This window comes from Lactuca saligna, chromosome 9 (assembly GCF_052625555.1).
Source record: "Lactuca saligna cultivar CGN05327 chromosome 9, ASM5262555v1, whole genome shotgun sequence".
In the NCBI taxonomy this organism is placed as follows: Eukaryota; Viridiplantae; Streptophyta; class Magnoliopsida; order Asterales; family Asteraceae; genus Lactuca; species Lactuca saligna.
The window spans coordinates 17,695,754-17,767,842 of record NC_136425.1 but is presented as its reverse complement, the minus strand read 5'-3'; the positions used below and the strand labels follow the sequence as shown (position 1 = coordinate 17,767,842).

The window sequence follows — 72,089 nt, the reverse complement described above, 5'->3', positions numbered from 1 at the left end:
TGTTCTCTTAGCCACCAGAGGCTCGGCCTCTGTTCTCTTAGCCACCAGAGGCTCGGTCTCTGGTCCTAAGAAGCCTCTCATTCCGGTTTCGGTTCCTAAAGCCTATTTTTCTCGTTTTCGCCCCGTTTTAAGCCGTTTTTGACCCGGTTAAGGGCCGGAATGACCCGAATGATTCCAAAAAGTTACGGGAAACTTTTGAGAGAGATTTGGGAGAGATTTCTCACACTTGGAGAGATTTGGGAGAGATTTGACATTCTTGGAGAGATTTCTCATACAAAGAGATATTTGCGAGAGTTTTCACATACTTGGAGGGATTTGGGAGAGATTTAACATTCTTGGAGAGATTTCTCATATAGAGAGATATTTGAGAGAGATTTCACCTACTTAGAGAGATTTGGGAGAGATTTGACATAGACAGAGATAGAGTGAAAACGATTGAGAGAGGATCCATGTGTGACAATTGTGAGTGTCCGGCATCGCAATGCATGGTTCGTAAACCCTGTTAAGCCTTGTTTAAGGGTCTTACACACTCCCGATGAGTATGCATCATTGTTTTATCAGTTTGGCTCGCCACGTAGTACAGTTTTTAGGTTAAAGAGATCTAGTTGTACGTACTTTTCGATTCATGTTTTCTTATTAGAGTAGCGACTTGTTTAGTAAATACTGAACGTAAGTCCAAGCACACACGGGTTAGTGGAGCTGACCGGTTTGACTTGTTGACTTTATTTGACTTTGAATTGACCAGAATATGACGGTTGTCACATCATCCCCCCGTTAAAGGGAATCTCGTCCCGAAATTTGCACTTCGAATGGGGATCCAGGAATTTAGAGGAAAGATGGGGATGACTTTTCGTAGTACAAGAATTTGATTATGGTGAGGAATAACTCGCCCGGTGTCACATGATTACTACAATGCATGCTTTAATCGATGCTAGATTTATCATATAAAGAAATTCGGGATTTAAATGTCGATGTTAGAAACACGTACTGATATTTGCGGGTGGTTCTAGAGTGGTTTCTCCCTCGGTGATTGCAAACACCCTCCCACCACCACCAGCATCTCTTGTCCTTGGGCATTCCCTTTTAAAGTGTCCTGTTTCTCCACACTCGTAACAGGTTGGGCTTACTCTAGATCCGGGTACCTGGTTGATAGGTCGTGCTGGTGCCTTACAGAAACGAGCAGTGTGCCCCTCTCTATCGCAGTTTTCGCAATGCAACTTTCGGCAAGCCCCAGTGTGATGGAAGTTACACTTGTTGCATTTTGGAAGTGTTCCAGCGTATGGTTTCATGGGAGTTGGTGTGGTGAGGGTTGTGGCAGCATGAACAGCAAGGATCTGTTTCTTCCTAGCGAGGCCTTGGGTTGATTGGTCCTTCTTGTTGTCCCAAAACTTTCTTTCGTTGTTCCCTCCTCTTGCTTGGGTAAGGGTGGTTGTCATAGTGTCATGGTGGGCATGATGGTCAATGAGTTGTTGTGCTAACTCCTTGGCGCTGTCGAAGGTAGTTGGTCTTGAGGCGAGCACGCTATCTTGAATTTCGGGGGACAATCCCCAGAGGTAACGCTCCAACTTTTTGTCTTCTGGGGTGACCATAGCGGGACAAAGGAGTGCTAGATCACAAAATCGGTTGGTGTAAGTTGTAAGGTCGGAGCCTGCCATTCGGAGATTCCATAGTTCTTGCTCCAGCTTTTGCACTTCACCTCTTGGGCAATATTCCTTCAACATCATCTTCTTTAAGTCCTCCCAACTTAACGAGTTAGCCACTGCAAGCGTAAGCGACTTAACTTTGCCGTTCCACCAAGTGAGAGCTCTTCCGATGAAGGTGAATGTCGCGTACTTGACTTTGCTCGCTTCGGGGCAAGCACAAATCTCAAAGATTGCTTCGGTCCTTTCGAACCATTGAATTAGTGCGAGGACACCCCCTCTTCCATCAAAGGAATCGGGTTTGCCATTTGTGAAGTCCTTGTAAGTGCATTCCCTTGTGCGTCCTGCACTATCCCCGTGGTTAGGGTTTGTGGCTCCAGATCCAGCACCACCATTGCTATTTGTGCCAATTTGTGACATTGCAGCTACCACGGCTGCTGTCACTGCAGCTTGGAACATTTCAGGATCAAACTGGGGAGGTGGCGTCGGAGGTGGTGGCGTTGTGCTGCCCGAAGGTCTGGGTCTTTTCCTTGGTGGCATCGTTCTGTCATGAGTTTGCAAAAAGGAAAACTGATCAGATGGTAAGTTCCTACTAGTAAAGACAAGTCAGTTGTTATAGAATTTGATTTTTCCTGCGTTATTCTTCGATTTAAGAATTCCTTATATATAATTCATAAAGGAAGTCCATATTAATAAACTTCACGAGTTAGTGGGTTTTGTGGTCTCTCTTAGATTTTTCGCGAGTGTGCTCAAGGAGATTGGTGCGGATCGTATGTATTCTTGTATTTGCATCAACCTCTGTGATACTATGGAGAGTTGTTCTACCCTGAATCTCGTTTCGGGCAATTCTATAGACTAGGATTGGAAAAAAAAAAAATTATCTGCTGAGTTTCCTTTGTTTATGTTGTAGAAGCTTCGTTCTCTATTAAACGACATATGTTGGTCTTGTTCTTTGCTCCAGGTTTCCAAGCACTCTACCCAAGGAGGCGTCGGGCCTTGAAAGCCGGTCAAGGGTTGGGATTCGGAACAAGAGTCATCGGGGTTAAGTTCTCCACTTCAGGGTCGGGGTCAGAACCATCAGCATAGCCTTCAGCTTGGTGACCATCTACAGGGGTTGGGTAATCATTCTCTGGCTCCTCTCCGAGCCATTTGGTATTATCGTGGTTAGGGTAGTACGGGTCGTCGTGTGGATGGAAATCCAGCCATGATATCTTCGCGAGAAATGGGGATATAAGAAATAATTAAGCAAAAGTACTAATTGGCTAATTATACGATGATCTTTATCAGGTACTTCAACAAATTGTTTAGTGCATACTAATTATATGTATTCGGGACAGGATAGACCTTCGAATAAGCGACCCTAACTCTAAATCCCCAATCCAACGAGAACAGGAAGTAGAGCAAAGATCCACAGATTCTAAGTCTATGACGTCCTGGATACATAAAATTTTAATGTATCCACTAAGCAACTATTGACCTATTGATGAAGATCCATTTAGTTCTCGCAGATGTAATTTTAATAATGCCAAAATACCCTTATGGTATTTCATTGTGGTAGTGTTGGTAAGTTTTTAGACTTGTTGCCACATCACAACCATTCTTGGGCATATGCTAATCACTCCTCGGACCAGCATAGTTGATCAGGCTATGCTATTCCCAAGACTGATCATACATCCTCAGGCTTACCTGTGATATCCAACAATCATTACTTTTGTTTTGTCCTAAAATAATGCTGACCTTAGTATGTATGCATGCATGTATACTTTTAACAAGAGTTATTTATTCTTAAAGGTATAGTGGTTTTGAAATCTTAAAATCAGAGACCTTAGTCCCAATGTATTTATAGCTTGTATATCTTATGTGGTTCGATATACTTAGTTCACTATAAACAATGCTCTGATACCAATCTGTCACACCCCCAAACCAAGGATGGCGGAAACGTCTGGGGGTGGAGGACTTCATGTACAGTATCACAACAACGTGTATAATAGTGCTCAAAGTAAAAACAACCACCATATATATAATTGCAAAAGTTACACCAAAGTATATGTTTATATGTTTCAAAAGCAATTACATTATGATGACAAAATAAATTGTTGACGGTTTAACGTCCCATCCTCAAAGCGATGAAGTTTTCCTGTTTCACTGATTTCCTGAGAATACAAGTAGTTTTAAAGAGTGTCAACACAAAGGTTGGTGAGTTCATAAGAGTTTTGTTTGAAGTAGAAACCGTTTTTCCTTGTAAAATCGATATAGTTTGATTTCCAGAAAATCCAATATTTTCTTAGTTAAGTATGAATAGAAATAATCCTACATGATGCATTAATGAACCCTAGAGTAATCCGTAGAGTTCCTCTATAATCGTCCGACATATAAAAGTTATATAAGGTTTAACTTAGATAAAACGTTGAATATAGTGGGTCTGCCCCAGGTCCACAACCCAACGAGGAACAGGAGATGAGGCGGGCACCACCAATTCTAGGCCAATCAAGACTAAATTCTTATATGACTCAAACATATACGCTCAGCGACTATAGTTGAAGTCTAACAATTCTAGAGGAAATATAGTTTTAATATCATAATAACTTTGTATAGAGACCCGACACTTTGTATTTGTACCCATAGAGATAAAAGGTGATTTTAAATCGACATAAAACTCATTTAGGTTTTAAAAATAAAATCCCGTAAACTTATGGATTGTTCCCTATGTGAGCCGTTATAATCATACTATGACTATGTGAACCTGCCACGACGTTCTCAGTGTCGCGAAAAATAAAATGACATTTGTCACCCGTAGACCTGCAGGTCCAACTGTAGCTAGCAGCAAGGTGTGGGGTGTCAATCCCAATATAGATCTATATACAAGTATCACGTTCTCCCTCAAGGAGATTCTGATTATAACTACCAGGAATTATATCCCGCACTCGGACGTACGGGGAGAGAGAGAGAGAGAGAAAGAAAAATAGAGAAACTCACAATATGGGATAACAAGTTTACGTGAAATGTGTGTGAATATAAATATTTCTTGTATGAATGTACCCTTCTTGTACGAGTGCGTAGAGTGATGTATCATAAACTATACCTATTATAGTTTATCTAAAATGTATGTAATATGTATGAATTCTTTTATGGAAATGTATTAGTGTTGTGAATTTTATCAAACTATACTTTTTATAGTTTAATAATACGTGTTCCAAAATGAATGAATAATATTTACTATGAATGTCTTAGTTTCAGTTCATAATGATAAACTAACAAGGAAACACATTCAAATACTAAAACTTATGATTATACACTTTGCTCAACATAATACAAAGTGTTATGATATTTACATGCTGTTGGTAAAATTTAGCAATTCTGCCCTGTTTTGGAAAAATCATAGAAAAATCATACGAAGTCGAAAACTAGATCCGTAAATTCTGAGAGTTCACAAAATGTGTCTAGTTTGCTCATAATTTTTATCACAATTTATAATGACCTCTAACTTGGGTGAAAAAGTCCATAATCACAGACTGGTCCGGATTGTTGTTTGAAGTGATAGGTAGTTTTGTAAAAATCGCCATAAATTGTAGAAAAATCGTATGGAGATGTGCAAGTAGCCATTTTAAAGCTAAAAACTTGAACTATTTGCACCTTGTACAGTTTTGAAAACAAAAATATTTAAGATGCCCAAAACAGTCCGTGAATGGAGTTGAACTTTTCTGATGAAGGCTGTTAGAGAAATTTAGTTATGTTCTTAGTGTTTTAACTTGTATTCCCCCCCTGAAAACTTGAGAAAACATGAAAATGTAGGGGTATGAACTCACCTTAAGTGATTCCAGTAGGTAAGTGTTGAAGAAGGAAAGTGTTCAACCCAAGAACACTTGAAGAATCACTTGAAGATTCGAAGATCTAACACAATTATGAGAGAGTTTGTCTAAGATATCCATGATTTGAGTGGAAATAAATGAGATAATCATAAAGAGAATGGATTATGCTTACCAAATGTGGAGGAAAAACTCAAGATCAGCCCTTGAATCTCGAATTTCTAGAGAGAGAAAGTGAGAGAGGAAAGAGTTTGATCTTCTTGTGAAATGAGAGCAAATGAGAGAAGTGAGGAGAGAGGATGAATAATCAGCCCTCAAAAACGTGGGGAGGAGGGATAATTGAGTGGAAAAGACATTGATGTGACCTAGGTAAGGTGGAGAGGTGTGGTTAGTCAAAGAGTGGGTGTGGGGTGGTTGCTTGTGGCTTTGGATAAGGCAAAGTCAACACTCCACCTTTAATAATTCATCCATTTGATTTTTATTATTTAAATAATGATTTTCATCAAAATATGTTTAAATTATGAATATTTAGAGTTTATTATGTTAAAATATAATTTCTGGAGAAAATCCCGCTTTAAAATCATGAAAAACGGGCTTAAAATGTTAAAAATATCAAAAATGGGCTGAAAATGACAAAAATGCGAAGCCTGGCCGAGGTTCGGCCCTCTTATGCTGAACCGAGAGAGAGGGAGGCGGAACCGAGAGAAGAAGAAGAGAGAAGGGAAGGAGCCGAGAGGAGAGGAGAAGGAGGGAAGAAACCGAGAGGTGGGAGGGGACAGAGGGGCGCGCGAGGCAGAGAGTGAGAGGCGGAGCAGAGAGTGAGAGGCGGAGCAGAGAGTGAGCAGAGAGTGAGCAGAGAGGCGGAGGCGGACCGAGAGTGCGGCGCGAACAGAGAGTGGGACGGACCGAGAGGGACCGAGAGGGACCGACCGCTCGGTTGTGAACAGTTCCTTCGGTTCCTGCTTCTTGCTCTCGGTTTCGGTTCCTCCTGGGCGAGTTCGGCCTCTGTTCTCTTAGCCACCAGAGGCTCGGCCTCTGTTCTCTTAGCCACCAGAGGCTCGGCCTCTGTTCTCTTAGCCACCAGAGGCTCGGTCTCTGGTCCTAAGAAGCCTCTCATTCCGGTTTCGGTTCCTAAAGCCTATTTTTCTCGTTTTCGCCCCGTTTTAAGCCGTTTTTGACCCGGTTAAGGGCCGGAATGACCCGAATGATTCCAAAAAGTTACGGGAAACTTTTGAGAGAGATTTGGGAGAGATTTCTCACACTTGGAGAGATTTGGGAGAGATTTGACATTCTTGGAGAGATTTCTCATACAAAGAGATATTTGCGAGAGTTTTCACATACTTGGAGGGATTTGGGAGAGATTTAACATTCTTGGAGAGATTTCTCATATAGAGAGATATTTGAGAGAGATTTCACCTACTTAGAGAGATTTGGGAGAGATTTGACATAGACAGAGATAGAGTGAAAACGATTGAGAGAGGATCCATGTGTGACAATTGTGAGTGTCCGGCATCGCAATGCATGGTTCGTAAACCCTGTTAAGCCTTGTTTAAGGGTCTTACACACTCCCGATGAGTATGCATCATTGTTTTATCAGTTTGGCTCGCCACGTAGTACAGTTTTTAGGTTAAAGAGATCTAGTTGTACGTACTTTTCGATTCATGTTTTCTTATTAGAGTAGCGACTTGTTTAGTAAATACTGAACGTAAGTCCAAGCACACACGGGTTAATGGAGCTGACCGGTTTGACTTGTTGACTTTATTTGACTTTGAATTGACCAGAATATGACGGTTGTCACATGAACTTGATCAACACACAACTTTGTGTACTAGATCTCCTAGTCCTTCACTTGACACTTTGTCAACGAATTAGTCTAATTACCAAATATGAGATTTCTCATTCATCATGCAACCAAGTTGCATGATTCCAAGTTTCTGTCCAATTGAAACTTGGGCGATGAGAAACTCTCCCTATTTGGTAAACTCTTGACTTTCCATAACACAATAAGAAACACATCCATTATTGCTAATAATTTTAACATCAATTTTTTCATACATGCCATTGTAAGGATAAATAAATAAAATTTAATATCAAAATTTATTTTATTACGGAAAAATTTGTCCTTCACAATGCAACTCATTGAAAAAATTATGCGAATACATCTTTCTTAGCAATCTAATTCTAACCCTAAGTAGTAGCTCAAGAATCTAATCTTCGAGAAACGCAATCGAAATCCATTCCTTCACGGTTAGATTCTGCTCACTTCTTCCCTTAAGCTTCTTTTCTTTTCTTCGATCCTTCTAAACATCAATTGTGATCTTATCACATTATGTATTCAGAATCTAGAATGAAGCTTAAAAGAGTTAGTCAATGGATTTTACCTAAATTAGAGCCATACGTTTCGACTCTCCCATCTCTTAGATCTCTTAGCTAAATAGGGCAGCTTCATCTCCAATGCCCCTTCTCTTGGCAATAAAAGCAAATTGACTCTTTTTGGAACAACACATGGAACTACTTCAGACATCGCCTTTCTCTTATGATCAAACTTTTCGATCATTGCATGTCTTTCATTGCCATTGTCTATATCCATAGAGGTCTCGAAGGCAGATTCACCAATCAACTTTGTTTTTCTATTGCGCCAAACCATTGCTGATTCAGCATCAATAAGCATATAGGTGAGATCTATGGGGTCACGTCGTGGTTCATCATATAGTACTCTCTTACGAACTCACTATATGAGTTGGGAAGTGACTGAAGAACCCAATCAACAGCCATCTCCTCACCGACAACAAATCCTATCATTCTTAGTCTATCAATGTGCGACTTCATCCCTAGGACGTGTGCACACACCGACTTTCCTTCTTTATGTTTACTTGCCAAAAGGGCTTGAGTGATATTGAACTTTTCAATTTTACAATCTTGTGGGTTAGGGAGAATAATTGGAGGAGGAGGAGGAAGTGAAGCATGATTTCTTGTTCCTCGATCGAATCGTGGAATATCATCTTCATGTGGAATGCTTGTTCCACGGGACTTGAGAAGACCATAGTTGTCGAACTTTGACATCGGGAGAAAACGAATTCAAGTTAGTTGATTGATTGAGTCCTTGGTAAATCACCCAAATGAAATTCCAAGGCTAGAACCCAACACAATATTCTACAACTTAGGAGAGGGATGCCGTAACCCAAATTGCAGAACATTTGAAGGTAAGTGAATGACGATTCACTAATTTCCACCATGAAAAACGAAAAAGAAATTTAAGTTTTAAATCTATGAAAACTCCTAGATCCTTTGAGATTCATTGAACATTTCAATGGCATGTTTAAATCTCGATATGCCCCTCTAGTTTGTGACTGGGATGCCGAGGATCACAAAGCGGGTGTGAATAACCATGCAAACTACATGGTGCCCTCACATGTTACAATCACCTATTCGATGTGCCGGTAAACCACACACGCTCCACCGAACTATGACAAACATTGAGTCACCCTTTGCTACCTTTGCTTAGAACCATTTAGTGTGCCGGTAAACCACACACGCTCCACTAACGTCTTCGCAAGGGCACAAAGTGTAATTTCATGGAATTGCATCAATTCACTTTTGCCTAAGTAACTAAGATTGGGAATTTGCGAAACATTTAGTTACTCTGTATTTCATTATACTTATAATGGAAGGTTTCGTCCTATCCTACCCGTTCGGCTAACGACCCTCCACTAGTCAAGAGTGCGGTGGGTAAGAGTGGATACCCATTCAATCGCCATTTTATAGGCAATTTCCTTAAACACCCCTTATAGACCAACTTCGAATGAGGCCTACTAACGGTAAGACTGACTTTTACTCATACATATATATAATGTTATACCTTTAATGTTATATATAGTATAGGGTGTATTTTATACTTTTAAAATACTATATGGTTAACTTTAACAATTACACTTTTAATCCAATTAAATGGTTAACCAAAACTTTTATGGATTTATTAAACCTCTTTTAATTATACTCCTTAACTAATTAATAAAACCATAAGGGTGTGATTTGAACTTTTCAAAACATTACTAGAGTTTTAGAATTTAACATTTCTAATTAAACCTTTAATCAACTTTTAAATTCCAAAACTTGAGGGCAAGTTTTGAAACCTTTTTTCAAAACATTAGGGTTTTAATTATTTAAATTTCAAAACTCCAAGACTTTTGGGTTCAAATTTAAACTATAAAACCTAAAGGGGGAAATATGAAACCTTTCATAACAACAAGGATCAAATAACAAATAATTTTAAATTAACATTTAATCACATAATTATCCATATTTGATTTATTTAATGATTTCTTGCAAAATAATTAATCAATTTAATCAAAATAATCAATCAATTATCATATAAGGAAACAAATATTTTATTAATTGATAATTATCTTTAATTAGATCAAGAATATAGTCATATATATCATAAAATCAGATTTATATTGATCTAACATGATAAGGTAATTATCCATATGCAAAAACAGCAAGAAATCCCGAGATAAGCATTATCTGACGAGTTGACTCGTCGAGTCAGGCATGGACTCGTCGAGTCTGCATGGACTCGGCGAGTTCAGCCATGGACTCGGCGAGTCCAGCCCTCCACAACATCAAAAAATCAAATTTTTCAGTTATGTCAAGCATCAATACAATTGAAACCAATCAAGGCTCTGATACCACTGATGGGTTTTGGTCATAAGACATCCTATGTGCTCATACAAACCCTAATGCTTGGATCTAGGTTTCTCTATTGTACATGCTTTGAATCCAAGACTACAAACCCTAATTCTAGCATACATATAATCATATTAACATTAGAATAAGTTTATAGTGTTACCTTGATTGTTATGTAGCAATAACAATCCCAAATCTCCTTGTATTGACTTTGGAATGCAACTTTATTAAATCAATAAAAAAAAGTTATGCAAATTGGAAAAATAAATAAAAATATATCTTTTGTTGTTTTAATTAAGGAAATAAATATTTTATATGAATACCCACCTGGAAAAACGCATATTATAATTGTCTAATTTAATCGTAACAGCCTACCAATGTACTTTCTTCTTCACTGTTTGATTGTTTTTTTCTGTGTGCTGATTATAATTGTCTAATTTAATGTAAATTTTTTTTTTTTTTTAACTTGCAAGGTACAATGGAACATATTACTCCTATAAAGGAAATTGACTCAATCAAGGACAATGCTATAATCTGTAATTTATCATCTTTTAGTTTAATTTTCTAAATATATGTGTGGTTGTCTATGTGTGTGTGTATCTCTTTAAAAATTCTGCAATTTCATCATTTTATGACCCCCATTTGCGAAGTTGAGTATTTATTTCCAAAAATGCGAAACTCCAGGGACAATATTTGAAAATTTCTGTTTTCTTCCCCAATTCGCATTCTACTGTGAAATACTTCGCATCTTCATTCTTACACCCTTCGCATTAATCACCTTCGCATTTTAACCTAATTAATCAAATGCAAACCACAAAATTTTCATTACAGATGCGAACACAGTTTAGTTCTTGAACTCTAAACTTGCGAAATCAAAAATTCATATGTTGAACCCATATGCGAATATTAACCCAATTGACTTCAAATTGATTCACAGATGCAAACACTCGATTGTTTTACTTTCGCAAAATGAGCATCAACAACTCCACAATCGAGTTTTTAAATTCTTGCAAACAACAATTTCACAGTCCTTGACTTCGCGTTTTTCTTCACGAATCATCCCTCAATCATCAATCCAATTGCGAATCAAAACTCATATGTTCTTGCTTTATCGATTCATCGACTACACTCATACAAATGCGAACAATACTCAATTTCAAAATCGATTGAAACTTATAGCAAAGCTAAATCCAACTTCGCATTCAAAGCACACAAGTGTTATTGATTGCATTCATGAAATACTAACAAGATAATATATTATAATACAAATATACATATTTTAGGTGGTGAAATCGTAACAGCCTAACAATTTGGTATGCAACTTTATTAAATCAATAAAAAAAGTTATGCAAATTGGAAAAATAAATAAAAATATATCTTTTGTTGTTTTAATTAAGGAAATAAATATTTTATATGAATACTCACCTGGAAAAACGCATATTATAATTGTCTAATTTAATCGTAACAGCCTACCAATGTACTTTCTTCTTCACTGTTTGATTGTTTTTTTCTGTGTGCTGATTATAATTGTCTAATTTAATGTAATTTTTTTTTTTTTTTTTTTTTTAACTTGCAAGGTACAATGGAACATATTACTCCTATAAAGGAAATTGACTCAATCAAGGACAATGCTATAATCTGTAATTTATCATCTTTTAGTTTAATTTTCTAAATATATGTGTGGTTGTCTATGTGTGTGTGTATCTCTTTAAAAATTCTGCAATTTCATCATTTTATGACCCCCATTTGCGAAGTTGAGTATTTATTTCCGAAAATGCGAAACTCCAGGGACAATATTTGAAAATTTCTGTTTTCTTCCCCAATTCGCATTCTACTGTGAAATACTTCGCATCTTCATTCTTACACCCTTCGCATCCCTTCGCATTAATCACCTTCGCATTTTAACCTAATTAATCAAATGCAAACCACAAAATTTTCATTACAGATGCGAACACAGTTTAGTTTTTGATATAAGTTGAAACAAAGTTATTTTCTTGCATTTAGCTAAAGTGAAAGTCTGAATGATATGATTCATATTGAAATGAAAGCGCATTGCTATTAAATTATTATCATCAAATTATTATATAATGTAGAAGTTCAAAATGCAGAAATCACAATTAATAGATAAAACTACAAGTTACGTTATTGCTTTTTTGTAAAGTGGACGAAAACTAAAATTGTATTTTTAATAAGCATTCTCATGCCTTTTTAAGAATACATGAAAAAGATAGACTATTGTTTTTACTCTTCAAAGCTAGCCCTTGTTTCATTTTTAACATCTGTCCACAACAAAAGTGCAGCCACACTATGCATCTTCTCATGTCTAATAGGAAGCTCGGACTCTGCATCATGTATGTTTAGCGACAGACTTAAGCTATCATGGATTGCATTATCGTCAAATACTAACCCTTCTTTGGAGACAGTGACAACATTTGGTTGTGTGAATGTTGTACCCCACGGTGAGCAGTAGCAACTCCTTTGGGTAGTTATTTCGGGCACCAAATTTTTATATCTAACAAATTTGTCTACTACCTTGACAAATTGTAACCATCTTCAAAAAGAGAACGGGAGATCAAAAGATAGTTTTCCCTCGTACCAGAGCCACTTTTGATGATGTTGTCTAACCTACCTATAAAAAGCATGACATGTGAAACCATGAGTCCAAAAGCGGGATCTAAAAAAATCATAATGATGTATGATTTACTAATTTAAACTGCCCAATAAGAATTATAAACAACAATAAGTCTTGATTCATGTTTGTTCCAACATTAGACATTTAGACTTTGTGGTCACAGGTTTACCAAATGGACTCCCACTCATTCAATCAGGAAGTTGTAACAGAGCAAACAACAATGTTAGTTATATCAGATTACAACTACAAACAACATAAGAAAATGATAATAAGAATAAAGACCAATGTAATGGTCACAAAACATAACTTATATTTGGTTTCAGTGTCCTACTTTTTATTTATTTCTTTGTTTTTTATAAAAACAAATTTAAAGCATTATTTTATTTCTATGGTTAAAACAAAAATGTACCTGAGTCATTTTACCATTACGTCCTACATTCTTATTAACTTTTATTAGTATTAAAATAATTATATTATTATTAACATGTAGGCTCTACTCTACTCCACAACTCACCCGCCCACCTTGCAGCCATTCCCTTTCACCCCCTCCCTCATCTACAATCTATAAGAACATAAACAATTCATCCTAACCAACAACAACAAACATAATCAGCAGTCCATGTAGGATAACAAGTTTAAAAACTCAGAAATTGAAACTTGCGAATATAATGAAAATGACCTTGTAGAAAAGACGAAAAGAAACTTTCTAATATGAAGTGAAAAGGAATGTACAATAGTTGCAGAAGAAAACCTATCTTTATTCATATTAAATTAAAAAGAGATATTAGGGCAGAGGCTGAATTCAATATTATATTTTTATGAACCCTAAACCACTAACAAACCCGAGTTAGATACTCAGGTCCACTTCTTTCACAATCACCCATTGCTTAAGCGAGCAAAGACAGTAAATTTTAAAGCATAGGAAAATAACTGAAGGTTCTATAAATAACAAAAAAAAAAAAAAAAAAAAAGATTAGACAAAATACACGACTACAACACTTTCCTCACACAAAAGATTAAGATGAAAACATCTTTTAAACCCTAAAAAAAGACATACCAAAGCATTTACAAAGGGTGATGGTGAGTGGTTGTCAAGTAGTTACTTAGAAACATCAATGAGTATAAAAAAGTTCAGATTTGTTGTGTCAAGCTTGGTGATGGAGAGAAACCTAATAGCAATTTCAATAATGACTATTAAACAGAGAGGATTTGAATTTTGAATTTGATTTATGTGAAAAGAGATATGAAGGCTTGAAAATCAAAAAAATAAACTGAAAAGAAGGAGTGCAGAAGAGAGGGAACGAAGCATTCAGGTGTTACCTTGTCATCAGATTGCTCCTCTACAAAGGGGTTCACTTTGGAGCAAGAGTTTATTGATCCTATAAAAAAAAAAATCAATACAAAGTTAAAATGATCACCAACGAAACTCGAACAAAAGGTCTAAAAGAATTATATGAATGTTTCTTACCTTCGAATCGGAATCGAGAGTGAAAATCAGGGCCTGAAATCGGTACTGCTTCTAGAATCGTGGCAACTTATACAAAGCAAAACAAAAATTCAACACAATCCATGGTGAAAATCATTACACTACATAACAAATCTAAACTTTTTAGCAAAATGTCGAAAATAAGAGATATAAATGATGCTTACTTGAAATCGCGGTCTGGATATGAACCAACCAACAGAGGCAATGGAAGTTACCAAGGTTCGACATGCGTGATGATGGCAGGATTGAGTGTCGGTGGTGGTGGAGTGAACGCGGGATCGTAAGGGTGGTGAGAGAAAGAGTTGAAATTCAAGTGAATGATGTCTATCGGTGGCGTTGATGGTGGCAGAGATATAAGGGTAGTGTTTTTTGTCTCGGCTTAAGGTAGAAGCAGGGCGGCAGAGGGGGTTGCGGCCACCGGTGGTGGTAACGGCAACGTCGGGAGGGTGGTAGTAACAGAGGCCTCAAGAGGGTTGTGGTAACGGATAGAAGAGATGTTGCTGGTGTGATGGTAGTTTGGAAGAAGGAGGAGTGAGCATCAATTCAAGAAATGGTCTTTTTTCAGTGACGACGATTGATTTAGGGTTTTGGTGAATTACTATCAATCTAGGAAAAACAGAGAAAAGAAATTCAGTAGCATATTTGTTATCAAAATTCAATCACATCTGTACAGTCGGAAATGTCCAATGCAAAATTGAAATCTCTCGCTTCAGAAGGAAGTGTGATAACAAAGGTGCCTTTATTTAATTCTTTAGGCTCAATTCCATATCGTTTTAGTAAACCAATGACCTACAAAACAAAAGCAAATCTTTTATTCTAAGTATTGAAAAATAAAATTGAATAAAAAATACTTGTACCATTGGTTTCAAAACCGGTTTCGTTTCTCGATCTTCAGCATGTCCCGTTATCACAACAATTTCCTTTCCAGCTGTTGTAAAGAATAAAAAATTAAACAAAAAGACATGAAAAGATATTAAATAAACTAATATTAATGATCATACTACGTAAATTGTTGAACAGCCACAAGTGAAGCTTCAAAAACCACATTGCCTCATATCTAAATTGTCCATGAAGATCAATCGTGATTTTGTTGGTAATTTCCATATTCCTGAATTGAAGGATTCATTAAAGAGGTCATTAAATTAGAAACATAGATTTAAAAAATAAAAAATAAAAATAAAAATAAAAAACCAGAAACATAATTTATAAAAACCTGTATAGTAGTAGCTTGAAGTAATTTTTCTCATCTTCGACCTCGATCTCCTTTCTTAAGTTCTCTGCTTCATCCATCTTTTGATTTCCAAGAAATAAACTTCCTTCGTTGTAATATTTAGAGGCCTGCATTAAGAGAAGATAGAAAAAAGGTGTACATAAAAAGGAGACAGAAAAAACTGAATATCGCTAGGATCAAAATTATTACCTCTTCGACCAAAGAATTGGCACGACGTTCAATTTGTTCTAAATCTTGAATAAGATCTCTCATTTCTAAATTTCTTCTGATATCTACAATAAAAATAATAGTTTTATTGATTCTTTCTATTAGGGATGAGAATTTGACCCGAAATCCTAAACCGAACCGAATTAGGCCCGAATAAGCAATTCGATTTGGTTTGTGGGTATCTATATTATGTTTATTCGGTCCACGTTATCCAAATAACACCTTATTTGGTTCTAAATACCCCAACCCAAATAAGAGCTTATTGGATTTTACATCCCTACTTTCTATTTTACAATAAACAACAAAAACAATGTCAAGGATCCTAACCTAGTGGGTTGACACCCACGTAAAGTTGGCCACATCGCAGTAATACCTCTAAAACCGATTCCCAACTATTTGTCTGATCATCAACCCAGTCCATCTCATTATCAAAGTTGTAGTCTTTATATTTCAAGAAAAATGTGATTTCAAAAACGCCCGGTTTTTCTTCGATTTTGACATCTTTTGCAAATAAGTAATCACCGATCTGCAAAAAAAAACATAGATAGTTAATTAATATATAATAATACTGTAAAATAAACAAAACAAAATTGTACCCCTTTATGGTTTGTAGTCCCCGAAATTATAGTTATTCTACGCAAGGCTGTTTATAAAAATAAAAACTTACATATTAGTAAAGATATAACAAGGTATCTAATAATAAACTAATGTATTACTTCTCATGTTAAATGCAATCCATAGATGAATATCTATAAGACAAATTGCATTATGTGTTGACTGGTCACTCAAATTGATTTTGATTGGGTTCTGACGATCTCTATGCCTGAAATATAAACATCATAGTTGTTAATAACTTTATTTTTTTGTATAACTAATTGGGAGACCCATGCATTACATTGGTTAATTTAAAAGAAAAAAATTAAATATAAAAAGTCAATATTTGAGAACTTTGAATTTATAAGAAAATAAGAAAAAAAATGAATTATTATAACTGAAATGTTTTTTATTTTTTAAATTTAAACAAATAATTTAAATAAATAAACATAAAAAACTACAGAGCTTTAATTTGAGAATTTTAAAATTTAAAGGTAAGTTTATTAATAAAATTGATATCAATTTATTACTATAATTATTGCAATTATTACATTAAAATATTATGTGAAATTTAATAAAATAGAAAAGCTCATAAAATGACATGTGGAAAAAAAAATTAATTTAAAATAACCACAAAATAACATTTGGCAAATTGAATGAGAATGTGACATGTGACGAAAAAAAACATCCTTTTTTAGAGTAGATTAAAAATAAACTTAAAACTAACCTTAATTCAATCAATTTAAAACTCTCCAGTTTTTTGTTCCTTGCTAGATCCCTTTCTAGAGCTGGTCTCAATATCTCTTCCTACAAACAAACGTCATTTAAAAGTTAAAACTATCCACTTTTTGTTAAAAAAAAAATGCAATTTTTAACAAAAGAACTTTACTTTTCATAAAAAAAAAAAAAAAAAAAAAAAAAAAAAAAAAAAAAAAAAAAAAAAAACCTACATGTTTAAATAAAAATAACAATATTAATAAAAAACTGCATTTTAATAGCTTTTATTTGTAAAAAAACAACAAAACAGCACCATTTATAACGTTAATGTTAGTGCATTCCCTGTACTTTAGAGTCAACAATAATGCTTACACCTTTTACTTTTGGTGTTACAGTGGGTTTTGAGCTATTTTCTGTAATGGTGATTATGTTCACCATACAATGAGGTAAATCTTTTCAATTTATGGCTCTTTAGATTGTCTTGCATATTCTTCTTAGGCAGGTTAGGGATTTATGGACATTGATCAGGTAGTGGAGGTCCTAGACACTAAAAAGAAATTCATATTAGCATTTATTCATGACAGAAAATACCTCTATAAACCAAATTGATCGACCCCATATGATAACTAATGATTGTATTAACGGAAATGAGAGAAATGAGCCACATAAAAATGGAAAATCCTTCAACTTCCATGGGAAGCGGATATTATTTGTTCATTATGATATTTTATTTCTTATGTTTATAGATGGAAATTGAAAACTAACAATTATTTAGCTATTATTTTATTTTGTTCTAGATGAAGCCTTTAGATATATGGTGCAATCCCCATTGTTAGAAAGACAAGACAAGACGGGGTACAAAATGAAAGGTGAACTTTTACTCTATCTTTTTATTATATAAAATTCCTCTTCAAATTGATATTAAATAATAATATGGAAATTAGATCTTAGAATCTGATTTATCAATTATGGTGTTTTCAATGTTAATGATGATTCCATTGATCCATTCCTATACACCTCAAAAATGGAATTATCTTTGCGACACCGGATAAACAGGTAAATCTCTCTGTTAAGTCAAGCCAGGGCTTATATTTAAGAAAATGAGAACACGATTAGGGAAAAAGAAGGAAAAATAATTGAGGAAAGTTTTTTTGTAAAAAGTCAAGGAATTTGGTTTGAAAGAATCAACCTTCATTGGTGGTGGGATGTAAAGGGACAGAGGCATAGGGAGTGATCAAGTTCCTTTAGCAAACTACTTGCACTTAACAAAATTATTGCACTTCTTGGCCTTTTACAATTTTAGGACATGAACAAGTAGTGCCCATATCTGCATCATTTAATTATTTTATGAAGTTAAAATATTGATATTTATTGTTTTGTGAACAACCATATATTTTCAAGGGTGGAGAGAATGGAACATTAAATTGGCACTTAATAAGTACTAATGATAATCTGACACAATCATATACATTTCTGATAGACCCCTGTTGAATCTATCGTATACTCCCGACATACTAACAAAATTACTTGATAATATTAAGATAATTCCCAGTCATTCGAGAGGAAAGGGGCTCTCCAAAAGAACAAAGTTCTTTACAAATCAATTCTCAGCTACTGACTCTAAAACAAAGGACTATATATACTATTACAAGAGACAAGACAAAAGGGAATCACAGCCAACATACTCAGGTGCTCTTCCCACTAACAAAACAGCCAATAGCAACCATAATACCATAAAAGACCATTCTACCCCTGGCCAAAAAGATAACCGAAATGTGGGGGTTTATCAATTTCCAAGGAGTGTAGGAGACAAACAAAGGATGGAGTGTATGTATACACAATTTTTTTGCTTTAGAATTCTTATTTGACTATCATAATGTGTGATTTTGTTAATATTTGTGCAAGTGTGATAGGAACTTACGGTAAAGAAATAAATTTTTTTTGAAACATAAACTCATCTTTAAGGCAAAAAACGGAAGCAATAAGATTGCACTTCTTTTAGTTCTTAGTTCTACCCACTTTTAGCATTTACTTTATTATTTACACTCAAAATATAAAATGCATATATAAATAAATTTCCTTTATCTATTATTAAAGTTAATATTGGCAATTAATCATATTCCAGAATTGTGTAGATAGCTACTTTTGTTGATGAAATATACCTTTTTGTTTGATTCCCTTTTTAGTGAGCTATGTTTATTTGTTCTATGATCATAGTATAAGTTTGTCCCTTTATGCACATGGGATATATATATATATATATATATATATATATATATATATATATATATTACATTATTCCAAATCTTGAAATTACCACCTGGCTTTCCATAAACATCTTTTCCACTATTTTTTTGATTCATATGTTACTTGACTATGTGAGTACAATGGACGAGTATGGTTTCAAACCAAGTGAGTTAGAACCTGATCACAACAAACCAGTTGAGTTAACCAAATCAAGGCAAGTACATGTGAATTAACTCCAACCAAGAAAATACATATCACTTGAAAAGGATTGATCATCACATTGTGCAGGTTTTAGTTCAAACACATTCGTTTTTTAATTTTCAGTAAATTTCATTTTTAGTCCCTAAGCTATAGAGAGCTCTCTCGGTTTGGTCTTTTTTATTTTATTATTTTTTTTTCTTTTTTTCTTTTATATAATACTATTTTAAAGTTTTTTTTGCTCCCGGGGCCATCAAAAGTCAACATACCAGTCTTTAAATTTGTGAAAAGAATAGTACCATTTTCTTTTGGTGTAAAAAGAAAATTACTTGCACTTTTGGTCCTTGTGGTACTATCTATTATTGAACCATGTGGTCATGTGTTGTCAATTTTACAAAATTTAATTATTGTTAAATATTTTAAAATGATCAAGATTGGAAAAACATAAACAGAGGGCAACGTACTTTCTTTGATGTTTTTGGGTTAATTGCAAAAAAGTAAACTTGATTACATGAAATAGCAATGTACTTTCTGTTTTTGCAATTAATCCTAAATGAATCATGTTGATTCAAGCAATTAATCCAGTAGAAGGTCTGAGGCAGTATTACCTAACTTGATTGATTTTATATTGCAAGTTTTGATGGAATTGACACCAACTGTTTTTGAATCCTTTTAACTTCATAACTTAACTTATTATAATCGGACATTGTACATAACTTAAACATTTCCTAATTCTAACCTTTTTTAAGCTTATAGTTATAGTTATTGAAGAACAGTTTACCTCAGCTGAAAGGTTGAAGAGACGTTGCTGGATACTCGTTGAATCTTCCCTGATACGGTCAAACGTGTCATTTTTTGTAACACCTACAAGATCAAAATACAAAAATACTTTTAGGTTTTCTAAAAATTCCCCTTCAAAGTATGACTTGAAGAGCCTTGAACCCCTTACTTGACGGATCTACATCTCCATGTAGTTTTCCAGAGGACTTTAACGCATTTTTTAAATCCACCCAATATCTTATGGCATTAAGAGCCATTGTAAAGAGAGAACCCCAACAACTATCCAATGTAGAGAGAACCACATAAGAATGATCACGTATGTAAAGACCAATGAAAACATCAACTAATTAGGGTTATATAAGGAACAACCAAGCTTACCTAGAAGTAAAGGTTACACTTGATGACCAAATGGCACACTTAGTGTATCTATGTGTGTGAATGGTGCTCCTGGGTACAAGTGATATCCAAGAAAAGAAAAACTAATCATTTAAGCATGCATATGGATCAAAATTCAATAAAAGTAACTTGAGAACTAGGGTTTTTTCGAAAGAAAAGTAAAACTCACCTAGGATAGTGAATACTTCAAGTGTGGTACCACGTGAATGCTCCAACGTGAGGGGTTTCGAGATGACCCACCTAATTCACAAGTGATGAACCAAAGATTACATTGATTGAATGTCAACGACAGATAGATGAAAAAATCTCAACAACTAGCATAGAGATTACAGAGGTGTTCTTACAATAATCAAGTTGTAGATATGCGTGAGTGTTGCGGTTCCGTACTGTGGTGAGGTCGCCGGTTGTCGCGTGTGTAGGGAGGCTGGCGGTGGTTCACTAATGGGACAAGAGGGCGGTGGTATAGACGGTTGAAAAATTAGGGTTTTTGGAGAATATTTTGAATAGAAAGAGGGAAAAGGGGATTTAAAATAATTGATTTTATTTTTAGGGCTTGAGGGTAGTACATACCTGTCATGGTTTCCAGCATTTACACTATTTTTGTGTAAAACTAACACCAAAACTCTTTTCAACTCCAACCACACTAAAAAATTACACTAAAACATAATTTAATATTATAAATTATAAAGAATAACAATAAAAAACTAAAAACAGTTAAAATAATACTATTTAAAAGGTGTTTGGTGTTATATAGAGGCCATATTTCTTTCCACAAAAATTCTTTTAGTGATTGATTGGAGCTTTTATGACCTATTATATAACACAAAAATAAGTCCCCCGACCTAATTTTCCTACCGAAATATTTTAAGTAGGATTTTTGCAATAAATTCGGTTTTTTTAAATGTATACAAACAAAATCACTGATTTTCAACAATTTACGAAATTAAACTTAATCAATTTTGTAATTTACCTAATTTGTTTATATGTTTGATGCATTTTTTCTTACTTTTTGAGAAAAACCCAAAGTGCATTGCTATTTATGGTTTTATTCATTTGTGTTGTACACTTTCTTAAGTAATCATGTATGTAATCATGTCCAATCAACTCTAAAGATTGATGCTTGTGAAGTTGACTGAAAGTGGTTATGTTTAGTCAAGTGAGACCTTTCAAACACAACACACATATACCACATAAAAACAAAACACACACACCAAAAAACAATGAAGGGTGTAATATTTAATGGACCGAGCCTAAGGACACCTGGTGCCTAATCACAACCACATTTTTTATTGAAAATATTTATCGTTTCTAAGTTTTGGTCCTTTTGGATCATGATGGGGATTTATGGCAGATGTATTTCAAAAGATGATCTAAAATCAATGTTGGAAGATAATAAAATGGGCGATGAGGCCACCATTGAAGATATAATATCAGAAATTCATGCGAATGTTGTAAGTTATACTATGCAAGTTATTATAAATGAATCATACTGTTTGAATAGAGTGTTGTATGAGATGCTATTATGACCCTGACAGGATAGCAAAATCAGCTATGAAGAATTCTGTAAAATGATAAGAAGCTAAAAGATGAGGTTGAGCAAATCACCCAATTTATTTCAAGGGTAATCGGTTGAGATCCATGTCCACTTGGTGAATTATCCATTGCATATTCTTTAGCTTCTGAAAAATTACAGGTTTTAACTCAAATTTAACATTTTATTAATTAAATTGACGTGTCCTACTCTCATTAATGAATTGTTAATTTACCTTCACTATTTCTTGATATGCCTTGCGATTGTGTCAAAATGGGGGTCAACACCTTGATATTCTTGAAGTCGTGTCACCTACAAATCCGTATAATTGTGTCAATTCATGAGGGCATTATCGTCTTTTGCACATACAAGAGTTCAAGAATGAGTCACTGTTTGTCCTACACTAGTGATCATATGAAAATGATGGAAAAAAACAACATACAACCTTGCTGTATGCAAGTGAAGCTTCTTCTGTGGCTTCCACAAGATATTTACCATAAAATTACAAAAATACCCTTTTAAAATCACAAAGAGAATTTTTTTTTAAGAAAACACAATCTTACCTTATCTTATGCAGTGCTGGGATGATTCTTGTGTATAAGGTAGTGTATGTTTTTTGTCTGCAGATCTGCGTGACCTCTTCTGTCTGCACCGTGCAGACCACGCGCAGACATTAACCTTCGCAGACTGTTTGTTTTTTTAAAGACTGCAGACCTAAAAATGTATGCGCGCCCTCTTCTTGGCGCAGATGTGGACCAGAGTCTTTTAACATCTTCTGACATCTTCTAGCCTAAAAAAACATATACATCTTTATTTTTTTCAAGTTTTTTTTTAATTTATATTTTTTGCAACTTTATTAATGATAAACAATTTGAAAAAAAATTACAAAACTTAAAAAAAAAAACATTCGATGATACAAACATGATATTTTTGATAAATTTATAAATCAAAATTTATTACAATAATAGTCGTTGAAGTTGTTTATATAAATATGAAAAAAAAATCATAATATATTCTTATATTTTTTTGCCAAATTTTTTAAAACATTATTTAATACAATATATTCACCGACCCTTGCATGCAGCTGGACATTACTTAAATCCTATGATAACAAAATTAATGCTTCTTGTGAAGAAGTTATGACTGGATTATATGCTTGCATTGAGAGATTGGTTCCAGATTCTAGTATCCAATACAAGATAACCACCGAATTAGCTACATATCAAATGCAGAAGCTTTATTTAGTAATAAAATGGCAATCAGGCAAAGGAAGACAAAAGCACCAGGTTAGATTAAATGTTAATTATATTATATTAATATTATAGATTTATAATTATGAAGCTAGATTAACATTTTTTTCAAACATTGTTTCCTACAGCTGAGTGGTGGATATCATATGGATCTTCAACCCCTAACTTGCAAAACTTTGCTTTACGTGTGCTTAGCCTCACATGTAGTGCAACAAGTTGTGAAAGAAACTGGGGAGTCTTTCAACATGTATGTTATGTGACATTTAGTTTATTTTTTTTAATTACACATGCACTATGAAATGTCTAATGTGTTTTATCTCTTTCATTGTAGCTTCACACAAAAAAACAGAATAGATTGGCACAGAGTAGACTAAATGATATGGTTTATGTGAAGTTCAATCGTTCCTTGAATCGTAGAACCAACAGAAAGGACAATGTTGATCCTATCCTTCTGAATGAAATAGATGAGAGCAATGAGTGGTTGTTAGGGAGATTAGAGGAGGATAAAGATGATAATTTAGTGTTTGAGGGTGAAGATTTGACTTGGGATGCTGTGGAAAAAGCCTCAGGGGTAAATGAGCCTTTTTATGCAACCAAAGCATCATGAGATGATAGAGGAAAAGGAATAGTTGGATCTAGTGGACTTGGGTTGGTTGATGAAGAGATAGAAGAAGATATTGGCATGTCTGGTGATGAGGAGGGAGATATGGATATGGAGCTTGGGTTTGACTTTGATGATGATTGATGAAGGATGACTTAGGGTCTTTATTTTTTGGTTTCATTTTGCTGTTTGCATAACTATTAGATTTGTTTTCATTTTTCATGACCATTAGATTTTGGTTTCATCTTGCATTGACTATGGTAAACATGCATTTTGCATTTTGGTTTTTGCATTATGTTTAACCAATTATCATTACATTTGGTTACATGACTTTTATATTTGGTTTTCGTTTTATATTTTTATTGCTTTTTAGTATACCGTAAACATATATTGGTAGTTACTACTTGTGCGCCACACCTACGTGTTGCCAGCGCATCAGCCTCGCGCATCAGCCTCCCGGACCTTAATCGCATGAGTGCGCATTGCGCTTTTTTAAACCAAGATTTTGTTTATTATGCAATTAGCCTAAATTAGAAATTAAGAATAAAAAAAAAATCATCATGTCTTATTAAGAAAACATGAAAGAGGTTCCTCACGTATTTATGTTGATGTTGTAACTTCAAATCTTTCACAAGCTTAATAAGCACACCAAGTATCTGCTCCAACACCTATGAAACAAACGTGAATTCAATGAAACAAACGTGAATTCAAGGAAGCCAATAAATAGAAAGATTACAATTTACAAATGAAATAGTTATTACATACATTCTAAAATTCTGCAAACTTTCTGCCAGCAGAAAATAGATCTTCACGTAAACCTGTTTCTTCGCTTTCATCTCCTCAATCATTAACTTTACTCTGTTTTTTAAATAATTAAGAAAGTATGTTTAGATTCTCTGATAAAATTTCTTCTTAAAAAATGGTATAAAAGGTAATTTAAAACAACAAAATAAAAAGCGAATGAAAATTACAGACCTTTCTGGAAGCCGAGCCCCTGAATGGGTATCGACAGGTATCTTGTAAGAGCTTTGGGTAGGTTCAGATGGAACTTCTGCACACAAGATCTATTACTCTGATCTCCCATGGCCAATAGGAAAGCTCTTATAACTTAAAAAATTGATGTAAAAAAAATTAATAAATAAATAATTACCAGTAAATTTTCAGCAAGCCTCTTCTGTTTACTATCTAATCCTAAACCAGGCAAACCGATCAACCCATCGCCGCCCCCACTCAATTGAAACGTTGACTTTCTCGGCATCGGAGTTCTCATTCTCCTGTTTCTTTGAGTTAAAACCAGACGGCATAGAAAAAAATGACATACAGCCACCGCCGCTGTCAGTCCTATTTGCTTTCCTTCTATCTCCGATCCCGCCCAACCCCAAACTTCCAACCGCCAGTCTTCTTTCGACAACAGTGGAACCTCGGCAATCGATAGAGGAGGTGGTAGATTCTGATCGGAAGAAGACGTCATCTGCTTTTGCCGAAGAGGTTTCTTTGGAAATCGGAGTAGATAGATTGAGGGGCGTAGTAGAAGGAGAGATAACCGATGAGTTTTTTTTTGAAGAAGAGATAACACCAATCCTATTGGCTGATAAGGCGGCGAAGACGGTTGGAGGGGATTTTAACCGTACCCTATTTTACAATGATTGCACGTAAAACAGTTAAAACAATCGTACCACAATGTAAACAAATTTGACTTGGGCTATGGCCCCTCATGTAATATGTTTTTTTGGTTTTTAATTTTTTATATTTTTAAATACAAACAATCCATTATATATATATATATATATATATATATATATATATATATATATATATATATATATATATATATATATATATATATAGGGAGAGGATCAAATGAGAACACTTAAAAGGTTGAGAACGCGAAAACAATTGTAAACCAATCATTTTATGAGGGCATAAATGGAATTTTACCATTTAATTAAATTATGATATTCTAAATTTTAGTGATTATGATGACAATTACCCAAAATATCTCACTTTTAGATTCTTTTCTTTAATGAACCAATAATTAATAAAATCATGATTTAATATCTATCTAAGAAAACGTTTTTTTCATTTCATTTTTCATTTTTATGTTTTTATTTTTAGAAATCAAATATCAAAATAATGAATAATTTATCGGTTTACCTCATTTATTTTTTAAAAAAAAGTATCTTCATAAATAATGATTTATACATTTCATTTAAAAATGAATAAAATTGTAAATTATAAATGAATTAACTCAATTGTATTTATGAATACACTTGTAAAATCATAAATGAATAAAACCCGAAAAAAAGATTATAAAATCAACTAAAATGGTACTCATATATTAATAAATAAAACACATTTCTATTCATATAAGAATATAATTATAATAGTAAATGATTAAGTTAGAATATATTTTTTTTTTGACACGGAAACTAATACTACAATTACAATTATAAATGAATAAAACACATTCGTGCTCCTTTCGAAAGAGGTATTGGTGTACATGTTTCTTTGGTAAATCTCCCACATCCCACTATATGTATGTTTATTCATTGTATCTGCAAAAATGTTAAAGAAACAATTATGTATAATTATATAGTCATTCACACATAAATACATTGATATTCACAAATGAATATCCTGTTATTCATAAATAAATATAGTCATTCAAACATAAATTCACACATAAATACATTGATATTCACAAATGAATATCCTGTTATTCATAAATAAATATAGTCATTCAAACATAAATTCACACATAAATATACTGATATTCACAAATCAATATAAGAAAATAGTTGTTGCCGTTTTGTTTCAACCCTCAATTCATCTCTTTTCTCATTCCTTTTTGTCAAGTATTACCACACCAAAAGTACCATTTTAATGCTTAATTTGCTTGTGAAATCAAAGACCAAGAACAACTACAAAAAATTACCTTTCTAGTCATCGTTAGTTGTTGAATTTTGAATAAATCAAGACCCAAGAAACCTCCATTGAACCCACTTTTTGTTGTTGAAATTGATGAACTGATTTTTGCTCCTTCTTTCCCTTTCTTCTTCTCCGTTCCCTACAAAGAATAACCACCAGGATGGGGTTGTATTTTCCGGTTAAATCAAAAGAGGCAGCAGCCTCTTGGCTTTTTCCCCTCACCTGAATTGTTGTGGTTGCTTGCCTTGCTCCTCTCGGACTAGCCTCATGGAGTATTCATTGATGATTAACTGTAAAAATGAGACATCTGACATTATATTCGTATAAGATTACAACTGCAAGCATTCAAGTTCCATTTTTCTGAATTGAGGCATTTCATCGAGCACCTTATGTGCACAACTTATCTTCTTCCCTTATTAGCTAATTTTAATGAGTAAAGTGATGGGTTTTGGTCATAAGACATCCTATGTGCTCATACAAACCCTAATGCTTGGATCTAGGTTTCTCTATTGTACATGCTTTGAATCCAAGACTACAAACCCTAATTCTAGCATACATATAATCATATTAACATGAGAATAAGTTTATAGTGTTACCTTGATTGTTATGTAGCAATAACAATCCCAAATCTCCTTGTATTGACTTTGGAATGCTTAGAGTCACAAGTGTCACTCCTCTAATGGCTTACAAACACCATAAGCAAATGGAGAAGGTATAAAGAGAGAAGTGAGAGGTTAGAATTCGTATCTAGGACCTCTTAGGAAGGGATACACGAATTCATGACCCTAGGGGTGTTTATATAGGTGTAGAGATAGGGTTTCAGTCATTATCCTTATCTAGTTGATTATCCATTAAGCAACCAATAAGATAATCCTTGAATCCTTATCATACTCGAATTCTAAGGCTTTCCAACCTTAAATTCATCCACCATATAAATAAGACAATCCTTACCTTATTTTGTAACTATCACATAATTACAAATCAGCCCCTCTAGTTTAATTAATTACATTTGATCACAAAACTAATTCTTAATTAATTATTGACCAATATTAATTAAACAAATATGATTTCTCCTTTAATATATTATTCTTATATTAATAAATCATATTATCCTCTCTCTCTTTATTCATTTCTCCAATCAAGTTGCTTTGGTGAAGGCAACCCAAAAGGACCATGCACCATCGGGTCAAGTACATACCAAAATAGTTATGGACTTAGACACTAATCCAACAGTCTCCCACTTGGATAAGTCTAACAACTATTATGCGTATGACTTCAGATCCCGATCTGCAATCGTAGCTTTCCAAAGCCGCTGTCAACTCTGATCATATCAGATACGCGTGTCCTTAGATAAGGGATCATATATTTCTCCATTCTAGATATCGTATGAGATATGATTTCTAATCATTCTCTTTGTACTATATCTCGATTTCCGATTTATGACGACAGACTAATTGAACAAATCAAATTAGCCCTAGCCCGGCCGAGCATTTACGTATGTCATAACTAAACCATCGAGGGGCCCAAAGATATCGCTTTTATCCTACTTTGGATAAAAGGAACGGATAAACTTTGATACAATGCTTGCTTGCACTCACTCACCGAATTACACACAACAATATGTTTTATAACACCAAGTTACTGGTGCGTTTACATATTATCAATGTGCAACCGATTCGCAAGATACAACTCACACATCTCGGTTTCAAGAATATAAGATGTTATCGTCTCACCAATCACTCGTGATACAATTCATGGAGTGATCCAAGTGAGCGTGGGTTTAATCCAATGCTCAAATCATATTCATAAGCACTCATGAACGTTGCAGCAAACATTTGCTTATGTCTAATACTCTTTTAGACAATCCACACACCAATTCACGATAGTCTTCATTCATACCTACTTCCAACATATGAACGACTGTGGCCCGTTTGAATAATTCGATTATTCTTAATAAACTCAATTATTCTGGAAGTCAAAACATGCAAGGTGAAACACAAGAATAATACTAATCCCATATGGCCTCAAACCTTTGAGTATAAACAAAACACGTTTTATTTATCACCATATCGATTACTCATTATTTGTCGTTTCGGGTAATCAGCTTCGCATTTGAATTACAACACTTGTCCCATGCTCCTAGCATGCACACAATGTTTACCTATGGTTCTTACTTTTGTGAAATAGACAAATTGAACACATTTCCAATCATTCTCATTTTACAACTCCAAATCCATTTTCTTAAGTGTAAGAATATCAAATTCTTGTTACTTATAGAATATACTAGATTCTAACACTTTATGCAACGATCCTTTTGTAATGTCACTGCACCAAAGTCTCAAAGACTATTGCCAATGATATTACAAATTCCTCTATCGAAGATTGTTACAAGACAATTCCTTATATATGATGTCTCTCACTCAAAGTACATTCCTTTGAACATCCTTTTGCATAAAAGTTTCTAATCTAGACATAGATTTTCAATATTTACTTCCCAACATGGACACACTTCCATATTTTCCATATGACAACTCATTCTTAATAGAATCTTATCTATTCGTAATGATGTCGATATTGTCCATCCAATATGGAAACACTTCCATAATTTCCAATACTATACTTCCAACTACTCACAAGCGACCAATCCTCGTCGAACTTTGGATTGTCCTTTGATAGTTGTTTAATTATTTTAGTCAAAACCAATTCTAGTCCCTTTTCCCTCTAAATGCACTAGACATTTGTAAAATTTTAGAATGGTCAAACATTAAAGCATTTGCAATCGATCCTATACCCGAAGCATATGGGACACGACGCATAATGTTTTATTTGCTATGTTCTCAAAATTCGAATTGCGAAGAGGAATGCCGTAATCACAATCGAAATTTTAAGAACACACTATGTACCTTTGACTAAATTTATCAACATTTCGCAACCTAATCCTTTAGATTTGAAATGAAGCATAATATTCTCTCCCTTAATTATAGCAAAACAACCTTTCAACTCTTACAACTTCGCAAAGTATGACTCTTGTTTTCTATAATTAATATTGCCAACTATGCAATACGTGCCTTAATAATCATACAATCATAACATTTATGCTCCCACTATCATGATGATTATTATAAAACATAACACTTATGCTCCCACTAGCTTCGACATGTATTCATAAACATCTTAACTGATGGGTTTTGGTCATAAGACATCCTATGTGCTCATACAAACCCTAATGCTTGGATCTAGGTTTCTCTATTGTACATGCTTTGAATCCAAGACTACAAACCCTAATTCTAGCATACATATAATCATATTAACATGAGAATAAGTTTATAGTGTTACCTTGATTGTTATGTAGCAATAACAATCCCAAATCTCCTTGTATTGACTTTGGAATGCTTAGAGTCACAAGTGTCACTCCTCTAATGGCTTACAAACACCATAAGCAAATGGAGAAGGTATAAAGAGAGAGGTGAGAGGTTAGAATTCGTATCTAGGACCTCTTGGGAAGGAATACACGAATTCATGGCCCTAGGGGTGTTTATATAGGTGTAGAGATAGGGTGTCAGTCATTATCCTTATCTAGTTGATTATCCATTAAGCAACCAATAAGATAATCCTTGAATCCTTATCATACTCGAATTCTAAGGCTTTTCAACCTTAAATTCGTCCACCATATAAATAAGATAATCATTACCTTATTTTGTAACTATCACATAATTACAAATCAGCCCCTCTAGTTTAATTAATTACATTTGATCACAAAACTAATTCTTAATTAATTATTGACCAATATTAATTAAACAAATATGATTTCTCCTTTAATATATTATTCTTATAACATATTAATAAATCATATTATCCTCTCTCTCTTTATTCATTTCTCCAATCAAGTTGCTTTGGTGAAGGCAACCCAAAAGGACCATGCACCATCGGGTCAAGTACATACCAAAATAGTTATGGACTTAGACACTAATCCAACAATCTCCCACTTGGATAAGTCTAACAACTATTCTGCGTATGACTTCAGATCCTGATCTGCAATCGTAGCTTTCCAAAGCCGCTGTCAACTCTGATCATATCAGATACGCGTGTCCTTAGATAAGGGATCATATATTCCTCCATTCTAGATATCGTATGAGATATGATTTCAAATCATTCTCTTTGTACTCTATCTCGATTTCTGATTTATGACGACAGACTAACTGAACAAATCAAATTAGCCCTAGCCCGGCCGAGCATTTACGTATGTCATCACTAAACCATCGAGGGGCCCAAAGATATCGCTTTTATCCTTCTATGGATAAAAGGAACGGATAAACTTTGATACAATGCTTGCTTGCACTCACTCACCGAATTACACACAACAATATGTTTTATAACACCAAGTTACTGGTGCGTTTACATATTATCAATGTGCAACCGATTCGCAAGATACAACTCACACATCTCGGTTTCAAGAATATAAGATGTTATCGTCTCACCAATCACTCGTGATACAATTCATGGAGTGATCCAAGTGAGCGTGGGTTTAATCCAATGCTCAAATCATATTCATAAGCACTCATGAACGTTGCAGCAAACATTTGCTTATGTCTAATACTCTTTTAGACAATCCACACACCAATTCACAACAGTCTTCATTCATACCTACTTCCAACATATGAACGACTGTGGCCCGTTTGAATAATTCGATTATTCTTAATAAACTCAATTATTCTAGAAGTCAAAACATGCAAGGTGAAACACAAGAATAATACTAATCCCATATGGCCTCAAACCTTTGAGTATAAACCAAACACGTTTTATTTATCACCATATCGATTACTCATTATTATTTGTCGTTTCGGGTAATCAGCTTCGCATTTGAATTACAACACTTGTCCCATGCTCCTAGCATGCACACAATGTTTACCTATGGTTCTTACTTTTGTGAAATAGACAAATTGAACACATTTCCAATCATTCTCATTTTACAACTCCAAATCCATTTTCTTAAGTGTAAGAATATCAAATTGTTGTTACTTATAGAATATACTAGATTCTAACACTTTATGCAACGATCCTTTTGTAATGTCACTGCACCAAAGTCTCAAAGACTATTGCCAATGATATTACAAATTCCTCTATCGGAGATTGTTACAAGACAATTCCTTAGATATGATGTCTCTCACTCAAAGTACATTCCTTTGAACATCCTTTTGCATAAAAGTTTCTAATCATAGATTTTCAATATTTACTTCCCAACATGGACACACTTCCATATTTTCCATATGACAACTCATTCTTAATAGAATCTTATCTATTCGTAATGATGTCGATATTGTCCATCCAATATGGAAACACTTCCATAATTTCCAATACTATACTTCCAACTACTCACAAGCGACCAATCCTCGTCGAACTTTGGATTGTCCTTTGATAGTTGTTTAATTATTTTAGTCAAAACCAATTCTAGTCCCTTTTCCCTCTAAATGCACTATACATTTGGAAAATTTTAGAATGGTCGAACATTAAAGCATTTGCATTCGATCCTATACCCGAAGCGTATGGGACACGACGCATAATGTTTTATTTGCTATGTTCTCAAAATTCGAATTGCGAAGAGGAATACCGTAATCACAATCGAAATTTTAAAAAACACACTATGTACCTTTGACTAAATTTATCAACATTTCGCAACCTAATCCTTTAGATTTGAAATGAAGCATAATATTCTCTCCCTTAATTATAGCAAAACAACCTTTCAACTCTTACAATTTCGCAAAGTATGACTCTTGTTTTCTATAATTAATATTGCCAACTACGCAATACGTGCCTTAATAATCAAACAATCATAACATTTATGCTCCCACTATCATGATGATTATTATAAAACATAACACTTATGCTCCCACTAGCTTCGACATGTATTCATAAACATCTTAACTTCCAGAAAGACAATACTTATTGAATTTCTTAAGTTCATGTTTTTAATACTTAGTGCTTTGATAATCTTTTATCAAGGCTTCTTGAACTTATACACTTTTGCCTTAGATAGTTCATATGTGTGTCTTAAGACTAATTGCCAAACCTCACAATTCAAATTATGGAAAGGGATGCCGTAACCATGATCGAATTTGAGAATGCAATTTTATAATCACTATCTTTTAAAATCTTTCTTAGTGAAAGCATTTTCTCATAATCATTTTCATGAAGGAGGAAATCTTATGACACTTAGATTTAAACGTTGTATGTGTTCCTATCCATGCGAATTTGTTAAAAACCAAAGTTTACGACAAATTCAAACTCATATGGATCGAACTTTCCTAATCTTGATTTCTTGCCTTATGGTAGCACAGCTGCCCACCACGTCTTCCAAATAGTTAAGCATCTTACCTTTTTCCTATCAATGTACCTTTCATTGATCAAGGTCCTTGCCTTTTACGCATTCAAATGAGAACTCATAGGACTCACATGCATAATTAACTCGATTGGATTGGCACAGAAACAAAATAATGTCTTCACGATAGGTTGTAAACCTCAACTCGTGTGCTAGTGATGATCGATAAGGTTTATTTGATTTGTTCTTGAAACTTTTCGAGACCATTAAGACTCCCACTGACTCCTTGACATATAAGATTCTTTTGTCAATAAACATTTCTTGACAAACAAATATTCAAGAGTTAGTGTAGTTTTTATCAAAACACTTCACAAATTGGTCCTATTTGGTCTCTGTCTTATCCACGACATCACAACTTTCCACATTTGATGAATGTTATAAACCTTTAATACTTTTCACTCATTGTCACAATCTTAACTTTAAGACTTGTTATTGGAACGAAGTATGATTGACTTCTTGATTTGACCGTTTCTTCAATCTTTGATTCCTCTTCTTGGACATACAATTGTACCAAGACTCACTTAGAGGATCAATTGAGATATGGTTCTTAATCATTAAGACCTATCATAAAGCATAAAAGCCACTCTCCCTTCTTCTTAGAATGGAGAAACTCTTATCTTTCTGCCTATTTGATTCTTCTTATTCGTTTTGCTATTGATCTAAACCCTTTAATCAATTCAAAATTACACTTAATCTTGTAAGTATAATCATATTTACTAAACCTTTAGTAAATGATGACGAATATCTTTGTTACTCTTATGGTGAACTGTCACACCCCCAAACCAAGGATGGCGGAAACGTCTGGGGGTGGAGGACTTCATGTACAGTATCACAACAACGTGTATAATAGTGCTCAAAGTAAAAACAACCACCATATATATAATTGCAAAAGTTACACCAAAGTATATGTTTATATGTTTCAAAAGCAATTACATTATGATGACAAAATAAATTGTTGACGGTTTAACGTCCCATCCTCAAAGCGATGAAGTTTTCCTGTTTCACTGATTTCCTGAGAATACAAGTAGTTTTAAAGAGTGTCAACACAAAGGTTGGTGAGTTCATAAGAGTTTTGTTTGAAGTAGAAACCGTTTTTCCTTGTAAAATCGATATAGTTTGATTTCCAGAAAATCCAATATTTTCTTAGTTAAGTATGAATAGAAATAATCCTACATGATGCATTAATGAACCCTAGAGTAATCCGTAGAGTTCCTCTATAATCGTCCAACATATAAAAGTTATATAAGGTTTAACTTAGATAAAACGTTGAATATAGTGGGTCTGCCCCAGGTCCACAACCCAACGAGGAACAGGAGATGAGGCGGGCACCACCAATTCTAGGCCAATCAAGACTAAATTCTTATATGACTCAAACATATACGCTCAGCGACTATAGTTGAAGTCTAACAATTCTAGAGGAAATATAGTTTTAATATCATAATAACTTTGTATAGAGACCCGACACTTTGTATTTGTACCCATAGAGATAAAAGGTGATTTTAAATCGACATAAAACTCATTTAGGTTTTAAAAATAAAATCCCGTAAACTTATGGATTGTTCCCTATGTGAGCCGTTATAATCATACTATGACTATGTGAACCTGCCACGACGTTCTCAGTGTCGCGAAAAATAAAATGACATTTGTCACCCGTAGACCTGCAGGTCCAACTGTAGCTAGCAGCAAGGTGTGGGGTGTCAATCCCAATATAGATCTATATACAAGTATCACGTTCTCCCTCAAGGAGATTCTGATTATAACTACCAGGAATTATATCCCGCACTCGGACGTACGGGGAGAGAGAGAGAGAGAGAGAAAGAAAAATAGAGAAACTCACAATATGGGATAACAAGTTTACGTGAAATGTGTGTGAATATAAATATTTCTTGTATGAATGTACCCTTCTTGTACGAGTGCGTAGAGTGATGTATCATAAACTATACCTATTATAGTTTATCTAAAATGTATGTAATATGTATGAATTCTTTTATGGAAATGTATTAGTGTTGTGAATTTTATCAAACTATACTTTTTATAGTTTAATAATACGTGTTCCAAAATGAATGAATAATATTTACTATGAATGTCTTAGTTTCAGTTCATAATGATAAACTAACAAGGAAACACATTCAAATGAATGAATGAATAATATTTGCTCAACATATTTACTATGAATGAATAATATTTGCTCAACATATTTACTATGAATGTCTTATAATCACTATCTTTTAAAATCTTTCTTAGTGAAAGCATTTTCTCATAATCATTTTCATGAAGGAGGAAATCTTATGACACTTAGATTTAAACGTTGTATGTGTTCCTATCCATGCGAATTTGTTAAAAACCAAAGTTTACGACAAATTCAAACTCATATGGATCGAACTTTCCTAATCTTGATTTCTTGCCTTATGGTAGCACAGCTGCCCACCACGTCTTCCAAATAGTTAAGCATCTTACCTTTTTCCTATCAATGTACCTTTCATTGATCAAGGTCCTTGCCTTTTACGCATTCAAATGAGAACTCATAGGACTCACATGCATAATTAACTCGATTGGATTGGCACAGAAACAAAATAATGTCTTCACGATAGGTTGTAAACCTCAACTCGTGTGCTAGTGATGATCGATAAGGTTTATTTGATTTGTTCTTGAAACTTTTCGAGACCATTAAGACTCCCACTGACTCCTTGACATATAAGATTCTTTTGTCAATAAACATTTCTTGACAAACAAATATTCAAGAGTTAGTGTAGTTTTTATCAAAACACTTCACAAATTGGTCCTATTTGGTCTCTGTCTTATCCACGACATCACAACTTTCCACATTTGATGAATGTTATAAACCTTTAATACTTTTCACTCATTGTCACAATCTTAACTTTAAGACTTGTTATTGGAACGAAGTATGATTGACTTCTTGATTTGACCGTTTCTTCAATCTTTGATTCCTCTTCTTGGACATACAATTGTACCAAGACTCACTTAGAGGATCAATTGAGATATGGTTCTTAATCATTAAGACCTATCATAAAGCATAAAAGCCACTCTCCCTTCTTCTTAGAATGGAGAAACTCTTATCTTTCTGCCTATTTGATTCTTCTTATTCGTTTTGCTATTGATCTAAACCCTTTAATCAATTCAAAATTACACTTAATCTTGTAAGTATAATCATATTTACTAAACCTTTAGTAAATGATGACGAATATCTTTGTTACTCTTATGGTGAACTTGATCAACACACAACTTTGTGTACTAGATCTCCTAGTCCTTCACTTGACACTTTGTCAACGAATTAGTCTAATTACCAAATATGAGATTTCTCATTCATCATGCAACCAAGTTGCATGATTCCAAGTTTCTGTCCAATTGAAACTTGGGCGATGAGAAACTCTCCCTATTTGGTAAACTCTTGACTTTCCATAACACAATAAGAAACACATCCATTATTGCTAATAATTTTAACATCAATTTTTTCATACACGCCATTGTAAGGATAAATAAATAAAATTTAATATCAAAATTTATTTTATTGCGGAAAAATTTGTCCTTCACAATGCAACTCATTGAAAAACTTATGCGAATACATCTTTCTTAGCAATCTAATTCTAACCCTAAGTAGTAGCTCAAGAATCTAATCTTCGAGAAACGCAATCGAAATCCATTCCTTCACGGTTAGATTCTGCTCACTTCTTCCCTTAAGCTTCTTTTCTTTTCTTCGATCCTTCTAAACATCAATTGTGATCTTATCACATTATGTATTCAGAATCTAGAATGAAGCTTAAAAGAGTTAGTCAATGGATTTTACCTAAATTAGAGCCATACGTTTCGACTCTCCCATCTCTTAGATCTCTTAGCTAAATAGGGCAGCTTCATCTCCAATGCCCCTTCTCTTGGCAATAAAAGCAAATTGACTCTTTTTGGAACAACACATGGAACTACTTCAGACATCGCCTTTCTCTTATGATCAAACTTTTCGATCATTGCATGTCTTTCATTGCCATTGTCTATATCCATAGAGGTCTCGAAGGCAGATTCACCAATCAACTTTGTTTTTCTATTGCGCCAAACCATTGCTGATTCAGCATCAATAAGCATATAGGTGAGATCTATGGGGTCACGTCGTGGTTCATCATATAGTACTCTCTTACGAACTCACTATATGAGTTGGGAAGTGACTGAAGAACCCAATCAACAGCCATCTCCTCACCGACAACAAATCCTATCATTCTTAGTCTATCAATGTGCGACTTCATCCCTAGGACGTGTGCACACACCGACTTTCCTTCTTTATGTTTACTTGCCAAAAGGGCTTGAGTGATATTGAACTTTTCAATTTTACAATCTTGTGGGTTAGGGAGAATAATTAGAGGAGGAGGAGGAAGTGAAGCATGATTTCTTGTTCCTCGATCGAATCGTGGAATATCATCTTCATGTGGAATGCTTGTTCCACGGGACTTGAGAAGACCATAGTTGTCGAACTTTGACATCGGGAGAAAACGAATTCAAGTTAGTTGATTGATTGAGTCCTTGGTAAATCACCCAAATGAAATTCCAAGGCTAGAACCCAACACAATATTCTACAACTCGGGAGAGGGATGCCGTAACCCAAATTGCAGAACATTTGAAGGTAAGTGAATGACGATTCACTAATTTCCACCATGAAAAACGAAAAAGAAATTTAAGTTTTAAATCTATGAAAACTCCTAGATCCTTTGAGATTCATTGAACATTTCAATGGCATGTTTAAATCTCGATATGCCCCTCTAGTTTGTGACTGGGATGCCGAGGATCACAAAGCGGGTGTGAATAACCATGCAAACTACATGGTGCCCTCACATGTTACAATCACCTATTCGATGTGCCGGTAAACCACACACGCTCCACCGAACTATGACAAACATTGAGTCACCCTTTGCTACCTTTGCTTAGAACCATTTAGTGTGCCGGTAAACCACACACGCTCCACTAACGTCTTCGCAAGGGCACAAAGTGTAATTTCATGGAATTGCATCAATTCACTTTTGCCTAAGTAACTAAGATTGGGAATTTGCGAAACATTTAGTTACTCTTTATTTCATTATACTTATAATGGAAGGTTTCGTCCTATCCTACCCGTTCGGCTAACGACCCTCCACTAGTCAAGAGTGCGGTGGGTAAGAGTGGATACCCATTCAATCGCCATTTTATAGGCAATTTCCTTAAACACCCCTTATAGACCAACTTCGAATGAGGCCTACTAACGGTAAGACTGACTTTTACTCATACATATATATAATGTTATACCTTTAATGTTATATATAGTATAGGGTGTATTTTATACTTTTAAAATACTATATGGTTAACTTTAACAATTACACTTTTAATCCAATTAAATGGTTAACCAAAACTTTTATGGATTTATTAAACCTCTTTTAATTATACTCCTTAACTAATTAATAAAACCATAAGGGTGTGATTTGAACTTTTCAAAACATTACTGGAGTTTTAGAATTTAACATTTCTAATTAAACCTTTAATCAACTTTTAAATTCCAAAACTTGAGGGCAAGTTTTGAAACCTTTTTTCAAAACATTAGGGTTTTAATTATTTAAATTTCAAAACTCCAAGACTTTTGGGTTCAAATTTAAACTATAAAACCTAAAGGGGGAAATATGAAACCTTTCATAACAACAAGGATCAAATAACAAATAATTTTAAATTAACATTTAATCACATAATTATCCATATTTGATTTATTTAATGATTTCTTGCAAAATAATTAATCAATTTAATCAAAATAATCAATCAATTATCATATAAGGAAACAAATATTTTATTAATTGATAATTATCTTTAATTAGATCAAGAATATAGTCATATATATCATAAAATCAGATTTATATTGATCTAACATGATAAGGTAATTATCCATATGCAAAAACAGCAAGAAATCCCGAGATAAGCATTATCTGACGAGTTGACTCGTCGAGTCAGGCATGGACTCGTCGAGTCTGCATGGACTCGGCGAGTTCAGCCATGGACTCGGCGAGTCCAGCCCTCCACAACATCAAAAAATCGAATTTTTCAGTTATGTCAAGCATCAATACAATTGAAACCAATCAAGGCTCTGATACCACTGATGGGTTTTGGTCATAAGACATCCTATGTGCTCATACAAACCCTAATGCTTGGATCTAGGTTTCTCTATTGTACATGCTTTGAATCCAAGACTACAAACCCTAATTCTAGCATACATATAATCATATTAACATTAGAATAAGTTTATAGTGTTACCTTGATTGTTATGTAGCAATAACAATCCCAAATCTCCTTGTATTGACTTTGGAATGCAACTTTATTAAATCAATAAAAAAAAGTTATGCAAATTGGAAAAATAAATAAAAATATATCTTTTGTTGTTTTAATTAAGGAAATAAATATTTTATATGAATACCCACCTGGAAAAACGCATATTATAATTGTCTAATTTAATCGTAACAGCCTACCAATGTACTTTCTTCTTCACTGTTTGATTGTTTTTTTCTGTGTGCTGATTATAATTGTCTAATTTAATGTAAATTTTTTTTTTTTTTTTTAACTTGCAAGGTACAATGGAACATATTACTCCTATAAAGGAAATTGACTCAATCAAGGACAATGCTATAATCTGTAATTTATCATCTTTTAGTTTAATTTTCTAAATATATGTGTGGTTGTCTATGTGTGTGTATCTCTTTAAAAATTCTGCAATTTCATCATTTTATGACCCCCATTTGCGAAGTTGAGTATTTATTTCCAAAAATGCGAAACTCCAGGGACAATATTTGAAAATTTCTGTTTTCTTCCCCAATTCGCATTCTACTGTGAAATACTTCGCATCTTCATTCTTACACCCTTCGCATTAATCACCTTCGCATTTTAACCTAATTAATCAAATGCAAACCACAAAATTTTCATTACAGATGCGAACACAGTTTAGTTCTTGAACTCTAAACTTGCGAAATCAAAAATTCATATGTTGAACCCATATGCGAATATTAACCCAATTGACTTCAAATTGATTCACAGATGCAAACACTCGATTGTTTTACTTTCGCAAAATGAGCATCAACAACTCCACAATCGAGTTTTTAAATTCTTGCAAACAACAATTTCACAGTCCTTGACTTCGCGTTTTTCTTCACGAATCATCCCTCAATCATCAATCCAATTGCGAATCAAAACTCATATGTTCTTGCTTTATCGATTCATCGACTACACTCATACAAATGCGAACAATACTCAATTTCAAAATCGATTGAAACTTATAGCAAAGCTAAATCCAACTTCGCATTCAAAGCACACAAGTGTTATTGATTGCATTCATGAAATACTAACAAGATAATATATTATAATACAAATATACATATTTTAGGTGGTGAAATCGTAACAGTCTAACAATTTGGTATGCAACTTTATTAAATCAATAAAAAAAGTTATGCAAATTGGAAAAATAAATAAAAATATATCTTTTGTTGTTTTAATTAAGGAAATAAATATTTTATATGAATACTCACCTGGAAAAACGCATATTATAATTGTCTAATTTAATCGTAACAGCCTACCAATGTACTTTCTTCTTCACTGTTTGATTGTTTTTTTCTGTGTGCTGATTATAATTGTCCTATTTAATGTAAATTTTTTTTTTTTTTTTTTTTTTTTAACTTGCAAGGTACAATGGAACATATTACTCCTATAAAGGAAATTGACTCAATCAAGGACAATGCTATAATCTGTAATTTATCATCTTTTAGTTTAATTTTCTAAATATATGTGTGGTTGTCTATGTGTGTGTGTATCTCTTTAAAAATTCTGCAATTTCATCATTTTATGACCCCCATTTGCGAAGTTGAGTATTTATTTCCAAAAATGCGAAACTCCAGGGACAATATTTGAAAATTTCTGTTTTCTTCCCCAATTCGCATTCTACTGTGAAATACTTCGCATCTTCATTCTTACACCCTTCGCATCCCTTCGCATTAATCACCTTCGCATTTTAACCTAATTAATCAAATGCAAACCACAAAATTTTCATTACAGATGCGAACACAGTTTAGTTTTTGATATAAGTTGAAACAAAGTTATTTTCTTGCATTTAGCTAAAGTGAAAGTCTGAATGATCTGATTCATATTGAAATGAAAGCGCATTGCTATTAAATTATTATCATCAAATTATTATATAATGTAGAAGTTCAAAATGCAGAAATCACAATTAATAGATAAAACTACAAGTTACGTTATTGCTTTTTTGTAAAGTGGACGAAAACTAAAATTGTATTTTTAATAAGCATTCTCATGCCTTTTTAAGAATACATGAAAAAGATAGACTATTGTTTTTACTCTTCAAAGCTAGCCCTTGTTTCATTTTTAACATCTGTCCACAACAAAAGTGCAGCCACACTATGCATCTTCTCATGTCTAATAGGAAGCTCGGACTCTGCATCATGTATGTTTAGCGACAGACTTAAGCTATCATGGATTGCATTATCGTCAAATACTAACCCTTCTTTGGAGACAGTGACAACATTTGGTTGTGTGAATGTTGTACCCCACGGTGAGCAGTAGCAACTCCTTTGGGTAGTTATTTCGGGCACCAAATTTTTATATCTAACAAATTTGTCTACTACCTTGACAAATTGTAACCATCTTCAAAAAGAGAACGGGAGATCAAAAGATAGTTTTCCCTCGTACCAGAGCCACTTTTGATGATGTTGTCTAACCTACCTATAAAAAGCATGACATGTGAAACCATGAGTCCAAAAGCGGGATCTAAAAAAATCATAATGATGTATGATTTACTAATTTAAACTGCCCAATAAGAATTATAAACAACAATAAGTCTTGATTCATGTTTGTTCCAACATTAGACATTTAGACTTTGTGGTCACAGGTTTACCAAATGGACTCCCACTCATTCAATCAGGAAGTTGTAATAGAGCAAACAACAATGTTAGTTATATCAGATTACAACTACAAACAACATAAGAAAATGATAATAAGAATAAAGACCAATGTAATGGTCACAAAACATAACTTATATTTGGTTTCAGTGTCCTACTTTTTATTTATTTCTTTGTTTTTTATAAAAACAAATTTAAAGCATTATTTTATTTCTATGGTTAAAACAAAAATGTACCTGAGTCATTTTACCATTACGTCCTACATTCTTATTAACTTTTATTAGTATTAAAATAATTATATTATTATTAACATGTAGGCTCTACTCTACTCCACAACTCACTCGCCCACCTTGCAGCCATTCCCTTTCACCCCCTCCCTCATCTACAATCTATAAGAACATAAACAATTCATCCTAACCAACAACAACAAACATAATCAGCAGTCCACGTAGGATAACAAGTTTAAAAACTCAGAAATTGAAACTTGCGAATATAATGAAAATGACCTTGCAGAAAAGACGAAAAGAAACTTTCTAATATGAAGTGAAAAGGAATGTACAATAGTTGCAGAAGAAAACCTATCTTTATTCATATTAAATTAAAAAGAGATATTAGGGCAGAGGCTGAATTCAATATTATATTTTTATGAACCCTAAACCACTAACAAACCCGAGTTAGATACTCAGGTCCACTTCTTTCACAATCACCCATTGCTTAAGCGAGCAAAGACAGTAAATTTTAAAGCATAGGAAAATAACTGAAGGTTCTATAAATAACAAAAAAAAAAAAAAAAGATTAGACAAAATACACGACTACAACACTTTCCTCACACAAAAGATTAAGATGAAAACATCTTTTAAACCCTAAAAAAAGACATACCAAATCATTTACAAAGGGTGATGGTGAGTGGTTGTCAAGTAGTTACTTAGAAACATCAATGAGTATAAAAAAGTTCAGATTTGTTGTGTCAAGCTTGGTGATGGAGAGAAACCTAATAGCAATTTCAATAATGACTATTAAACAGAGAGGATTTGAATTTTGAATTTGATTTATGTGAAAAGAGATATGAAGGCTTGAAAATCAAAAAAATAAACTGAAAAGAAGGAGTGCAGAAGAGAGGGAACGAAGCATTCAGGTGTTACCTTGTCATCAGATTGCTCCTCTACAAAGGGGTTCACTTTGGAGCAAGAGTTTATTGATCCTATAAAAAAAAATAATCAATACAAAGTTAAAATGATCACCAACGAAACTCGAACAAAAGGTCTAAAAGAATTATATGAATGTTTCTTACCTTCGAATCGGAATCGAGAGTGAAAATCAGGGCCTGAAATCGGTACTGCTTCTAGAATCGTGGCAACTTATACAAAGCAAAACAAAAATTCAACACAATCCATGGTGAAAATCATTACACTACTTAACAAATCTAAACTTTTTAGCAAAATGTCGAAAATAAGAGATATAAATGATGCTTACTTGAAATCGCGGTCTGGATATGAACCAACCAACAGAGGCAATGGAAGTTACCAAGGTTCGACATGCGTGATGATGGCAGGATTGAGTGTCGGTGGTGGTGGAGTGAACGCGGGATCGTAAGGGTGGTGAGAGAAAGAGTTGAAATTCAAGTGAATGATGTCTATCGGTGGCGTTGATGGTGGCAGAGATATAAGGGTAGTGTTTCTTGTCTCGGCTTAAGGTAGAAGCAGGGCGGCAGAGGGGGTTGCGGCCACCGGTGGTGGTAACGGCAACGTCGGGAGGGTGGTAGTAACAGAGGCCTCAAGAGGGTTGTGGTAACGGATAGAAGAGATGTTGCTGGTGTGATGGTAGTTTGGAAGAAGGAGGAGTGAGCATCAATTCAAGAAATGGTCTTTTTTCAGTGACGACGATTGATTTAGGGTTTTGGTGAATTACTATCAATCTAGGAAAAACAGAGAAAAGAAATTCAGTAGCATATTTGTTATCAAAATTCAATCACATCTGTACAGTCGGAAATGTCCAATGCAAAATTGAAATCTCTCGCTTCAGAAGGAAGTGTGATAACAAAGGTGCCTTTATTTTATTCTTTAGGCTCAATTCCATATCGTTTTAGTAAACCAATGACCTACAAAACAAAAGCAAATCTTTTATTCTAAGTATTGAAAAATAAAATTGAATAAAAAATACTTGTACCATTGGTTTCAAAACCGGTTTCGTTTCTCGATCTTCAGCATGTCCCGTTATCACAACAATTTCCTTTCCAGCTGTTGTAAAGAATAAAAAATTAAACAAAAAGACATGAAAAGATATTAAATAAACTAATATTAATGATCATACTACGTAAATTGTTGAACAGCCACAAGTGAAGCTTCAAAAACCACATTGCCTCATATCTAAATTGTCCATGAAGATCAATCGTGATTTTGTTGGTAATTTCCATATTCCTGAATTGAAGGATTCATTAAAGAGGTCATTAAATTAGAAATATAGATTTAAAAAATAAAAAATAAAAATAAAAATAAAAAACCAGAAACATAATTTATAAAAACCTGTATAGTAGTAGCTTGAAGTAATTTTTCTCATCTTCGACCTCGATCTCCTTTCTTAAGTTCTCTGCTTCATCCATCTTTTGATTTCCAAGAAATAAACTTCCTTCGTTGTAATATTTAGAGGCCTGCATTAAGAGAAGATAGAAAAAAGGTGTACATAAAAAGGAGACAGAAAAAACTGAATATCGCTAAGATCAAAATTATTACCTCTTCGACCAAAGAATTGGCACGACGTTCAATTTGTTCTAAATCTTGAATAAGATCTCTCATTTCTAAATTTCTTCTGATATCTACAATAAAAATAATAGTTTTATTGATTCTTTCTATTAGGGATGAGAATTTGACCCGAAATCCTAAACCGAGCCGAATTAGGCCCGAATAAGCAATTCGATTTGGTTTGTGGGTATCTATATTATGTTTATTCGGTCCACGTTATCCAAATAACACCTTATTTGGTTCTAAATACCCCAACCCAAATAAGAGCTTATTGGATTTTACATCCCTACTTTCTATTTTGCAATAAACAACAAAAATAATGTCAAGGATACTAACCTAGTGGGTTGACACCCACGTAAAGTTGGCCACATCGCAGTAATGCCTCTAAAACCGATTCCCAACTATTTGTCTGATCATCAACCCAGTCCATCTCATTATCAAAGTTGTAGTCTTTATATTTCAAGAAAAATGTGATTTCAAAAACGCCCGGTTTTTCTTCGATTTTGACATCTTTTGCAAATAAGTAATCACCGATCTGCAAAAAAAACATAGATAGTTAATTAATATATAATAATACTGTAAAATAAACAAAACAAAATTGTACCCCTTTATGGTTTGTAGTCCCCGAAATTATAGTTATTCTACGCAAGGCTGTTTATAAAAATAAAAACTTACATATTAGTAAAGATATAACAAGGTATCTAATAATAAACTAATGTATTACTTCTCATGTTAAATGCAATCCATAGATGAATATCTATAAGACAAATTGCATTATGTGTTGACTGGTCACTCAAATTGATTTTGATTGGGTTCTGACGATCTCTATGCCTGAAATATAAACATCATAGTTGTTAATAACTTTATTTTTTTGTATAACTAATTGGGAGACCCATGCATTACATTGGTTAATTTAAAAGAAAAAAATTAAATATAAAAAGTCAATATTTGAGAACTTTGAATTTATAAGAAAATAAGAAAAAAAATGAATTATTATAACTGAAATGTTTTTTATTTTTTAAATTTAAACAAATAATTTAAATAAATAAACATAAAAAACTACAGAGCTTTAATTTGAGAATTTTAAAATTTAAAGGTAAGTTTATTAATAAAATTGATATCAATTTATTACTATAATTATTGCAATTATTACATTAAAATATTATGTGAAATTTAATAAAATAGAAAAGCTCATAAAATGACATGTGGAAAAAAAAATTAATTTAAAATAACCACAAAATAACATTTGGCAAATTGAATGAGAATGTGACATGTGACGAAAAAAAAACATCCTTTTTTAGAGTAGATTAAAAATAAACTTAAAACTAACCTTAATTCAATCAATTTAAAACTCTCCAGTTTTTTGTTCCTTGCTAGATCCCTTTCTAGAGCTGGTCTCAATATCTCTTCCTACAAACAAACGTCATTTAAAAGTTAAAACTATCCACTTTTTGTTAAAAAAAATGCAATTTTTAACAAAAGAACTTTACTTTTCATAAAAAAAAAAAAAAAAAAAAAAAAAAAAAAAAAAAAAAAAAACTACATGTTTAAATAAAAATAACAATATTAATAAAAAACTGCATTTTAATAGCTTTTATTTGTAAAAAAACAACAAAACAGCACCATTTATAACGTTAATGTTAGTGCATTCCCTGTACTTTAGAGTCAACAATAATGCTTACACCTTTTACTTTTGGTGTTACAGTGGGTTTTGAGCTATTTTCTGTAATGGTGATTATGTTCACCATACAATGAGGTAAATCTTTTCAATTTATGGCTCTTTAGATTGTCTTGCATATTCTTCTTAGGCAGGTTAGGGATTTATGGACATTGATCAGGTAGTGGAGGTCCTAGACACTAAAAAGAAATTCATATTAGCATTTATTCATGACAGAAAATACCTCTATAAACCAAATTGATCGACCCCATATGATAACTAATGATTGTATTAACGGAAATGAGAGAAATGAGCCACATAAAAATGGAAAATCCTTCAACTTCCATGGGAAGCAGATATTATTTGTTCATTATGATATTTTATTTCTTATGTTTATAGATGGAAATTGAAAACTAACAATTATTTAGCTATTATTTTATTTTGTTCTAGATGAAGCCTTTAGATATATGGTGCAATCCCCATTGTTAGAAAGACAAGACAAGACGGGGTACAAAATGAAAGGTGAACTTTTACTCTATCTTTTTATTATATAAAATTCCTCTTCAAATTGATATTAAATAATAATATGGAAATTAGATCTTAGAATCTGATTTATCAATTATGGTGTTTTCAATGTTAATGATGATTCCATTGATCCATTCCTATACACCTCAAAAATGGAATTATCTTTGCGACACCGGATAAACAGGTAAATCTCTCTGTTAAGTCAAGCCAGGGCTTATATTTAAGAAAATGAGAACACGATTAGGGAAAAAGAAGGAAAAATAATTGAGGAAAGTTTTTTTGTAAAAAGTCAAGGAATTTGGTTTGAAAGAATCAACCTTCATTGGTGGTGGGATGTAAAGGGACAGAGGCATAGGGAGTGATCAAGTTCCTTTAGCAAACTACTTGCACTTAACAAAATTATTGCACTTCTTGGCCTTTTACAATTTTAGGACATGAACAAGTAGTGCCCATATCTGCATCATTTAATTATTTTATGAAGTTAAAATATTGATATTTATTGTTTTGTGAACAACCATATATTTTCAAGGGTGGAGAGAATGGAACATTAAATTGGCACTTAATAAGTACTAATGATAATCTGACACAATCATATACATTTCTGATAGACCCCTGTTGAATCTATCGTATACTCCCGACATACTAACAAAATTACTTGATAATATTAAGATAATTCCCAGTCATTCGAGAGGAAAGGGGCTCTCCAAAAGAACAAAGTTCTTTACAAATCAATTCTCAGCTACTGATTCTAAAACAAAGGACTATATATACTATTACAAGAGACAAGACAAAAGGGAATCACAGCCAACATACTCAGGTGCTCTTCCCACTAACAAAACAGCCAATAGCAACCATAATACCATAAAAGACCATTCTACCCCTGGCCAAAAAGATAACCGAAATGTGGGGGTTTATCAATTTCCAAGGAGTGTAGGAGACAAACAAAGGATGGAGTGTATGTATACACAATTTTTTTGCTTTAGAATTCTTATTTGACTATCATAATGTGTGATTTTGTTAATATTTGTGCAAGTGTGATAGGAACTTACGGTAAAGAAATAAATTTTTTTTGAAACATAAACTCATCTTTAAGGCAAAAAACGGAAGCAATAAGATTGCACTTCTTTTAGTTCTTAGTTCTACCCACTTTTAGCATTTACTTTATTATTTACACTCAAAATATAAAATGCATATATAAATAAATTTCCTTTATCTATTATTAAAGTTAATATTGGCAATTAATCATATTCCAGAATTGTGTAGATAGATACTTTTGTTGATGAAATATACCTTTTTGTTTGATTCCCTTTTTAGTGAGCTATGTTTATTTGTTCTATGATCATAGTATAAGTTTGTCCCTTTATGCACATGGGATATATATATATATATATATATATATATATATATATATATATATATATATATATATATATATATATTACATTATTCCAAATCTTGAAATTACCACCTGGCTTTCCATAAACATATTTTCCACTATTTTTTTGATTCATATGTTACTTGACTATGTGAGTACAATGGACGAGTATGGTTTCAAACCAAGTGAGTTAGAACCTGATCACAACAAACCAGTTGAGTTAACCAAATCAAGGCAAGTACATGTGAATTAACTCCAACCAAGAAAATACATATCACTTGAAAAGGATTGATCATCACATTGTGCAGGTTTTAGTTCAAACACATTCGTTTTTTAATTTTCAGTAAATTTCATTTTTAGTCCCTAAGCTATAGAGAGCTCTCTCGGTTTGGTCTTTTTTATTTTATTATTTTTTTTTCTTTTTTTCTTTTATATAATACTATTTTAAAGTTTTTTTGCTCCCGGGGCCATCAAAAGTCAACATACCAGTCTTTAAATTTGTGAAAAGAATAGTACCATTTTCTTTTGGTGTAAAAAGAAAATTACTTGCACTTTTGGTCCTTGTGGTACTATCTATTATTGAACCATGTGGTCATGTGTTGTCAATTTTACAAAATTTAATTATTGTTAAATATTTTAAAATGATCAAGATTGGAAAAACATAAACAGAGGGCAACGTACTTTCTTTGATGTTTTTGGGTTAATTGCAAAAAAGTAAACTTGATTACATGAAATAGCAATGTACTTTCTGTTTTTGCAATTAATCCTAAATGAATCATGTTGATTCAAGCAATTAATCCAGTAGAAGGTCTGAGGCAGTATTACCTAACTTGATTGATTTTATATTGCAAGTTTTGATGGAATTGACACCAACTGTTTTTGAATCCTTTTAACTTCATAACTTAACTTATTATAATCGGACATTGTACATAACTTAAACATTTCCTAATTCTAACCTTTTTTAAGCTTATAGTTATAGTTATTGAAGAACAGTTTACCTCAGCTGAAAGGTTGAAGAGACGTTGCTGGATACTCGTTGAATCTTCCCTGATACGGTCAAACGTGTCATTTTTTGTAACACCTACAAGATCAAAATACAAAAATACTTTTAGGTTTTCTAAAAATTCCCCTTCAAAGTATGACTTGAAGAGCCTTGAACCCCTTACTTGACGGATCTACATCTCCATGTAGTTTTCCAGAGGACTTTAACGCATTTTTTAAATCCACCCAATATCTTATGGCATTAAGAGCCATTGTAAAGAGAGAACCCCAACAACTATCCAATGTAGAGAGAACCACATAAGAATGATCACGTATGTAAAGACCAATGAAAACATCAACTAATTAGGGTTATATAAGGAACAACCAAGCTTACCTAGAAGTAAAGGTTACACTTGATGACCAAATGGCACACTTAGTGTATCTATGTGTGTGAATGGTGCTCCTGGGTACAAGTGATATCCAAGAAAAGAAAAACTAATCATTTAAGCATGCATATGGATCAAAATTCAATAAAAGTAACTTGAGAACTAGGGTTTTTTCGAAAGAAAAGTAAAACTCACCTAGGATAGTGAATACTTCAAGTGTGGTACCACGTGAATGCTCCAACGTGAGGGGTTTCGAGATGACCCACCTAATTCACAAGTGATGAACCAAAGATTACATTGATTGAATGTCAACGACAGATAGATGAAAAAATCTCAACAACTAGCATAGAGATTACAGAGGTGTTCTTACAATAATCAAGTTGTAGATATGCGTGAGTGTTGCGGTTCCGTACTGTGGTGAGGTCGCCGGTTGTCGCGTGTGTAGGGAGGCTGGCGGTGGTTCACTAATGGGACAAGAGGGCGGTGGTATAGACGGTTGAAAAATTAGGGTTTTTGGAGAATATTTTGAATAGAAAGAGGGAAAAGGGGATTTAAAATAATTGATTTTATTTTTAGGGCTTGAGGGTAGTACATACCTGTCATGGTTTCCAGCATTTACACTATTTTTGTGTAAAACTAACACCAAAACTCTTTTCAACTCCAACCACACTAAAAAATTACACTAAAACATAATTTAATATTATAAATTATAAAGAATAACAATAAAAAACTAAAAACAGTTAAAATAATACTATTTAAAAGGTGTTTGGTGTTATATAGAGGCCATATTTCTTTCCACAAAAATTCTTTTAGTGATTGATTGGAGCTTTTATGACCTATTATATAACACAAAAATAAGTCCCCCGACCTAATTTTCCTACCGAAATATTTTAAGTAGGATTTTTGCAATAAATTCGGTTTTTTTAAATGTATACAAACAAAATCACTGATTTTCAACAATTTACGAAATTAAACTTAATCAATTTTGTAATTTACCTAATTTGTTTATATGTTTGATGCATTTTTTCTTACTTTTTGAGAAAAACCCAAAGTGCATTGCTATTTATGGTTTTATTCATTTGTGTTGTACACTTTCTTAAGTAATCATGTATGTAATCATGTCCAATCAACTCTAAAGATTGATGCTTGTGAAGTTGACTGAAAGTGGTTATCTTTAGTCAAGTGAGACCTTTCAAACACAACACACATATACCACATAAAAACAAAACACACACACCAAAAAACAATGAAGGGTGTAATATTTAATGGACCGAGCCTAAGGACACCTGGTGCCTAATCACAACCACATTTTTTATTGAAAATATTTATCGTTTCTAAGTTTTGGTCCTTTTGGATCATGATGGGGATTTATGCCAGATGTATTTCAAAAGATGATCTAAAATCAATGTTGGAAGATAATAAAATGGGCGATGAGGCCACCATTGAAGATATAATATCAGAAATTCATGCGAATGTTGTAAGTTATACTATGCAAGTTATTATAAATGAATCATACTGTTTGAATAGAGTGTTGTATGAGATGCTATTATGACCCTGACAGGATAGCAAAATCAGCTATGAAGAATTCTGTAAAATGATAAGAAGCTAAAAGATGAGGTTGAGCAAATCACCCAATTTATTTCAAGGGTAATCGGTTGAGATCCATGTCCACTTGGTGAATTATCCATTGCATATTCTTTAGCTTCTGAAAAATTACAGGTTTTAACTCAAATTTAACATTTTATTAATTAAATTGACGTGTCTTACTCTCATTAATGAATTGTTAATTTACCTTCACTATTTCTTGATATGCCTTGCGATTGTGTCAAAATGGGGGTCAACACCTTGATATTCTTGAAGTCGTGTCACCTACAAATCCGTATAATTGTGTCAATTCATGAGGGCATTATCGTCTTTTGCACATACAAGAGTTCAAGAATGAGTCACTGTTTGTCCTACACTAGTGATCATATGAAAATGATGGAAAAAAACAACATACAACCTTGCTGTATGCAAGTGAAGCTTCTTCTGTGGCTTCCACAAGATATTTACCATAAAATTACAAAAATACCCTTTTAAAATCACAAAGAGAATTTTTTTTTAAGAAAACACAATCTTACCTTATCTTATGCAGTGCTGGGATGATTCTTGTGTATAAGGTAGTGTATGTTTTTTGTCTGCAGATCTGCGTGACCTCTTCTGTCTGCACCGTGCAGACCACACGCAGACATTAACCTTCGCAGACTGTTTGTTTTTTTAAAGACTGCAGACCTAAAAATGTATGCGCGCCCTCTTCTTGGCGCAGATGTGGACCAGAGTCTTTTAACATCTTCTGACATCTTCTAGCCTAAAAAAACATATACATCTTTATTTTTTTCAAGTTTTTTTTTAATTTATATTTTTTGCAACTTTATTAATGATAAACAATTTGAAAAAAAATTACAAAACTTAAAAAAAAAAACATTCGATGATACAAACATGATATTTTTGATAAATTTATAAATCAAAATTTATTACAATAATAGTCGTTGAAGTTGTTTATATAAATATGAAAAAAAAAATCATAATATATTCTTATATTTTTTTGCCAAATTTTTTAAAACATTATTTAATACAATATATTCACCGACCCTTGCATGCAGCTGGACATTACTTAAATCCTATGATAACAAAATTAATGCTTCTTGTGAAGAAGTTATGACTGGATTATATGCTTGCATTGAGAGATTGGTTCCAGATTCTAGTATCCAATACAAGATAACCACCGAATTAGCTACATATCAAATGCAGAAGCTTTATTTAGTAATAAAATGGCAATCAGGCAAAGGAAGACAAAAGCACCAGGTTAGATTAAATGTTAATTATATTATATTAATATTATAGATTTATAATTATGAAGCTAGATTAACATTTTTTTCAAACATTGTTTCCTACAGCTGAGTGGTGGATATTATATGGATCTTCAACCCCTAACTTGCAAAACTTTGCTTTACGTGTGCTTAGCCTCACATGTAGTGCAACAAGTTGTGAAAGAAACTGGGGAGTCTTTCAACATGTATGTTATGTGACATTTAGTTTATTTTTTTTAATTACACATGCACTATGAAATGTCTAATGTGTTTTATCTCTTTCATTGTAGCTTCACACAAAAAAACAGAATAGATTGGCACAGAGTAGACTAAATGATATGGTTTATGTGAAGTTCAATCGTTCCTTGAATCGTAGAACCAACAGAAAGGACAATGTTGATCCTATCCTTCTGAATGAAATAGATGAGAGCAATGAGTGGTTGTTAGGGAGATTAGAGGAGGATAAAGATGATAATTTAGTGTTTGAGGGTGAAGATTTGACTTGGGATGCTGTGGAAAAAGCCTCAGGGGTAAATGAGCCTTTTTATGCAACCAAAGCATCATGAGATGATAGAGGAAAAGGAATAGTTGGATCTAGTGGACTTGGGTTGGTTGATGAAGAGATAGAAGAAGATATTGGCATGTCTGGTGATGAGGAGGGAGATATGGATATGGAGCTTGGGTTTGACTTTGATGATGATTGATGAAGGATGACTTAGGGTCTTTATTTTTTGGTTTCATTTTGCTGTTTGCATAACTATTAGATTTGTTTTCATTTTGCATGACCATTAGATTTTGGTTTCATCTTGCATTGACTATGGTAAACATGCATTTTGCATTTTGGTTTTTGCATTATGTTTAACCAATTATCATTACATTTGGTTACATGACTTTTATATTTGGTTTTCGTTTTATATTTTTATTGCTTTTTAGTATACCGTAAACATATATTGGTAGTTACTACTTGTGCGCCACACCTACGTGTTGCCAGCGCATCAGCCTCGCGCATCGGCCTCCCGGACCTTAATCGCATGAGTGCGCATTGCGCTTTTTTAAACCAAGATTTTGTTTATTATGCAATTAGCCTAAATTAGAAATTAAGAATAAAAAAAAATCATCATGTCTTATTAAGAAAACATGAAAGAGGTTCCTCACGTATTTATGTTGATGTTGTAACTTCAAATCTTTCACAAGCTTAATAAGCACACCAAGTATCTGCTCCAACACCTATGAAACAAACGTGAATTCAATGAAACAAACGTGAATTCAAGGAAGCCAATAAATAGAAAGATTACAATTTACAAATGAAATAGTTATTACATACATTCTAAAATTCTGCAAACTTTCTGCCAGCAGAAAATAGATCTTCACGTAAACCTGTTTCTTCGCTTTCATCTCCTCAATCATTAACTTTACTCTGTTTTTTAAATAATTAAGAAAGTATGTTTAGATTCTCTGATAAAATTTCTTCTTAAAAAATGGTATAAAAGGTAATTTAAAACAACAAAATAAAAAGCGAATGAAAATTACAGACCTTTCTGGAAGCCGAGCCCCTGAATGGGTATCGACAGGTATCTTGTAAGAGCTTTGGGTAGGTTCAGATGGAACTTCTGCACACAAGATCTATTACTCTGATCTCCCATGGCCAATAGGAAAGCTCTTATAACTTAAAAAATTGATGTAAAAAAAATTAATAAATAAATAATTACCAGTAAATTTTCAGCAAGCCTCTTCTGTTTACTACCTAATCCTAAACCAGGCAAACCGATCAACCCATCGCCGCCCCCACTCAATTGAAACGTTGACTTTCTCGGCATCGGAGTTCTCATTCTCCTGTTTCTTTGAGTTAAAACCAGACGGCATAGAAAAAAAATGACATACAGCCACCGCCGCTGTCAGTCCTATTTGCTTTCCTTCTATCTCCGATCCCGCCCAACCCCAAACTTCCAACCGCCAGTCTTCTTTCGACAACAGTGGAACCTCGGCAATCGATAGAGGAGGTGGTAGATTCTGATCGGAAGAAGACGTCATCTGCTTTTGCCGAAGAGGTTTCTTTGGAAATCGGAGTAGATAGATTGAGGGGCGTAGTAGAAGGAGAGATAACCGATGAGTTTTTTTTTGAAGAAGAGATAACACCAATCCTATTGGCTGATAAGGCGGCGAAGACGGTTGGAGGGGATTTTAACCGTACCCTATTTTACAATGATTGCACGTAAAACAGTTAAAACAATCGTACCACAATGTAAACAAATTTGACTTGGGCTATGGCCCCTCATGTAATATGTTTTTTTGGTTTTTAATTTTTTATATTTTTAAATACAAACAATCCATTATATATATATATATATATATATATATATATATATATATATATATATAGGGAGAGGATCAAATGAGAACACTTAAAAGGTTGAGAATGCGAAAACAATTGTAAACCAATCATTTTATGAGGGCATAAATGGAATTTTACCATTTAATTAAATTATGATATTCTAAATTTTAGTGATTATGATGACAATTACCCAAAATATCTCATTTTTAGATTCTTTTCTTTAATGAACCAATAATTAATAAAATCATGATTTAATATCTATCTAAGAAAACGTTTTTTTCATTTCATTTTTCATTTTTATGTTTTTATTTTTAGAAATCAAATATCAAAATAATGAATAATTTATCGGTTTACCTCATTTATTTTTTAAAAAAAAGTATCTTCATAAATAATGATTTATACATTTCATTTAAAAATGAATAAAATTGTAAATTATAAATGAATTAACTCAATTGTATTTATGAATACACTTGTAAAATCATAAATGAATAAAACCCGAAAAAAAGATTATAAAATCAACTAAAATGGTACTCATATATTAATAAATAAAACACATTTCTATTCATATAAGAATATAATTATAATAGTAAATGATTAAGTTAGAATATATTTTTTTTTTGACACGGAAACTAATACTACAATTACAATTATAAATGAATAAAACACATTCGTGCTCCTTTCGAAAGAGGTATTGGTGTACATGTTTCTTTGGTAAATCTCCCACATCCCACTATATGTATGTTTATTCATTGTATCTGCAAAAATGTTAAAGAAACAATTATGTATAATTATATAGTCATTCACACATAAATACATTGATATTCACAAATGAATATCCTGTTATTCATAAATAAATATAGTCATTCAAACATAAATTCACACATAAATACATTGATATTCACAAATGAATATCCTGTTATTCATAAATAAATATAGTCATTCAAACATAAATTCACACATAAATATACTGATATTCACAAATCAATATAAGAAAATAGTTGTTGCCGTTTTGTTTCAACCCTCAATTCATCTCTTTTCTCATTCCTTTTTGTCAAGTATTACCACACCAAAAGTACCATTTTAATGCTTAATTTGCTTGTGAAATCAAAGACCAAGAACAACTACAAAAAATTACCTTTCTAGTCATCGTTAGTTGTTGAATTTTGAATAAATCAAGACCCAAGAAACCTCCATTGAACCCACTTTTTGTTGTTGAAATTGATGAACTGATTTTTGCTCCTTCTTTCCCTTTCTTCTTCTCCGTTCCCTACAAAGAATAACCACCAGGATGGGGTTGTATTTTCCGGTTAAATCAAAAGAGGCAGCAGCCTCTTGGCTTTTTCCCCTCACCTGAATTGTTGTGGTTGCTTGCCTTGCTCCTCTCGGACTAGCCTCATGGAGTATTCATTGATGATTAACTGTAAAAATGAGACATCTGACATTATATTCGTATAAGATTACAACTGCAAGCATTCAAGTTCCATTTTTTTGAATTGAGGCATTTCATCGAGCACCTTATGTGCACAACTTATCTTCTTCCCTTATTAGCTAATTTTAATGAGTAAAGTGATGGGTTTTGGTCATAAGACATCCTATGTGCTCATACAAACCCTAATGCTTGGATCTAGGTTTCTCTATTGTACATGCTTTGAATCCAAGACTACAAACCCTAATTCTAGCATACATATAATCATATTAACATGAGAATAAGTTTATAGTGTTACCTTGATTGTTATGTAGCAATAACAATCCCAAATCTCCTTGTATTGACTTTGGAATGCTTAGAGTCACAAGTGTCACTCCTCTAATGGCTTACAAACACCATAAGCAAATGGAGAAGGTATAAAGAGAGAAGTGAGAGGTTAGAATTCGTATCTAGGACCTCTTAGGAAGGGATACACGAATTCATGACCCTAGGGGTGTTTATATAGGTGTAGAGATAGGGTTTCAGTCATTATCCTTATCTAGTTGATTATCCATTAAGCAACCAATAAGATAATCCTTGAATCCTTATCATACTCGAATTCTAAGGCTTTCCAACCTTAAATTCATCCACCATATAAATAAGACAATCCTTACCTTATTTTGTAACTATCACATAATTACAAATCAGCCCCTCTAGTTTAATTAATTACATTTGATCACAAAACTAATTCTTAATTAATTATTGACCAATATTAATTAAACAAATATGATTTCTCCTTTAATATATTATTCTTATATTAATAAATCATATTATCCTCTCTCTCTTTATTCATTTCTCCAATCAAGTTGCTTTGGTGAAGGCAACCCAAAAGGACCATGCACCATCGGGTCAAGTACATACCAAAATAGTTATGGACTTAGACACTAATCCAACAGTCTCCCACTTGGATAAGTCTAACAACTATTATGCGTATGACTTCAGATCCCGATCTGCAATCGTAGCTTTCCAAAGCCGCTGTCAACTCTGATCATATCAGATACGCGTGTCCTTAGATAAGGGATCATATATTTCTCCATTCTAGATATCGTATGAGATATGATTTCTAATCATTCTCTTTGTACTATATCTCGATTTCCGATTTATGACGACAGACTAATTGAACAAATCAAATTAGCCCTAGCCCGGCCGAGCATTTACGTATGTCATCACTAAACCATCGAGGGGCCCAAAGATATCGCTTTTATCCTACTTTGGATAAAAGGAACGGATAAACTTTGATACAATGCTTGCTTGCACTCACTCACCGAATTACACACAACAATATGTTTTATAACACCAAGTTACTGGTGCGTTTACATATTATCAATGTGCAACCGATTCGCAAGATACAACTCACACATCTCGGTTTCAAGAATATAAGATGTTATCGTCTCACCAATCACTCGTGATACAATTCATGGAGTGATCCAAGTGAGCGTGGGTTTAATCCAATGCTCAAATCATATTCATAAGCACTCATGAACGTTGCAGCAAACATTTGCTTATGTCTAATACTCTTTTAGACAATCCACACACCAATTCACGATAGTCTTCATTCATACCTACTTCCAACATATGAACGACTGTGGCCCATTTGAATAATTCGATTATTCTTAATAAACTCAATTATTCTGGAAGTCAAAACATGCAAGGTGAAACACAAGAATAATACTAATCCCATATGGCCTCAAACCTTTGAGTATAAACAAAACACGTTTTATTTATCACCATATCGATTACTCATTATTTGTCGTTTCGGGTAATCAGCTTCGCATTTGAATTACAACACTTGTCCCATGCTCCTAGCATGCACACAATGTTTACCTATGGTTCTTACTTTTGTGAAATAGACAAATTGAACACATTTCCAATCATTCTCATTTTACAACTCCAAATCCATTTTCTTAAGTGTAAGAATATCAAATTGTTGTTACTTATAGAATATACTAGATTCTAACACTTTATGCAACGATCCTTTTGTAATGTCACTGCACCAAAGTCTCAAAGACTATTGCCAATGATATTACAAATTCCTCTATAGAAGATTGTTACAAGACAATTCCTTATATATGATGTCTCTCACTCAAAGTACATTCCTTTGAACATCCTTTTGCATAAAAATTTCTAATCTAGACATAGATTTTCAATATTTACTTCCCAACATGGACACACTTCCATATTTTCCATATGACAACTCATTCTTAATAGAATCTTATCTATTCGTAATGATGTCGATATTGTCCATCCAATATGGAAACACTTCCATAATTTCCAATACTATACTTCCAACTACTCACAAGCGACCAATCCTCGTCGAACTTTGGATTGTCCTTTGATAGTTGTTTAATTATTTTAGTCAAAACCAATTCTAGTCCCTTTTCCCTCTAAATGCACTAGACATTTGTAAAATTTTAGAATGGTCAAACATTAAAGCATTTGCAATCGATCCTATACCCGAAGCATATGGGACACGACGCATAATGTTTTATTTGCTATGTTCTCAAAATTCGAATTGCGAAGAGGAATGCCGTAATCACAATCGAAATTTTAAGAACACACTATGTACCTTTGACTAAATTTATCAACATTTCGCAACCTAATCCTTTAGATTTGAAATGAAGCATAATATTCTCTCCCTTAATTATAGCAAAACAACCTTTCAACTCTTACAACTTCGCAAAGTATGACTCTTGTTTTCTATAATTAATATTGCCAACTATGCAATACGTGCCTTAATAATCATACAATCATAACATTTATGCTCCCACTATCATGATGATTATTATAAAACATAACACTTATGCTCCCACTAGCTTCGACATGTATTCATAAACATCTTAACTGATGGGTTTTGGTCATAAGACATCCTATATGCTCATACAAACCCTAATGCTTGGATCTAGGTTTCTCTATTGTACATGCTTTGAATCCAAGACTACAAACCCTAATTCTAGCATACATATAATCATATTAACATGAGAATAAGTTTATAGTGTTACCTTGATTGTTATGTAGCAATAACAATCCCAAATCTCCTTGTATTGACTTTGGAATGCTTAGAGTCACAAGTGTCACTCCTCTAATGGCTTACAAACACCATAAGCAAATGGAGAAGGTATAAAGAGAGAGGTGAGAGGTTAGAATTCGTATCTAGGACCTCTTGGGAAGGAATACACGAATTCATGGCCCTAGGGGTGTTTATATAGGTGTAGAGATAGGGTTTCAGTCATTATCCTTATCTAGTTGATTATCCATTAAGCAACCAATAAGATAATCCTTGAATCCTTATCATACTCGAATTCTAAGGCTTTTCAACCTTAAATTCGTCCACCATATAAATAAGATAATCATTACCTTATTTTGTAACTATCACATAATTACAAATCAGCCCCTCTAGTTTAATTAATTACATTTGATCACAAAACTAATTCTTAATTAATTATTGACCAATATTAATTAAACAAATATGATTTCTCCTTTAATATATTATTCTTATAACATATTAATAAATCATATTATCCTCTCTCTCTTTATTCATTTCTCCAATCAAGTTGCTTTGGTGAAGGCAACCCAAAAGGACCATGCACCATCGGGTCAAGTACATACCAAAATAGTTATGGACTTAGACACTAATCCAACAATCTCCCACTTGGATAAGTCTAACAACTATTCTGCGTATGACTTCAGATCCTGATCTGCAATCGTAGCTTTCCAAAGCCGCTGTCAACTCTGATCATATCAGATACGCGTGTCCTTAGATAAGGGATCATATATTCCTCCATTCTAGATATCGTATGAGATATGATTTCAAATCATTCTCTTTGTACTCTATCTCGATTTCTGATTTATGACGACAGACTAACTGAACAAATCAAATTAGCCCTAGCCCGGCCGAGCATTTACGTATGTCATCACTAAACCATCGAGGGGCCCAAAGATATCGCTTTTATCCTTCTATGGATAAAAGGAACGGATAAACTTTGATACAATGCTTGCTTGCACTCACTCACCGAATTACACACAACAATATGTTTTATAACACCAAGTTACTGGTGCGTTTACATATTATCAATGTGCAACCGATTCGCAAGATACAACTCACACATCTCGGTTTCAAGAATATAAGATGTTATCGTCTCACCAATCACTCGTGATACAATTCATGGAGTGATCCAAGTGAGCGTGGGTTTAATCCAATGCTCAAATCATATTCATAAGCACTCATGAACGTTGCAGCAAACATTTGCTTATGTCTAATACTCTTTTAGACAATCCACACACCAATTCACAACAGTCTTCATTCATACCTACTTCTAACATATGAACGACTGTGGCCCGTTTGAATAATTCGATTATTCTTAATAAACTCAATTATTCTGGAAGTCAAAACATGCAAGGTGAAACACAAGAATAATACTAATCCCATATGGCCTCAAACCTTTGAGTATAAACCAAACACGTTTTATTTATCACCATATCGATTACTCATTATTATTTGTCGTTTCGGGTAATCAGCTTCGCATTTGAATTACAACACTTGTCCCATGCTCCTAGCATGCACACAATGTTTACCTATGGTTCTTACTTTTGTGAAATAGACAAATTGAACACATTTCCAATCATTCTCATTTTACAACTCCAAATCCATTTTCTTAAGTGTAAGAATATCAAATTGTTGTTACTTATAGAATATACTAGATTCTAACACTTTATGCAACGATCCTTTTGTAATGTCACTGCACCAAAGTCTCAAAGACTATTGCCAATGATATTACAAATTCCTCTATCGGAGATTGTTACAAGACAATTCCTTAGATATGATGTCTCTCACTCAAAGTACATTCCTTTGAACATCCTTTTGCATAAAAGTTTCTAATCATAGATTTTCAATATTTACTTCCCAACATGGACACACTTCCATATTTTCCATATGACAACTCATTCTTAATAGAATCTTATCTATTCGTAATGATGTCGATATTGTCCATCCAATATGGAAACACTTCCATAATTTCCAATACTATACTTCCAACTACTCACAAGCGACCAATCCTCGTCGAACTTTGGATTGTCCTTTGATAGTTGTTTAATTATTTTAGTCAAAACCAATTCTAGTCCCTTTTCCCTCTAAATGCACTATACATTTGGAAAATTTTAGAATGGTCGAACATTAAAGCATTTGCATTCGATCCTATACCCGAAGCGTATGGGACACGACGCATAATGTTTTATTTGCTATGTTCTCAAAATTCGAATTGCGAAGAGGAATACCGTAATCACAATCGAAATTTTAAAAAACACACTATGTACCTTTGACTAAATTTATCAACATTTCGCAACCTAATCCTTTAGATTTGAAATGAAGCATAATATTCTCTCCCTTAATTATAGCAAAACAACCTTTCAACTCTTACAATTTCGCAAAGTATGACTCTTGTTTTCTATAATTAATATTGCCAACTACGCAATACGTGCCTTAATAATCAAACAATCATAACATTTATGCTCCCACTATCATGATGATTATTATAAAACATAACACTTATGCTCCCACTAGCTTCGACATGTATTCATAAACATCTTAACTTCCAGAAAGACAATACTTATTGAATTTCTTAAGTTCATGTTTTTAATACTTAGTGCTTTGATAATCTTTTATCAAGGCTTCTTGAACTTATACACTTTTGCCTTAGATAGTTCATATGTGTGTCTTAAGACTAATTGCCAAACCTCACAATTCAAATTATGGAAAGGGATGCCGTAACCATGATCGAATTTGAGAATGCAATTTTATAATCACTATCTTTTAAAATCTTTCTTAGTGAAAGCATTTTCTCATAATCATTTTCATGAAGGAGGAAATCTTATGACACTTAGATTTAAACGTTGTATGTGTTCCTATCCATGCGAATTTGTTAAAAACCAAAGTTTACGACAAATTCAAACTCATATGGATCGAACTTTCCTAATCTTGATTTCTTGCCTTATGGTAGCACAGCTGCCCACCACGTCTTCCAAATAGTTAAGCATCTTACCTTTTTCCTATCAATGTACCTTTCATTGATCAAGGTCCTTGCCTTTTACGCATTCAAATGAGAACTCATAGGACTCACATGCATAATTAACTCGATTGGATTGGCACAGAAACAAAATAATGTCTTCACGATAGGTTGTAAACCTCAACTCGTGTGCTAGTGATGATCGATAAGGTTTATTTGATTTGTTCTTGAAACTTTTCGAGACCATTAAGACTCCCACTGACTCCTTGACATATAAGATTCTTTTGTCAATAAACATTTCTTGACAAACAAATATTCAAGAGTTAGTGTAGTTTTTATCAAAACACTTCACAAATTGGTCCTATTTGGTCTCTGTCTTATCCACGACATCACAACTTTCCACATTTGATGAATGTTATAAACCTTTAATACTTTTCACTCATTGTCACAATCTTAACTTTAAGACTTGTTATTGGAACGAAGTATGATTGACTTCTTGATTTGACCGTTTCTTCAATCTTTGATTCCTCTTCTTGGACATACAATTGTACCAAGACTCACTTAGAGGATCAATTGAGATATGGTTCTTAATCATTAAGACCTATCATAAAGCATAAAAGCCACTCTCCCTTCTTCTTAGAATGGAGAAACTCTTATCTTTCTGCCTATTTGATTCTTCTTATTCGTTTTGCTATTGATCTAAACCCTTTAATCAATTCAAAATTACACTTAATCTTGTAAGTATAATCATATTTACTAAACCTTTAGTAAATGATGACGAATATCTTTGTTACTCTTATGGTGAACTGTCACACCCCCAAACCAAGGATGGCGGAAACGTCTGGGGGTGGAGGACTTCATGTACAGTATCACAACAACGTGTATAATAGTGCTCAAAGTAAAAACAACCACCATATATATAATTGCAAAAGTTACACCAAAGTATATGTTTATATGTTTCAAAAGCAATTACATTATGATGACAAAATAAATTGTTGACGGTTTAACGTCCCATCCTCAAAGCGATGAAGTTTTCCTGTTTCACTGATTTCCTGAGAATACAAGTAGTTTTAAAGAGTGTCAACACAAAGGTTGGTGAGTTCATAAGAGTTTTGTTTGAAGTAGAAACCGTTTTTCCTTGTAAAATCGATATAGTTTGATTTCCAGAAAATCCAATATTTTCTTAGTTAAGTATGAATAGAAATAATCCTACATGATGCATTAATGAACCCTAGAGTAATCCGTAGAGTTCCTCTATAATCGTCCAACATATAAAAGTTATATAAGGTTTAACTTAGATAAAACGTTGAATATAGTGGGTCTGCCCCAGGTCCACAACCCAACGAGGAACAGGAGATGAGGCGGGCACCACCAATTCTAGGCCAATCAAGACTAAATTCTTATATGACTCAAACATATACGCTCAGCGACTATAGTTGAAGTCTAACAATTCTAGAGGAAATATAGTTTTAATATCATAATAACTTTGTATAGAGACCCGACACTTTGTATTTGTACCCATAGAGATAAAAGGTGATTTTAAATCGACATAAAACTCATTTAGGTTTTAAAAATAAAATCCCGTAAACTTATGGATTGTTCCCTATGTGAGCCGTTATAATCATACTATGACTATGTGAACCTGCCACGACGTTCTCAGTGTCGCGAAAAATAAAATGACATTTGTCACCCGTAGACCTGCAGGTCCAACTGTAGCTAGCAGCAAGGTGTGGGGTGTCAATCCCAATATAGATCTATATACAAGTATCACGTTCTCCCTCAAGGAGATTCTGATTATAACTACCAGGAATTATATCCCGCACTCGGACGTACGGGGAGAGAGAGAGAGAGAGAAAGAAAAATAGAGAAACTCACAATATGGGATAACAAGTTTACGTGAAATGTGTGTGAATATAAATATTTCTTGTATGAATGTACCCTTCTTGTACGAGTGCGTAGAGTGATGTATCATAAACTATACCTATTATAGTTTATCTAAAATGTATGTAATATGTATGAATTCTTTTATGGAAATGTATTAGTGTTGTGAATTTTATCAAACTATACTTTTTATAGTTTAATAATACGTGTTCCAAAATGAATGAATAATATTTACTATGAATGTCTTAGTTTCAGTTCATAATGATAAACTAACAAGGAAACACATTCAAATACTAAAACTTATGATTATACACTTTGCTCAACATAATACAAAGTGTTATGATATTTACATGCTGTTGGTAAAATTTAGCAATTCTGCCCTGTTTTGGAAAAATCATAGAAAAATCATACGAAGTCGAAAACTAGATCCGTAAATTCTGAGAGTTCACAAAATGTGTCTAGTTTGCTCATAATTTTTATCACAATTTATAATGACCTCTAACTTGGGTGAAAAAGTCCATAATCACAGACTGGTCCGGATTGTTGTTTGAAGTGATAGGTAGTTTTGTAAAAATCGCCATAAATTGTAGAAAAATCGTATGGAGATGTGCAAGTAGCCATTTTAAAGCTAAAAACTTGAACTATTTGCACCTTGTACAGTTTTGAAAACAAAAATATTTAAGATGCCCAAAACAGTCCGTGAATGGAGTTGAACTTTTCTGATGAAGGCTGTTAGAGAAATTTAGTTATGTTCTTAGTGTTTTAACTTGTATTCCCCCCCTGAAAACTTGAGAAAACATGAAAATGTAGGGGTATGAACTCACCTTAAGTGATTCCAGTAGGTAAGTGTTGAAGAAGGAAAGTGTTCAACCCAAGAACACTTGAAGAATCACTTGAAGATTCGAAGATCTAACACAATTATGAGAGAGTTTGTCTAAGATATCCATGATTTGAGTGGAAATAAATGAGATAATCATAAAGAGAATGGATTATGCTTACCAAATGTGGAGGAAAAACTCAAGATCAGCCCTTGAATCTCGAATTTCTAGAGAGAGAAAGTGAGAGAGGAAAGAGTTTGATCTTCTTGTGAAATGAGAGCAAATGAGAGAAGTGAGGAGAGAGGATGAATAATCAGCCCTCAAAAACGTGGGGAGGAGGGATAATTGAGTGGAAAAGACATTGATGTGACCTAGGTAAGGTGGAGAGGTGTGGTTAGTCAAAGAGTGGGTGTGGGGTGGTTGCTTGTGGCTTTGGATAAGGCAAAGTCAACACTCCACCTTTAATAATTCATCCATTTGATTTTTATTATTTAAATAATGATTTTCATCAAAATATGTTTAAATTATGAATATTTAGAGTTTATTATGTTAAAATATAATTTCTGGAGAAAATCCCGCTTTAAAATCATGAAAAACGGGCTTAAAATGTTAAAAATATCAAAAATGGGCTGAAAATGACAAAAATGCGAAGCCTGGCCGAGGTTCGGCCCTCTTATGCTGAACCGAGAGAAGAAGAAGAGAGAAGGGAAGGAGCCGAGAGGAGAGGAGAAGGAGGGAAGAAACCGAGAGGTGGGAGGGGACAGAGGGGCGCGCGAGGCAGAGAGTGAGAAGAGAGCAGAGAGTGAGAGGCGGAGCAGAGAGTGAGTGAGAGGCGGAGCAGAGAGTGAGAGGCGGAGCAGAGAGTGAGCAGAGAGTGAGCAGAGAGGCGGAGGCGGACCGAGAGTGCGGCGCGAACAGAGAGTGGGACGGACCGAGAGGGACCGAGAGGGACCGACCGCTCGGTTGTGAACAGTTCCTTCGGTTCCTGCTTCTTGCTCTCGGTTTCGGTTCCTCTTGGGCGAGTTCGGCCTCTGTTCTCTTAGCCACCAGAGGCTCGGCCTCTGTTCTCTTAGCCACCAGAGGCTCGGCCTCTGTTCTCTTAGCCACCAGAGGCTCGGTCTCTGGTCCTAAGAAGCCTCTCATTCCGGTTTCGGTTCCTAAAGCCTATTTTTCTCGTTTTCGCCCCGTTTTAAGCCGTTTTTGACCCGGTTAAGGGCCGGAATGACCCGAATGATTCCAAAAAGTTACGGGAAACTTTTGAGAGAGATTTGGGAGAGATTTCTCACACTTGGAGAGATTTGGGAGAGATTTGACATTCTTGGAGAGATTTCTCATACAAAGAGATATTTGCGAGAGTTTTCACATACTTGGAGGGATTTGGGAGAGATTTAACATTCTTGGAGAGATTTCTCATATAGAGAGATATTTGAGAGAGATTTCACCTACTTAGAGAGATTTGGGAGAGATTTGACATAGACAGAGATAGAGTGAAAACGATTGAGAGAGGATCCATGTGTGACAATTGTGAGTGTCCGGCATCGCAATGCATGGTTCGTAAACCCTGTTAAGCCTTGTTTAAGGGTCTTACACACTCCCGATGAGTATGCATCATTGTTTTATCAGTTTGGCTCGCCACGTAGTACAGTTTTTAGGTTAAAGAGATCTAGTTGTACGTACTTTTCGATTCATGTTTTCTTATTAGAGTAGCGACTTGTTTAGTAAATACTGAACGTAAGTCCAAGCACACACGGGTTAGTGGAGCTGACCGGTTTGACTTGTTGACTTTATTTGACTTTGAATTGACCAGAATATGACGGTTGTCACATGAACTTGATCAACACACAACTTTGTGTACTAGATCTCCTAGTCCTTCACTTGACACTTTGTCAACGAATTAGTCTAATTACCAAATATGAGATTTCTCATTCATCATGCAACCAAGTTGCATGATTCCAAGTTTCTGTCCAATTGAAACTTGGGCGATGAGAAACTCTCCCTATTTGGTAAACTCTTGACTTTCCATAACACAATAAGAAACACATCCATTATTGCTAATAATTTTAACATCAATTTTTTCATACACGCCATTGTAAGGATAAATAAATAAAATTTAATATCAAAATTTATTTTATTGCGGAAAAATTTGTCCTTCACAATGCAACTCATTGAAAAACTTATGCGAATACATCTTTCTTAGCAATCTAATTCTAACCCTAAGTAGTAGCTCAAGAATCTAATCTTCGAGAAACGCAATCGAAATCCATTCCTTCACGGTTAGATTCTGCTCACTTCTTCCCTTAAGCTTCTTTTCTTTTCTTCGATCCTTCTAAACATCAATTGTGATCTTATCACATTATGTATTCAGAATCTAGAATGAAGCTTAAAAGAGTTAGTCAATGGATTTTACCTAAATTAGAGCCATACGTTTCGACTCTCCCATCTCTTAGATCTCTTAGCTAAATAGGGCAGCTTCATCTCCAATGCCCCTTCTCTTGGCAATAAAAGCAAATTGACTCTTTTTGGAACAACACATGGAACTACTTCAGACATCGCCTTTCTCTTATGATCAAACTTTTCGATCATTGCATGTCTTTCATTGCCATTGTCTATATCCATAGAGGTCTCGAAGGCAGATTCACCAATCAACTTTGTTTTTCTATTGCGCCAAACCATTGCTGATTCAGCATCAATAAGCATATAGGTGAGATCTATGGGGTCACGTCGTGGTTCATCATATAGTACTCTCTTACGAACTCACTATATGAGTTGGGAAGTGACTGAAGAACCCAATCAACAGCCATCTCCTCACCGACAACAAATCCTATCATTCTTAGTCTATCAATGTGCGACTTCATCCCTAGGACGTGTGCACACACCGACTTTCCTTCTTTATGTTTACTTGCCAAAAGGGCTTGAGTGATATTGAACTTTTCAATTTTACAATCTTGTGGGTTAGGGAGAATAATTGGAGGAGGAGGAGGAAGTGAAGCATGATTTCTTGTTCCTCGATCGAATCGTGGAATATCATCTTCATGTGGAATGCTTGTTCCACGGGACTTGAGAAGACCATAGTTGTCGAACTTTGACATCGGGAGAAAACGAATTCAAGTTAGTTGATTGATTGAGTCCTTGGTAAATCACCCAAATGAAATTCCAAGGCTAGAACCCAACACAATATTCTACAACTTGGGAGAGGGATGCCGTAACCCAAATTGCAGAACATTTGAAGGTAAGTGAATGACGATTCACTAATTTCCACCATGAAAAACGAAAAAGAAATTTAAGTTTTAAATCTATGAAAACTCCTAGATCCTTTGAGATTCATTGAACATTTCAATGGCATGTTTAAATCTCGATATGCCCCTCTAGTTTGTGACTGGGATGCCGAGGATCACAAAGCGGGTGTGAATAACCATGCAAACTACATGGTGCCCTCACATGTTACAATCACCTATTCGATGTGCCGGTAAACCACACACGCTCCACCGAACTATGACAAACATTGAGTCACCCTTTGCTACCTTTGCTTAGAACCATTTAGTGTGCCGGTAAACCACACACGCTCCACTAACGTCTTCGCAAGGGCACAAAGTGTAATTTCATGGAATTGCATCAATTCACTTTTGCCTAAGTAACTAAGATTGGGAATTTGCGAAACATTTAGTTACTCTGTATTTCATTATACTTATAATGGAAGGTTTCGTCCTATCCTACCCGTTCGGCTAACGACCCTCCACTAGTCAAGAGTGCGGTGGGTAAGAGTGGATACCCATTCAATCGCCATTTTATAGGCAATTTCCTTAAACACCCCTTATAGACCAACTTCGAATGAGGCCTACTAACGGTAAGACTGACTTTTACTCATACATATATATAATGTTATACCTTTAATGTTATATATAGTATAGGGTGTATTTTATACTTTTAAAATACTATATGGTTAACTTTAACAATTACACTTTTAATCCAATTAAATGGTTAACCAAAACTTTTATGGATTTATTAAACCTCTTTTAATTATACTCCTTAACTAATTAATAAAACCATAAGGGTGTGATTTGAACTTTTCAAAACATTACTAGAGTTTTAGAATTTAACATTTCTAATTAAACCTTTAATCAACTTTTAAATTCCAAAACTTGAGGGCAAGTTTTGAAACCTTTTTTCAAAACATTAGGGTTTTAATTATTTAAATTTCAAAACTCCAAGACTTTTGGGTTCAAATTTAAACTATAAAACCTAAAGGGGGAAATATGAAACCTTTCATAACAACAAGGATCAAATAACAAATAATTTTAAATTAACATTTAATCACATAATTATCCATATTTGATTTATTTAATGATTTCTTGCAAAATAATTAATCAATTTAATCAAAATAATCAATCAATTATCATATAAGGAAACAAATATTTTATTAATTGATAATTATCTTTAATTAGATCAAGAATATAGTCATATATATCATAAAATCAGATTTATATTGATCTAACATGATAAGGTAATTATCCATATGCAAAAACAGCAAGAAATCCCGAGATAAGCATTATCTGACGAGTTGACTCGTCGAGTCAGGCATGGACTCGTCGAGTCTGCATGGACTCGGCGAGTCCAGCCCTCCACAACATCAAAAAATCGAATTTTTCAGTTATGTCAAGCATCAATACAATTGAAACCAATCAACGCTCTGATACCACTGATGGGTTTTGGTCATAAGACATCCTATGTGCTCATACAAACCCTAATGCTTGGATCTAGGTTTCTCTATTGTACATGCTTTGAATCCAAGACTACAAACCCTAATTCTAGCATACATATAATCATATTAACATTAGAATAAGTTTATAGTGTTACCTTGATTGTTATGTAGCAATAACAATCCCAAATCTCCTTGTATTGACTTTGGAATGCAACTTTATTAAATCAATAAAAAAAAGTTATGCAAATTGGAAAAATAAATAAAAATATATCTTTTGTTGTTTTAATTAAGGAAATAAATATTTTATATGAATACCCACCTGGAAAAACGCATATTATAATTGTCTAATTTAATTGTAACAGCCTACCAATGTACTTTCTTCTTCACTGTTTGATTGTTTTTTTCTGTGTGCTGATTATAATTGTCTAATTTAATGTAAATTTTTTTTTTTTTTAACTTGCAAGGTACAATGGAACATATTACTCCTATAAAGGAAATTGACTCAATCAAGGACAATGCTATAATCTGTAATTTATCATCTTTTAGTTTAATTTTCTAAATATATGTGTGGTTGTCTATGTGTGTGTGTATCTCTTTAAAAATTCTGCAATTTCATCATTTTATGACCCCCATTTGCGAAGTTGAGTATTTATTTCCAAAAATGCGAAACTCCAGGGACAATATTTGAAAATTTCTGTTTTCTTCCCCAATTCGCATTCTACTGTGAAATACTTCGCATCTTCATTCTTACACCCTTCGCATTAATCACCTTCGCATTTTAACCTAATTAATCAAATGCAAACCACAAAATTTTCATTACAGATGCGAACACAGTTTAGTTCTTGAACTCTAAACTTGCGAAATCAAAAATTCATATGTTGAACCCATATGCGAATATTAACCCAATTGACTTCAAATTGATTCACAGATGCAAACACTCGATTGTTTTACTTTCGCAAAATGAGCATCAACAACTCCACAATCGAGTTTTTAAATTCTTGCAAACAACAATTTCACAGTCCTTGACTTCGCGTTTTTCTTCACGAATCATCCCTCAATCATCAATCCAATTGCGAATCAAAACTCATATGTTCTTGCTTTATCGATTCATCGACTACACTCATACAAATGCGAACAATACTCAATTTCAAAATCGATTGAAACTTATAACAAAGCTAAATCCAACTTCGCATTCAAAGCACACAAGTGTTATTGATTGCATTCATGAAATACTAACAAGATAATATATTATAATACAAATATACATATTTTAGGTGGTGAAATCGTAACAGCCTAACAATTTGGTATGCAACTTTATTAAATCAATAAAAAAAGTTATGCAAATTGGAAAAATAAATAAAAATATATCTTTTGTTGTTTTAATTAAGGAAATAAATATTTTATATGAATACTCACCTGGAAAAATGCATATTATAATTGTCTAATTTAATCGTAACAGCCTACCAATGTACTTTCTTCTTCACTGTTTGATTGTTTTTTTCTGTGTGCTGATTATAATTGTCTAATTTAATGTAATTTTTTTTTTTTTTTTTTAACTTGCAAGGTACAATGGAACATATTACTCCTATAAAGGAAATTGACTCAATCAAGGACAATGCTATAATCTGTAATTTATCATCTTTTAGTTTAATTTTCTAAATATATGTGTGGTTGTCTATGTGTGTGTGTATCTCTTTAAAAATTCTGCAATTTCATCATTTTATGACCCCCATTTGCGAAGTTGAGTATTTATTTCCGAAAATGCGAAACTCCAGGGACAATATTTGAAAATTTCTGTTTTCTTCCCCAATTCGCATTCTACTGTGAAATACTTCGCATCTTCATTCTTACACCCTTCGCATCCCTTCGCATTAATCACCTTCGCATTTTAACCTAATTAATCAAATGCAAACCACAAAATTTTCATTACAGATGCGAACACAGTTTAGTTTTTGATATAAGTTGAAACAAAGTTATTTTCTTGCATTTAGCTAAAGTGAAAGTCTGAATGATCTGATTCATATTGAAATGAAAGCGCATTGCTATTAAATTATTATCATCAAATTATTATATAATGTAGAAGTTCAAAATGCAGAAATCACAATTAATAGATAAAACTACAAGTTACGTTATTGCTTTTTTGTAAAGTGGACGAAAACT

General features: G+C 33.6%; 2 protein-coding genes and 5 long non-coding RNA genes across 8 annotated transcripts in view; all 7 read right to left on the bottom strand.

The window, feature by feature from the left end:
* Window positions 1–12,166: 12,166 nt before the first annotated feature.
* On the bottom strand, window positions 12,167–14,609 carry LOC145015947 (uncharacterized). Its single transcript, XR_013666096.1, has 4 exons — window positions 14,415–14,609; window positions 14,233–14,298; window positions 14,085–14,143; window positions 12,167–12,761 (listed from the first exon to the last, which is right to left on the bottom strand). It is a non-coding gene; the product is annotated as an uncharacterized LOC145015947 (long non-coding RNA).
* Window positions 14,610–14,629: 20 nt separating this feature from the next.
* On the bottom strand, window positions 14,630–15,750 carry LOC145015946 (SMR domain-containing protein At5g58720-like). The gene is made up of 5 exons (XM_078974413.1): window positions 15,671–15,750; window positions 15,464–15,588; window positions 15,252–15,358; window positions 15,108–15,178; window positions 14,630–15,039 (listed from the first exon to the last, which is right to left on the bottom strand). The coding sequence occupies exons 1-5, from the start codon at window positions 15,731–15,733 to the stop codon at window positions 14,899–14,901; spliced, it is 507 nt and encodes a 168-aa protein (XP_078830539.1). The 5' UTR covers window positions 15,734–15,750; the 3' UTR covers window positions 14,630–14,898.
* A 3,925-nt stretch (window positions 15,751–19,675) lies between these two features.
* On the bottom strand, window positions 19,676–25,168 carry LOC145014023 (uncharacterized). Of its 2 annotated transcripts, none has more exons than XR_013665375.1 (10): window positions 24,978–25,168; window positions 24,768–24,860; window positions 24,599–24,670; window positions 22,715–22,941; window positions 22,387–22,463; window positions 20,965–22,299; window positions 20,790–20,860; window positions 20,603–20,671; window positions 20,394–20,503; window positions 19,676–20,308 (listed from the first exon to the last, which is right to left on the bottom strand). It is a non-coding gene; the product is annotated as an uncharacterized LOC145014023 (long non-coding RNA). The 2 variants fall into 2 exon arrangements; XR_013665376.1 differs by having other exon boundaries at window positions 24,599–24,658.
* Window positions 25,169–41,453: 16,285 nt separating this feature from the next.
* Window positions 41,454–44,271, bottom strand: LOC145017296 (uncharacterized). The gene is made up of 4 exons (XR_013666459.1): window positions 43,698–44,271; window positions 43,516–43,581; window positions 43,367–43,425; window positions 41,454–42,048 (listed from the first exon to the last, which is right to left on the bottom strand). It is a non-coding gene; the product is annotated as an uncharacterized LOC145017296 (long non-coding RNA).
* A 24-nt stretch (window positions 44,272–44,295) lies between these two features.
* LOC145017295 (uncharacterized) lies at window positions 44,296–45,790 on the bottom strand. Its single transcript, XM_078975350.1, has 6 exons — window positions 45,567–45,790; window positions 45,299–45,497; window positions 44,954–45,036; window positions 44,747–44,871; window positions 44,535–44,641; window positions 44,296–44,461 (listed from the first exon to the last, which is right to left on the bottom strand). The coding sequence occupies exons 2-6, from the start codon at window positions 45,390–45,392 to the stop codon at window positions 44,307–44,309; spliced, it is 564 nt and encodes a 187-aa protein (XP_078831476.1). The 5' UTR covers window positions 45,393–45,497; window positions 45,567–45,790; the 3' UTR covers window positions 44,296–44,306.
* A 2,897-nt stretch (window positions 45,791–48,687) lies between these two features.
* LOC145014195 (uncharacterized) lies at window positions 48,688–54,838 on the bottom strand. The gene is made up of 12 exons (XR_013665450.1): window positions 54,445–54,838; window positions 54,270–54,345; window positions 54,060–54,152; window positions 53,891–53,962; window positions 52,007–52,233; window positions 51,679–51,755; window positions 51,518–51,591; window positions 50,257–50,555; window positions 50,082–50,152; window positions 49,895–49,963; window positions 49,686–49,795; window positions 48,688–49,600 (listed from the first exon to the last, which is right to left on the bottom strand). It is a non-coding gene; the product is annotated as an uncharacterized LOC145014195 (long non-coding RNA).
* Window positions 54,839–71,950: 17,112 nt separating this feature from the next.
* LOC145014334 (uncharacterized) overlaps window positions 71,951–72,089 on the bottom strand; it is a 2,816-nt gene continuing 2,677 nt past the window's right edge. The window contains exon 4 of the long non-coding RNA XR_013665501.1: window positions 71,951–72,089. This exon is cut by the window's right edge and continues 456 nt beyond it. This is a non-coding gene — a long non-coding RNA (uncharacterized LOC145014334).

What these genes read in the sequence shown, in the direction of transcription:
- LOC145015946 (XM_078974413.1), bottom strand. Translation starts at nt 15,733, where the DNA reads ATGAGAGATCTTATTCAAGATTTAGAACAAATTGAACGTCGTGCCAAT. An exon ending in CCAATTCTTTGGTCGAAGAG is followed by an intron (nt 15,589 to 15,670) that starts GTAATAATTTTG and finishes CTCTTAATGCAG; the next exon opens with GCCTCTAAATATTACAACGA. An exon ending in TTCAAGCTACTACTATACAG is followed by an intron (nt 15,359 to 15,463) that starts GTTTTTATAAAT and finishes CCTTCAATTCAG; the next exon opens with GAATATGGAAATTACCAACA.
- LOC145017295 (XM_078975350.1), bottom strand. Translation starts at nt 45,392, where the DNA reads ATGGACTGGGTTGATGATCAGACAAATAGTTGGGAATCGGTTTTAGAG. An exon ending in CCAATTCTTTGGTCGAAGAG is followed by an intron (nt 44,872 to 44,953) that starts GTAATAATTTTG and finishes CTCTTAATGCAG; the next exon opens with GCCTCTAAATATTACAACGA. An exon ending in TTCAAGCTACTACTATACAG is followed by an intron (nt 44,642 to 44,746) that starts GTTTTTATAAAT and finishes CCTTCAATTCAG; the next exon opens with GAATATGGAAATTACCAACA.